At 37.5% G+C, this 72,089-nt stretch overlaps 3 protein-coding genes across 5 annotated transcripts; 1 reads left to right on the forward strand and 2 right to left on the reverse strand.

Moving 5' to 3' along the window:
- Positions 1 to 2,631: 2,631 nt before the first annotated feature.
- Positions 2,632 to 24,777, reverse strand: pacsin1b (protein kinase C and casein kinase substrate in neurons 1b). 2 transcript variants are annotated; one of them, XM_059330019.1, is made up of 10 exons: positions 24,739 to 24,777; positions 17,238 to 17,364; positions 11,769 to 11,925; positions 11,433 to 11,668; positions 10,461 to 10,616; positions 9,102 to 9,277; positions 8,892 to 9,012; positions 7,924 to 8,048; positions 6,691 to 6,887; positions 2,632 to 5,512 (listed from the first exon to the last, which is right to left on the reverse strand). In XM_059330019.1, exons 2-10 carry the CDS (start codon positions 17,295 to 17,297, stop codon positions 5,403 to 5,405), a joined length of 1,338 nt encoding a protein of 445 aa, XP_059186002.1. In that variant the 5' UTR covers positions 17,298 to 17,364; positions 24,739 to 24,777; the 3' UTR covers positions 2,632 to 5,402. The 2 variants fall into 2 exon arrangements, with proteins under 2 accessions (XP_059186002.1, XP_059186003.1); XM_059330020.1 differs by lacking the exon at positions 24,739 to 24,777 and having other exon boundaries at positions 17,238 to 17,546.
- A 23,494-nt stretch (positions 24,778 to 48,271) lies between these two features.
- rps10 (ribosomal protein S10) lies at positions 48,272 to 53,043 on the forward strand. Of its 2 annotated transcripts, none has more exons than XM_059330316.1 (6): positions 48,272 to 48,398; positions 48,869 to 49,018; positions 50,333 to 50,507; positions 51,815 to 51,892; positions 52,579 to 52,634; positions 52,959 to 53,043. In XM_059330316.1, exons 2-6 carry the CDS (start codon positions 48,869 to 48,871, stop codon positions 52,998 to 53,000), a joined length of 501 nt encoding a protein of 166 aa, XP_059186299.1. In that variant the 5' UTR covers positions 48,272 to 48,398; the 3' UTR covers positions 53,001 to 53,043. The 2 variants fall into 2 exon arrangements, with proteins under 2 accessions (XP_059186299.1, XP_059186300.1); XM_059330317.1 differs by lacking the exon at positions 48,272 to 48,398 and adding an exon at positions 48,746 to 48,770.
- Positions 53,044 to 54,834: 1,791 nt separating this feature from the next.
- Positions 54,835 to 67,782, reverse strand: nudt3b (nudix (nucleoside diphosphate linked moiety X)-type motif 3b). Its single transcript, XM_059329068.1, has 5 exons — positions 67,502 to 67,782; positions 64,793 to 64,903; positions 59,951 to 59,995; positions 59,758 to 59,842; positions 54,835 to 59,448 (listed from the first exon to the last, which is right to left on the reverse strand). Exons 1-5 carry the CDS (start codon positions 67,598 to 67,600, stop codon positions 59,252 to 59,254), a joined length of 537 nt encoding a protein of 178 aa, XP_059185051.1. The 5' UTR covers positions 67,601 to 67,782; the 3' UTR covers positions 54,835 to 59,251.
- Positions 67,783 to 72,089: the final 4,307 nt, after the last annotated feature.

Raw genomic sequence — 72,089 nt, forward strand, 5'->3', positions numbered from 1 at the left:
TAATAAAAAAAGATGAATAATAGTAATTCCTAAGACATTTAGGAAAATAAAGATAAAGTCTGTTTTTGCAAATCAACTCTTCATTTATTATATACGCTGTACATTTTTCCTGACTTACTTTTAACTTTTATCTAAGGACATTTTTTTCACAAGTACTTTTTTAATGGACTAAAATTTCTCTTTCATCCCTGGTATTAGATAACAGGTGTTGCATTAACATATTTCTGTTTCTTCAACGATAAATCTCTTTCCAAATTTTATACTTCAGACATTACCATTTGATGCTTTATAAGGTAATAAAATAAAATAAATAAAAATAAATGTTATAGTAATTGCGGCAAAGATGTTAGTGTGTTTGTGTTTTGGTCTGTTGCCAGTAGGAAAAAGAACACCACACACACCAACCAACCACAAAATGTACCCAGAAAAGCAAATAGTAACAGATTAAATGTTTTTTTTCAGGGTTGACTCTCTGTGCAGGTCATGTGAGGTTAGTACTAGAAATAAAATCCCTCAGAATCAAAATATCGAATGTAGTCAACAACAAAGTCCATTCAGTTATTACACCACAAACATATAATTAGGAATATAAAAAATCAGCCTGTCTTTGTTTGGGAAAGTTCTGTTGCACTGCAGGGAATTTTATTGGCCTGTGTGTCCATTAACAAGCAGCAGGTGTGATGATTAAACTGATAATACTGAAGGATTGCTGTTGCTGTAATACTGAAGGATTGCTGATTGCTGACAACTTGATGATTAATGTGACAAATAGCTGAATGTGGTTTCTGCTGACCTCTAGTGGCTGAATCAGATATAAGGTTTAAAGTAAAAACCACAGCAGACACACACACAGTCTTAACCTTAATTTAAGTCTTTATCAGACTGGATTAAAAGGTGAAGAAGCTCAGACTGTCAACATTAAATACATCTAATTAATTTAAAAGGGGGCGCCACCTGAGGGGGATGGAGAGGTCTGAATACTTTCTGAACACACTGTAAATCACTTAACATGGCAATTTGGCAGTATTTAAGTTCATTTTCCTGTTAAAGGAAATACTTTTTACATTTTAAATGATGGACTGTTACAGCAATACTTTTTCCAATACCACATGTTTAAAACAATACAATCTCCGATAATCATACATTTGATAGTATTGAAAGTACTGAAGATATAAAACCCCCCACATAATAATAATAAAAATAAATAAATAAATAAATAATAATAATAATAATAATAATAATAATAATAAATTCGTAAATACATAAGTGAGAAATTATGAAAAAAAAAAAAATTAATAACAGGATGAATAGTTATACTTTCTGAATACCCTGTAAATCACTCAATTGTGGCAATTTGCTACTACTTTTTACTTTCGATACTTTAAGTATTTTTTCTGATAGGAAAGGAAACATTTACGAATAATAATTGTTAATATTAACAGTTAAAAAAAGTTGGCATGTGTTCAGTGATGTGCACCGCGACTGTGTGCAGGGTGTTATTAAACATTTTATTTTATTTTTCCGCTGTATTTTGAATACAGAAGTAAGTAACTAGGATGTCAAAACTTCCAGCTTTATATGCAGCACGTCTGTTTACTGCTCTCCTTCAGTTAACCCTTTGATGCAACATATAAACACCTTCTAATGCACAACATGGGTCAAATATGACCCGTATTCATTTCCCATGTTATTTCATGCTGGCTGTGTGTTTGAATATCTTTTTTATTATTATAACAACAGATCATTATATCCATTTTTCCTTTCATACTTTATGAAGAAAAATAGTTTCTGTATTATTACATCAAGTTTACACACACATGGGTCAAAAATTTGAAGCGTAGAGATACAAAAAGTGATAGGCCCTACACAAAATTAACAATTTGAGTATATGTTTAATTATATTTGTCTTATTTTTAAGGTTTTACTTCAAAAGAGTTGTTAGACCCACCAGATTACATTGGAAAATCACATATTTTAACATTTGAGACTTATTAGAGCCACCAAAAATTAATTTCCATTGGAAAAACACCAATTTAACAAAATAGGATAGTTAATATTTGTGTCTTCTTTGTCAGGTTTTCAATTGGTGACAACATATAAATACCTTCTAATGCACAACATGGGTCAAAAATGACCTTGTGCATTAGCAGCATAGTGATAAAAAAAATAGTTTTTATTCCAAAAGGAAGAAATGAAAACAAAAAAATAGGATGTCCTACTTGTTCCTACTTGTAAACTCAAATTAGTCTACCTTTACTTTATTAAGGAGCTATTTGACATTGCATTATGGTGGCAACAACATTATAAATAGTAAACCTTCAACTAAAAGGCAATGTAAAGTAGCCTTGCTTGTGTTTAATTATAATAATACACACTATTATATAGTAAAACCTGTAAGCCTCTAAGTACAAAAGTGCTGTAAAACAATGTACAATGGCTTTTGTAAGCTTAGTTTTTCCTTCACTTTTTCATTCATATAAAGTATATATGAGTGGAGGCTGCACTGCTGAGAGTTCAATTGTGTATACACACTGGATCCATTACTTCAAGGAATGGATCCGAATACTTATTCCACCCGTTCTGAACAATTTCATGTCCTGAAATATGATCACATTTTTATCTCACAGAGTCTCATTTGTGCCTCAGAGTTTTCTGATGACATCTTTTATTTTTGCGTATGCAGATGAACAGGCACTACAGTTTGGAATTTACAGCACTATGCTACAGAAAAGAAATAGAGAAAGCCCTCTAAAAAGTTTCCCTTAATATTGCAGATCAATGTTTCCAGACAGAAAAGAAAGAAGCATTTGAGTATTTTTTTAAAATATGATTTACCATCCTTCAGTGTATCACAGTAGTTTCACAGTGGATGTTGTAGCTTTTACACACTTTTTTAACAGTCCAGTTCGGTTTCAAATACAAGTCTTTAAATTCATATCATCTTCAGTCAGACAAAGAACCGTGTCGTGTCGGTGTAAACCGAGCTGCAGAGGCAGGAGTCAGATTCTGTGAGCGAGCTCTTGTTCGCTTTTGTTAAACATGATGGTTGAGAGTCTTTGGAGTGGCAGGGTGGTAGATTTTGGTAAGGCAATATTTATTTCACCCCGCTGAATCCAGTGCTTATACAAGGAGCAATACATGTTTAAAAAGCACACAGAAGCACAAACACGGTACAAGAGACATTTCCCTCCTGGGTCTTTTGAAAATGAACTTCTCTCTTGCAGCAGAAAAGGCAAATGTCTCATCAATATTTCAGAGACGGATCCTCTTTCTGCTTTTTTTGTGCGCCGCTCATTACAGCCTTCTCTGTCTGCGTCAGTAAGACTACACCCACGTTCCTCATCGACAAAAGGTGTAGTTTTCATCAACACCTGCGGTTACAAACCAATCAACACAATAATGTACTGCCACATGCAGTCCTAATCTTTGTTTACAAAAAGTTAAATTTTCTGATTTAAAAACAAAATATTGAAGCCTTAAAGTAGAGCCGCAACAACTAGTTTCTAAAGATCTGCAACTATTTTGATATTCCAGTAATTGTTAGTTATTTTCCATGCAAAAAGTGTCAGAAAATATGCAGGTTTTCTGCTTTTCTCTGTTTCATATCACATTAAATGGAATATCTTTGGGTTTTGGATTGACAAAACAAGACAAAAAACTGGAATGGAGATTTTTTTTTTTTTTTTTTTACTATTTTCTGACATTTTATAGACTTAATAATTTATCAAATTGATCATTAATCAAAGATGAAAATATCTGTGAGTTGCAGCCCTACTATAAAGACGTGTATATTTAACACACCTGTAGTTTTGTACACAGTGAAACCAATCAGCACTTTGTTGAAAACCATAATCATCCTGATAGGAATTTTAATTTGATTAAGAAATTGTCAATAATTTGGTTTAAACAAATTGAGGCCATGCACTGGATCAGTTCAGATCAGAGCGGTAAACAGTGTGTAGGAGCGTCAGCATGCACATAATCACAGAGATAAGAGCTGGAAGCTGATAATACAGAGTCGCTGACATCCACTCATAGTAAACAAGTCTCATTAACAGCAGAAATAAATAAACAATTTCATCATTTGTTGTGAAATTAAGCTCATTTCCAGGCGGGTTTTGCGTTATTAACACAGTAAGACAACACAGGAGGAGGAGCTGAATGAAATGTAATAGTTTTAACAGGCACCTTGTCAGTGACGGGTGGGACAGTCGAGGTTAATGTAAACAATTGTTGCACGGTTTGGTAGAGTACATATTTCCATTTCAAAGAGAAGCTCTGCTGAGCGACTGTGTGTGTTTATTTTACTGATGATGAGCTGTCTTTTATTTCGGTAAAAATTCCTAATTCAGTGACATGCTATGGAGTTCAGCAGGAAAACAACTAAATGCATTCAAGGAATAGTCGGACATAAGGCGTGCTTATTGTTTTTGTCTGTGGAAAATTAGATGACAGGCTCACCATAAATGTTCAATTTAAAAACGACTTGCCTGCTACCAGTTTATTTGATGCACGTGTTAATAATTTCATACAGAATATAGTATTCATGTTTTCTTATGATTAGTATATTTGGTTTCACACCTAGTGTAATCCAAATTTGAGTAGATTTTTGCAGTTCAAAATAATTTAATCCATTAAATGTCATATATATATATATATATGAACACTATTTCATTGTACATATTTTCCAATATAACATTATGAGGGTCAGTCAGTCTAGTTTGTGCAGCAGCACATAGAGCAAAAATCTAAGTGTATAAAATAAATTATCATCTCTCTTCGAAGTTACAATTAGGCGTGAACTTTCCTGTATTTTTAATCTTGTTGTTAAGGCAAAGATTAGGTTAATGACCAGACTTTGCCTGAGGAACAAGACACTGTGTGAGAGAATGGTATAAATGTAATTCTCAAACAGAAAGCGAATAAGCAAATTGCCCCAAATGACAAACTATTCCTTTCATGCTAAACATGTAAATATTTCACAGAGAAAAAGAGAAAACACTGTCATGTCAATGAGAAAAAAACTGTACAAGCATCCAGACTGTAAAAAAAGATTAAAATATATACATGAAATGCACAATGCATAGCTCATTCTCGCTATCCAGGCACAACTGACGATACCATATCAATATTATGATGAGAGAACGTACTGTATGGCATGTTAGCATCAAACACAGCTACACACAAAAGAGACTAAAATATTTTGCTTCAGTATTTGGACGATGATGGGATCCTGTTTGGGTAAAGTCTCCTCTGTGACGAGTGCTGAGATGAAGTCTGCTCACTGTGCCCGACGGGAAGAGGAAGCTTTGCTTTCAAGTCTCTGGCAATGTGCAGTTAGGACTGGACGGTTTAGTCTGGGGTTCACCCTCTGACGAGACAAGCGTCCTCAGCTAGAACAGCTACATCGGCTCCACATAATTGGCCGGGTAAAGACCCAGCTGGCCACTGTCTAGACGACCTTTACACCAGCCCTGCTCGTCCTCCTCCTCCAGCTTCGTCAGCTCGTCCCCTTTATCAATGAGAAGAGACAACAACAAACAAGTCATTCATGTTATACAGAATTGATGTTAACACGATCCAATAGCAGTCAACAACAACATTTAAGATAAACTCATGTTGGTCTAGTCATGTGGAAGACAGCAGCTGTTTACGGTGGTGAAAACAAATGGCCGGTTTGTTTTAACCCCCAAAACAATCAATTTTCAATCAATCAGTGAGATTCAAGTGGTATGGGGGATTGTCCCGGGACTGGGATAGCACAAGAAAAAAAGTCAACAGGAGCAGGCAGGATGAGAATTATAATGACAAAAGGGCAGTTTTTAAATATAGAAAAATAGACTACAGTCCTCCAAAAGTGTTAGAATCAGGGAACTAGCAGCTGGCACTCATTAGAGAAAGTTTAGGGACTAGGGATGCACGATATTGGATTTCTGCCGATATCCGATATGTCGATTTTTTACAACTCATTTAGCCGATTACCGATACCGATATTTTTTTTCCGCACAACTAATACCCACAATCAGGGCAAATTTGGCCAATTTCCGAATTGACATAATAAGTAAACATAACCTGTGTTCACTGGGAACATGTGATAAGTGCAACTGTACAGCATATCGGTGTGTTGGCCGATGTCCGATAGTTAATATCGTCCGATACCGATACCGATAACGTGCCGATAATATCGTGCATCCCTAGTAGGGACCCCTCAACAATGTGTTTCTTGGGAAATATATTTAATCTTTTTATCTTCAAGAGTTGGACTAACTTGATTTTTAAATATTTGTTCTTCTCATGAGGTATATATTTTGATTTTGGCCAGCTCTAATGTTTACTCAGAACAGTCGGAACTTGTGTTTTTGCCAAAATTTGGCTAAATACACAGCTTTTGTTGATATAGTGGAGCAACTGATGAAGACAGAACAAGTTAGTAGATATTTCTTTTTTTACTTGTTGTTATCCATTGTAATTTACTTTGGTGAACTAATGTCACAAACCTTTTTCACCAAGCTGATTACAGATACTACAATGATTTTTCGGTGTATTCCTTTGACATTTTGTATCATACAGACAGTACAGTTGCAGGATATCTACTTAACAAACTTCTTTTCATTAGTAAAATGGTTTCTATCTTGATTCGTAACTATGCTGGCAGGGATTCATTGTTTCATCACCCGTTGTCACGCTCACCTGCTCTGAAGCTGAGCTCGTCCTGCTCCTGGCCTTCGTAGTCGTACAGCGCTCTCACTCTCACGCCTTTGCCCACTTCCTCGTCGAAGGGGTTCGTCCCTCCGTTGGTGTCGTTGCCTGAGTTCGGGGCTGTCTGGTCCTCGTCCGACCACTCCGTGGAGGCCGTGAACGCCTGATTCTTCTCGTAGCTGCTGACACTGAACGTTACACATTTCGGCAGAATGTTAAAGTTCAGTCCGACCAGAAAAATGTTCTCATGCTGTATATCTCTGCTGGGACTGTTACTGCCACTGTATGTTTGGGATTTTTCTTTATCTATAAAAGCGTCTGTGTGTGTGTGTGTGTGTCTAGGGCATATGTCGCTGACCGTTAGTCAGACTGACCTCAGGTTTCGTATGTGGTTTGCGCATGGCACGAAGGTGTGCATCCTTGATTTTGAAGATTTTTGAATTCATTTTTCAAAATATAATTATTTACGTAGGACATGTTGCGGCATTGCACTGTTTCCGATTGGACGCCTTTTAGGGGAGCTCCGCCCCATTGTGTGATAGGCCTACACCTGGTCAGTAACACAATTCACTCTGGATTTCCACACCTGACTCATCTCATCTGTAAGTCTATTTAGCCTACCTATCTTTCAGAGTTTTAAAGTGCGCTACAAGGTTCAATTTTCCAATAATATTCAAATAGTTTCCAGCGAATATCAATGTTCAATGTGTATGTGCTGGATGGTGTGGTACCTTATGAAAAGTAAGTGTTTTATGGAGTTACAGACGTTGTAGTGGCATGTAATGTGTAAATTCCTTCTCTTTGCGATTAGCATGCTAAGCGAAGATTTAGCTTTATTCACTTCTTATGTTGCATTACAATGTAATTCAGGGATGACATTCATGTTGCTTAGCGTAATGCCCATAATCATTTGATATGATACTTACATGAAATATAGTATATCAGCTAATTGGGTTCATGTTAATGTACTTTTAGTGCAGCATACTGCGTAATGTGCTATCTCACGATTAGCATGCTAACGAATACATACTTCCTAATGGCACTGCACTGGTTTCATTAACTCAAGCATTTCTACTATCAATGATCATACTTCTGCTGGTACTTTGGTAATTACAAATTGATCATCACTACCGTGCATAGCAAGTGTAATTTAGAAGATAATGTGGATAAGAGCATTTGTTAAATAAAATTAAGAATACAAAATATATCAGTGTTTTATCGTACCTTCCCCGGTCTCCAGCCTGAGCGTGGTCTACTGCCGTCGTAACGTTAGTCAGCATCACTCCGTCACTGCTTTTCTTCGACTTTTCTTTCTTGGAAATGTTATGGGTGAGGTCTGGGTTGTACTCCTGCAAAATCACGAGAAATACGGCGTTTGGCTTTTGATTTGTTTGCACCAAACCGGAACTACATTTCAATTCCAGGTATCACTCAGTATGTCACATTTTAATTTTCAAGTAATATTTATTTTTAAATGGATACTAATCAATACAACATATCCAACATATATTACAACATATATTTATAAAATGATCAGCTCTCCCTGTTTTATGTGTTTGAAATAAATTTCCAAACAAACAAAACAAATATATTTATATGTTATCATTGTCGTTATTGCTACTGATGAAATAGAATTGATAGAAAATGTAACATCAAAGAAATTACTCAACATTTTGGGAAATATTTTTGGCTTATTTGCTCTCCTGCCAATACCTACTGGAACTTACTGAAGACTTAAGCCCAGGGTTTAAGCAAATAAAAAGTAACCACTTACTGTGATTTCCTTTTTTTTTTCAGTGCAAGAAAAGCAGACCAACATTAATTGCAATAAGTAATTTTGTGCATTTTTACACTGCACTTTTAAGATTTCATGCTCAAATGCATGTAGATGTACTGAGGGCCACTTCAAGTGAGGTTGCGGGCCGTATGCGGCCCCCGGGCCTCCAGTTGTCCATCCCTGATCTAGCTCATCTCAAATGAAAATAGTCTACTGGCAATAATAGTTGGTCCGTTTCGTTGTTAACATCCGTTATGGCTACTTCCCATTTTGCATTTGTGTTGTTATTTTTATTTTGTGTTCTACTTCTTGACCACTACAGTATTTCCAAAAGTATCCTGTTAATGACTGGACTGAATGCTGCAGGCCTCTCGTGTTAATTTAATGCCTTGAAATTGTACTTTACTTGCTGTACCTCAAACTGTGGCCAGTTCATATGCATGCCGGGGCCGTGCATGTTGCTGAACCACTTCAGATCTTCCTGTGCGCTGGACGATGTGATGGTGCGTTCAAGATCTCTATACACTGTAGCATAGCTGTGAAAAGACAGCAAAGACTTAACATACTGAGGTAATGAGTATCTGGTAACTGTGCCTCGTTTATATTTCTTATAAACATCTCAAACCTTTGGTCTTCTGTGAGGTTGAGGTGGCGTTTGACGTCCAACAGCACCTCCCTGAGGAAGCTCAGCCTCTTCTCTTCAAACTGCTGGCTCTGATCGAACACCTGCTCCATGTTCTCCATGTACTGTGGAGTGCACTTACTCAGCTCGTCCAGAGCTTTCTCATACTTCTCCTTCGCCTACGTGGCAACACACAGACAAAAGAAACACTCAACAGCCTGAAATAAACTAGATTTTACCGTATCTTACAGATGCAGGGATGACTCATAATGTTCCTTTTTTCAGTTATTTGGTCAAATGTGATTCCCTTTAACCTTCGAAAAGACAATAAATGTGTATTCAAGCATGAGAAAGAATCATAGTACATGAGTGTGAAGGTCAAGGCAGTCAAAGAGAGCAGAGTCTACTAATGTTGGAGCAGTGAGGGAGACACACGTGTAGAGGGGGAGGTGAGGTTTTCAGTCACATATTAATAATGCTACACTGACTACAGCTATGGTGCCTTTATAACACTTGGCCCAGAGAGACCAGCTCTACATCTTAACCCGTGTGCCTCACAAGGGACATTTTTGGCCTATTTACCTCCTCTTTTGTTTGTTTTATTTCAACCTCAGCTCCTATGACAAGTCTATAATTAAGCCAATGGCCAAAATACAGACACTCACACACTCAAATACAAAAATGTCCCTTCTAAACTCTTTAAAAAACACAAAATAATAAAAAAAATTATGTGAAAAATCCTAGAATTGAATTATTATTATTATTATTAGATTATTAATAATTAAATTGTTGTGTTTTTTATTCCAGAAAAGAGAAAACCGTTATGACATTATCTAAACAAAATTTTAATTTAAAGGCTTAACAAATAAATTAATATTTGGTAGTTATGATTGGGACTGATGTTGGCTGGAAAAAATAATAATATTAATGTATAGTATTTTTATAGCAGTTATAGGAAGGGGACAGATTTGTCCTCTAAGTGGGAGTTTTTTTTTATCTGAAAAATTAAAAGAATCTAAATTAATGTTGTTGCTTGTCATTGAAATATCCCAGAATTTGATTTGAAAAAACAAAAAGGAATAAAAAGATTTAGTAAACAGAAAATAATGATATTGTCATGTATTTTTCTCAAAACTGGGAAAAAGAATAAATATTCTGTAGTATTTGTTATCGTTCACTCATTACCTCACCATATTTTTGTTATTTTTGAAAATGGATATTAATATATAATTTTCTGGCAGTTTTTTGACAGGGATATTTAAGGACTTCAGAGCAGCTTTTTTTTAAAAGGGAGGCTCAGCAGTTAAAATAGATTGTGGGTTGATTTGACTGTGTAAATCACGTTTGCATAATGAGTCTCACCTTCTGTGAGTCCTGTTTGCATTTGTCCAGTTTCTCGTGGAGTTTCTTCTGCTGGTCTGCGGTCACAGAGGCCTCTCCTTTACTGTTGGCCTCTCTGGTTGATGCCAGCTTCTCCTCTTTGCACGCCATGTGGTAGGACTTCTTGGCTGCCTCGAGCTAAAAGAACAAGATCATAAAATATTAAAAATGTTCTTATTCTTTTGTGTTTGGTAGCTCTGTGGATTTAAGAAGAAATGTACACAAGAGTGTGGTTGTTAATCATAAACACACTATAAATAAAGAAGGACTGCCACTATGAATTATTTTCATAACTCACTTATATTGTGATTATTTTCTTGCTTATAAAGTGAAAAATGCTCACAACAATTCTCTAAAAACTCAAGGTGATGATACTAAATTGCCACTAAACATAAAGATATTTAGTTGACTTTAACTTGACAAATAAAACAGCACATCTTTACAGATTTGAAGCTAAAACAAAGAAATGTTTGGTGATTTTGCAAAAAATTATTTTAATTATTGACCAATAATGTTAATAGTTGTTTATTACTTTTCTGTTGCTCGACAAATTGTTTCACCAGTAAAATAAAATTAAAAGATATCATCACCTAAAGCAATTGTTGGTTAATTCTTTATAAAAAATATTCCACAATAAGTGACTGAAACCGAAAGTAAAAATTCAAATACATACACACATATATCTTCACTCTTTTGGTGCCTAGTCATGCAGATGAAAAACTTTATTTGAGAAGCTCAACAGCAGCACGTCCTCTGGAACACTTTGGACTTTTTCAAATGTCATTTTTCAAACCTGTCAGCTCCACAAACTAAATCCCATTAGTCATCTCTGGCAGTGTCAAAGAAAACTGTGCAACTAAAAGAAAGAAACTTAAAACCACAGATATAAGTTTTATAACTTTACTTCGAACTGTTTGCAGTTTTAAATGGATGAGTAAACATGAACTCCCTCACCTCTTTTAGCTTTTTGGCCCAGGGTTTCTGAGCCTTCTTGAAGCCCTCGTCCGCCTCTTTGGTTTCCTTGAATCCTCCCATCATCTGTTTGTGGTACAAGTCTTTCTGCCAGTTCTTCACCTTCTCAAAGTCCTCGTTGATCAGGTTGTTTTTCACTTCCTGGTGAAGCTCGCTCACCTTCTCCGCCTCCGTCATCACCCCCATCCAGGCTCGCTCCACTGTGCCGTACTGAGGCCCTGGTGGAGGACAAGTAAAGAGACGCATTAGATTAAAAAAGAACATAAATATTATATAGAAAAGAGTGAATCTGCATTATGAGTGGGAAACACCGGCTACCTTTGTCTACCAGCTGTCTCCATCTCTTGGACCACTCCGTCAGCTGCTGTGCGTAGGCTTTCTCGATTTTGGCACGCTCCTGGATGCAGTTCATCAGGTCATTACAGAGCCGGTGACCATCGTCAATCCGCTTCACTGTACGTTTGTAGTTCCCAACCTTAAAAAGAAAACTCAGTTTTAGTTGCAGTAAATTTATACGACAGCTCAAATTAAAGGTATGATGGGGCATAGCCTTAAAGGAACACTCCACCGTTTTTTCATATTAAAACATGTTATTCGGGTAAGTAAGACGAGTTGATACAGACCTCTTGCGTCTCAATGCGTGCACTCAATCGCCCTGGCGCGCGGAGCTACTTGGCTAGCACTTAGCTTAGCCCAGTTCATTCATTAGGACCCAAACAGATGGACAGTTAGAAGCGACCAAACTCCTCCACGTTTTCCCTATTTAAATACAGCTACACGAGTAGTTAAACGACCAAGTATGGCGACACAAAATAAAACGTGGCGCTTTTCGAAGCGGATAAAAAGGATAACTATAATGTATGGCGGAATAGCACTTGGGAGCACTTCGACTCGGCGCAGTAATATCATCACTCCTGACGGAAGTGAGAGGGAGCGGAAGTGATGATATTACTGCGCCGAGTCGAAGTGCTCCCAAGTGCTATTCCGCCATACATTATAGTTATCCTTTTTATCTGCTTCGAAAAGCGCCACGTTTTATTTTGTGTCGCCATACTTGGTCGTTTAACTACTCGTGTAGCTGTATTTAAATAGGGAAAATGTGGAGGAGTTTGGTCGCTTCTAACTGTCCATCTGTTTGGGTCCTAATGAATGAACTGGGCTAAGCTAAGTGCTAGCCAAGTAGCTCCGCGCGCCAGGGCGATTGAGTGCACGCATTGAGACGCAAGAGGTCTGTATCAACTCGTCTTACTTACCCGAATAACATGTTTTAATATGAAAAAACGGTGGAGTGTTCCTTTAAGGTGTGTTTCCAATGAGTAATTTTTGAGTACTTATTGGAAAGTGGTGAGAGTGTTTTGGCTCCGCCCACTAGTTGGTTCCCCTCTGCCTCAGTTCCCGTATAGGTACTTTTGTAGCGACTTTTGTAACAGAGTTCGAATGTGACGTAAATAGTTCTGCATTGCATTATTGAGCACCAAATGTGTGTAGCAAATGGTATAAAAGAATGGCTGCAACAACTTATGGGACATAGTTGAACATGGACTGGACTTTAGAAAGTGCACCGTAATGTTATGACCCTTTATTCACCACAATAGATTTCAATAAATTCATAATTAATTAAATAATTAAAGTCATTTTAATTACATATTTTTGACCACAACCATTTGACACAGTGCTGAGCTTCATCTCAAATTAATCCTCAGGTTCACAGCTTTCAGTTGATGTTCACTACTTCTATGTGGCATTTATTGTTGACCTACTATCTCCCCCTAAACACTCACTGCCCACAACCACCAAAAAGGTCTTTGAATAATAAGAGGTTGAAGTAAAGTTCATTATCTTAATTTCCTTTAATTAAGCAAAAATAATCTGTTAAATTTTGATTATTTTAACACATTAGGCTGCTTTTTTAAATAGATAATGTGACTCTATGGCTGAAAACGGGCATATGCATTGTTTAAGTTATACACGTATTGGAAACAAATTTATAAAATATAGTATAAAGCTAAAAAAATAACAAGTATTTTCATTATCTTTATTTATTTTTTTATTTTTTTATTAATTGTTAATAAAATGTCTATAAATTGTGAAAAATGCCCATTTTTTAAAAGCACTGGATATCCTCTTTATATTGCTTGTTTAATATGACCAACATTAAAAAACACAAAGGTAATCAATAAACAATTAAGTAATATGTAGTATAAAATAGTAGTAGTATAAAATTCTGTATTTTAGCTTGAAAGAAAATACCATATTTTCTAATTTTCCTTTAAGAATTTGATAAGTGGAGATGGAAAGAAATTTGCCATCAGGACTTTGACATTTATGCTCTTTTTTTTTTTAATGACCAATAGTTTTTTAGTGTCCTTATGTTTTGCCCTTTTTGTGCTGCTTCAAAAATGAAAAAGGTGACAGATTTTCTGATATCCTCTCGTTGCTTGTTGGCATAAAATATCTGCCAATTACAATTAAAAAAGTGGCAATATGTCATTATTGACCACCATGGCTGAAGATGATGACAATGATTTGCTGTATTGCAGTAAAAGAGATCGCTGTATGACCTGCTGCCTTTAAAAGGAGCTCGTCCTGCAGGTGATTCATTGAATAAGCAGGTGTGAACAGCAGGGAAAGATGCTGCTGTGAGTAAAAACAGGATGTGTGTTAATGTCATTTAATTTACAACTCTCTGTGGACGCAGCAGGAGCAGCAACCTCCCTGTTCGCTAGAGACAGAGGCTAAAAATCCCACATGAATGCATTCATTTCACACCTTTTGTGGAGGACAAAAACAGAACTGCCTCTTCGCTGAATGCGTAATAGGTGTTTATCAACACTTCATTCCTAAAAAAGACACTCAACAAATCTCAAACGTGGACTAAATGAAAGCAGGCGGGGGGACAAATGATTGAATTCCACACCAGCCCTCTGCTTCAGCCGAGTCAGCGATCGGCACTGCAGCAGCTCGGCTGTGGGGCAGCGAGCGGCTGTGATGTAGTGACTGCTAGCTGGAAACAGACACATTTGCTGCTCCAGCTGATTGCCGGCCGCAGAGACATGATGAGGATGAAACACAGCCGAGTCTGAGAGGAGGTGCATTATAAACGCTGAACGTATGAAGCGACGATACGTCTTTTTTCCGTCCTAAATACTCGCTGAGTCCATCTGTCAGACCTGCTGTATCTAAACATGCAGCAACCTGACTGTCAATATCATCTGTAGCTTGAACTGTGTAAAAGCTTTTGAGCCAGCTCTCATATATAATGAATGAGCTTCTGGGAACTTGTTGCTCAAATTACTTAATGGGGCCGTGTGTGCTCGGGAGAGGCTGTTGTTGTTGCAGTCGCAATGGAGAAACCCAGTGAAACATACTGTAATCTAAAGCTCAAACAAATAATACAATCAGCAAAGTAATAATCTAACACTGTTATGATAAATGAGCAGCTAAATAATTTCACAAGCTAATGCCATAAACATTGGGCTTTTCTTTGTCTTATGTCACAGAAACTTTTATATTTTTTGGCTTATTATTACTATGTATTGGGGAAACAGTTTAACCACACAATTATTCGATTAATTTAGAAAAATTATCCTGGAACGAATAACAAAAAGAAAAAATAGTTGCATCTCTAATATCATCCGTATTTTATGTTGGTTGGTTTACGTGTCAAAAAATATTTGGTCCCAACAAAGTTTCACATTTTGCTACGGCGCTATGAAAAATGCACCTGTGTGTTAATGGCAATGGAAACCCTGGATTTATTGACCCATTGAGGCCTAAAATGCCTGGAAAAAATGCCTGGAAAACCTATGGCCGATTTTAAAATAACCCCCTAAAACCTGAAGTTTTTCTGGAAATTCAACAGTGTCAACACTTCCTACTAAATAATCGATTTTTCAGCCTCTGTAGCAGATAGAAATGAAATTCAAAAAGTATTTGAGAGGTTATAGCTGTTATATCAGAGCTCCCTCCGCTATAGTCGTTTTCCACCATGATTTCAGTTCTGGAAAAGTCCCATGTTGCATTGCAACACTCCCACATGTATTCTGATGCATTTCATTGGACAAGAGACTGAAAATAGGTGGAAAAAACAAATACTACAAAACGACGTATCCGCTTTCCCGGCTTTAATGGTAGAATAACGCAACATCGCTTCCGGTTTTAATGGTAGAAATGCGGTAATGCTTTCCCGGCTTAAATGTGTTTTAAAAAAAGTCAATTATTCATTATCCTTAGACTCTCTGAACTTGGGTCCCAGCTGTTATCGAATCATGTTCAGCAAAATGCAACAACTGTGCTTGAGTCTGTAGAATCTCTACAGCGAGAATCAGCACGACGTGCAGTTCTTCCACCATCATTGTGTTGAATACACTCTCTGCTGCCGTTACTTATTGTATACAGGACTACTGTCTCCTCCCACTTCGTTCCGAAATGCTGTCTTGCAATGACCGGACGACAATATCGCCAAATCAGTCTGAATGTCCTAAGTCGAAATTGCAGCAGGACTTGTTGCAGATATTTTGTGGAATCACAATGTGAAAAGGGCTATAGAAACAGACAACCATTCATGCTCGCAATTTAGAGTAACCAATCAAACCTAAGCTGCATGTCTTTGGACTGTAGGAGGAAGCCGGAGGAGACAACCAACGCGGATTCAAACCTGAAATCTTTTGCTGTGAGGCGAAAGTGCAACAAAAGCACAAAATTTAGATGCATATTCTCCAAATACGGTTGCAAAATGTGAATAAGTGGACGCTCTCTGGAGTCTCTGGAGTGCTTGAGTTTGTGACTCCCCTTTTTGGCTTCCAATCGGTTCTGCACATGCATCGGTTGCAAGAAACCAATATGACGACCGCCTAATTGCGAGGCTTCAGAACCAGAGTCCACAAACCAACAGGTGATGTCACTACGTTCATTATCTTTATACAGTCTTTGATGGTGATAATTGCTGCTAACAGTGTCGTCTCTAATAAACTTTTGTCAGCGGTGAAAACAACTGCACACATCAGTGTCACCTCCGTATCATGCATATTTTTTATTTTTTTATTTATTTTTTTACTTTCCATTGTTATTATTGACTTTTACTTTTTTAAAAACTTTTTTTATTTTTAAATTTATTTATTTTATTTTATTTCATCTTATCTTACCTTACTTTATTTTTTATCTAATTTATTTCTAACCTGCCTCCAGTGTTTCCTCACTGCTCCATGTTGAGATGGCGCTTCCTCAGTTTGTGCTTTGTTTTTAATAGGATGGGTGAGATGAAGGTTATCTTTTTATTATTATTATTTTCTCCTTTTCTATGTAAAGCGCTTTGTGTTGCATCTCTCTTGTATGAAAAGTGCTATACAAATAAAGTCTGATTGATTGATTGATAAATAAGAACACAGTTGGTATGCTGGTATTGGTCCCTGATTGTTAACATGAAGGCTGAAAGTAGTAAATAATTAGTTTGTAATTGTTGTGCTTTTTTAACAGTTGCATAACAGGAGATGTATGTGTCTGGGTTACTTTGAGATAATGGCACTAAATGTTTGTTGTCATTCCGCTGAGTGATTAAAAGTAGATGTCACCAACACATCTGTGCCGACTCAGAGATCTGTTGCTCGGTGATCGATCACTATTGATACATTACTGGTGGAACTATGTGTGAATCTATGTGATAAACGAGGCCTTGGATCTTTCCTCCCACCTCCCAGACTGAACAGGTTCAGTGAGAGTTCATCACCAAGCAGCGTGTCAGTCTCCAGCTCGGTTTAATCAGTCAAACGCTGCTCTCTGCTGTCTCACCTCCCAGAAACTGTCTGTGGTCTCCTCCTGGCTTGCGGACTCGTCGTAGGCTCCAGACATGGTCTCCAGATTTGGCAGGATGGCTTCAGGCTGTGGCGGTCTGCAGCAGAGAAACGCTCCTCATGCACTGGAAGAGAAGACGAGCACATGGAGGGTGAGAGAAGTCACATAAACACTGAAATTATAAATATAGTTATTAGCTTCTTGGCTATATTCACTTAAATAATCCTCTCATGCGTTCCAGGCGAACAGCATGCAGTTATGATGCTCTTTTTTTCCTTGATTCAGCCCTTCACTTACGTTACTTACTTAAATACTTATCCCTGCAGCTCGTGATTACAACATCATAGTCTTAATCTAGATACTTTATTCATGCTCTTATAATACCCGCAAATGTTGTGTCACAGTTTTCAAAGTGGATGCTTATGTAACGAGGAGAAGGCAGCTCACATGAATGTAAGAGATTATAAAACATGCAGAATTACAGCAAATTAAGATGCTTTTTTATAAAAAAGACCAATATATTATGACTCTATGGCTGGCAGACCACAGCCTATTCATTGCCCAGATTCATGAAATATACTCCAAGACTGAAACTTGACTGACATTTTCACCAATCTGATGATTTTTTAAAATATATTTATCTATTAGGCGCCTGTCACAGTTACCTAAGCCCAAGGCATCATCAAATCTTCTTGTTTTTCTCTTGCCAACATGCCAAAACCCAAACATATTGAGTTTCCAATTATATAAAACAGAGGAAAGTTAAAAGATTCTCACAGTGACAAGCTGGAACAAATGGATGTCTGGCCTTAAACACTTTACCATCAAAGCAGCAGATTGATTTTCTTTTGAACGACAAATCTACTAATTCAGCAGTTTAAACTCTAGCAGTTCTAATTGTTAGTTAATCCCTTTTTTATTAGTCAATCTATAAAATGTCAGAAAACATTTGAGAGCTCAAGCTAACGTCTAAAAATGCTTGTTTTATATGACCAACAGTATGAAACGCAATGATATTCAATAGGATAAAAGATAAAGAAATGAAGAAATTAGTATTGAACGAAGTATTTGTGCATGATTATAGTTGCTTCAGTGATAATAACTTTCACAGCTTGGCAAACACTGTAGATAACACAGCTGAATTAGTCATACACATTTCTACAAAGTCCAAACTAAAACTATCGACATCAATGATTATTATCAGAGGAATTCAAAAGTTACACAGTACACTGGGATGAGGTAGCCTCATGTCAACCTGTTTCTCTGTGTTCTGCCCTGAGATGACTCATGACTGGCTGCTAATTATCAGAACACTATTGCCTAATTGCAAAGTAATCTTCCCTCCTTCTAATCAGCTAACAGTATCCGAAGGCCACGCTGGAACACCTTATGCTGCTGCAGAATAATAGCTGTGACTTGACTGCTAATGATGGCACGATCGGAAATTAGGGCACAACATGAGAGAAGGCAGAGAGAAAATCTAAAAGATCCATCTGTCAATCCATCCATGAGGCAGAGGTACAGCAGCCCAAGGGCTTCAAAATGACACAAATATGGCATAAAGAGAAGCAAAGTGACCACTAAGAGAGCCAAGAGGTCAACAAAAAAAATGAAACATGACTGCATAGAATGCAAAATGAGATGCAAAAACAACCAAAACAGCTACCAAAGGGAGCAAATAACTGCAACGATTGCAAGGAGACAACCACAGAGATGCAGAATGAGAAGCAAAACAACTACAACAAGATACAAATGAACCATATAGAGAATCAAATTAATGGCAAATAGACACAAAACATATACAAAAAGATGCAAAATGACTACAGAGAGAGGAAAAACAATCAGCACCAACATACAAAGTGACCGGCTGTGGGACAGGAGCTCCATGGGAAGGTGAAGACCCTTAAATTTGACACATTAGTGATGCAAAACGACTACAAAGGGGAACACATGACTACAAAGATGACAAAGAGACAACCAAAGAGATGCAAAATGAGAAGCAAAACAACCACAACGAGGTACAAATTGTCCATAAAGAGAATCAAAGTGACCACAAATAGACCCAAAACAAATACAAAAAGATACAACACGACTATAGTGGATACAAAATGAGACGCAAAACAACCAAACCAACCATAATAGGACAAAAACAGAGAAGCAAAACAATCATAAAAAAATTAACTACAAAGAGCCACCTCCCCACCGACATCAGGACCTCAGACAGCCTGTACATCTTCCACCGCAGGCTGAAGACCTATCTCTTCCAACAATACCTCGGTTAAGTCATGGTCACCTAACATATATATTTAAAAAAAAAAAAAAAAACTTTTATTCTTTTCTCTTCTTCTTTAACATATAGCACTCCTTTAGCAATGACAGCTAGCTCTTGAAGTTATGTACTTACTTGATTCCTGTGGTCTAAGTCTAGTACCATCAGGTTGAATGCACTTATTGTAAGTCGCTTTGGACAAAAGCGTCTGCTAAATGACATGTAATGTAATGTAATGTAAATCCACAAACAACTACAGAGATGCAAAATGAGAAGCAAAACAACCAAAAAAAACTACAAAGAGATGCAAAATGTCTACAGAGATGCAACATGAGAAGATAAAAACAACCACAACGAGACACAAAACAACCAGGAAAAGACGCAAAATGTCATCAAAGAGATGCAACATGTCTTTGGGAGGAGTCAAAATGAGGCGCAAAACAACCAAATTAAAGATACAGAGAGATGCAAAATGACTACAGAGATACAAAAACGACTTTTTGAAGCAAAACTATTACAGAGAAGCATCAACCTCAACGACAGAGAGACATATCAGCTACAGAGAAATGCAAAGCGACCACTTGAACACATGAGCCGTCTGTGTCCAGAGGCCTCTCGTCTCAAAATCTGTCTACGTTTCTGTCTATCTGCACAGGCACTGATTATTACAAGAAAAGCACCAAATAACACAGGATAAGTAGGCAGTGATCTCTGTCTAATGATGTCTGACTGCAGACTCAGAATAATAAGTGAGTGAAGACACAGACAGTGAAAACATTATCCTGCTGCTGCTGCTGCTGCAGCCTCATCAGTTCAGCTCCTCGTGTTCAGGTTCAGTTCACAGCCCACACTGCAATTTAAAGAGGAGCTACACTCTTGAACTGCCACACGTTCACACTGCGCACTGAAATTATCATGCTCTTTAAGTAAGAGGGAATGAGCCGCTGACGATGACTTAGTTACACCTTCATTATCTCAGAGAACCTCTGTTCTTGTGATGATGTGGTTTGCTCTTTCCGCTTCCTGCCTTTGACCTTTTAGGTCCATTCAACAAAATAGTCAACAACAAAAAAGATCAGATTCAAGGTTTAAAAAAGGATAATTTGTGTTGCTTTACAATAAGCATTAGTCTGATTTTCAGTTTGTTTTTTTCCACATGACACATTTCACACTATTTGACAAAGTAATTGTTTAATTTTGCCAATTAATTGATAATTACGTCTGCTTAATATTGTTAAAGGTTTATTTCCCTTTGTATATGACAATTTCTCTAGAGCAGAAAATCCCTATATTTCTGTTTTATTCCTGTTTTTTTCTCCTTTAACTCCCATAAATTGTTGTTAATTCCCATGGGAAATTTCCTCTTTCCACTTCCTCCACTAAAGAGATTTGAGGAAATGCGGAGCCTGGTAACACATAATTTAAAGCAAGCAGCCTGGGCATCCTAAATCTTCCTAAAATAAACTATAATTTCACAGATATCCTTTTAAACACTGACCTAAAGAAAACAACATTAAGTTGCGCCCTGGATTAGTTTTTGTAGCTATTTGCACAGGAATCTACCCTGAGAAACCACACAACCCAAAATACATGTAGTTTTGTTTGACTTTGTGTTTCCTGGATCTCTACAATGGAAGTGGTAAAGGATACCACGACCCATAATCAGAGTGGACACAATAATGCAAACACAACCCAGCTTGAAAAAATCAGAGCTTTTAAATCAATCCACGCTTTCAACTGCACTACACAACTAGGATAAGATAACAGAAGACAAACATTGTGTTTACTTCAGATATTTGCACAAGAATAAATCACAGAAGTGATGCAACACAGAGATTAAGAAAAATATGCATTACTTAAAATAAGAAGTATGGATGTGTGCAGGTGATACAGGAGCCACGAAATAAACACACAAAGAAAAAAAAAAGGCACAGAAACACAGATCAAGATAAGGTGCAAATGAGCTGGATGACATCAAAACAATACTGTTATCAGCTCAGTGAAATGCCAGCTGCAGCTACAGACTCTGCAGGAAAACAAAATATCAATAAACAGACAATACTGTGAAAGTGTCTGATAACGGTTTGTTCTGTGATGTTTTAGTGATGCATCAGCTGCAACATGTGAGATGATTTTCAGCCAAAGAACACTGAGAATAAGTCATCTAACCTCAGAAGAATGACAGAACTTTCATGTTAAAGAAATAGTTGGACATTTAAGTGCACTTATTACACTTCTTGTAAAGAGTTAGACGGGAAGATCGACACCACTCGCATGACTGTACAGTAAATACAGGGGCGCAGATGGGATTTTTGAAATTGGGGGGACGAAGCTTTCAGCAAATGATTTCAACTCAAAAAGTTATTTCTCCATACCATGCCTTAACCCAAATTTGTTTTATTTAAACATTCTTAACGAACTGTAGTGTAAACGACAACCAACATACTAACATAAATAAAAAGAAGTTTGTGCATGAAATTCCCAGTGCAGCCAAACAAATTTACTGACTTGAAACTGACTCAATGAAGGACCCAAAAACATCTCTCCTCCTTTCATCACCCTGAACATACTGCTGGGCAGTTTCTTGTCTGTCCAGCCTGTGAAGCCTTAAGGGCCAGTGTTTTCCACAGGATTTTCTGAGACTATGATGGGGGACCCAAACAAAGTAGGGCGGTCCGGGGGCCCCCCGGAGAATTTTTTGCCCTAAAAGCCTAAATTTGGTGCCTCTTGCACATTCTAATGCCACTATTCCATCCTAATCATTGCATATTTTTTAAAGATTATTGGAAAGGAGAATTAGGGTTCCGTTTTATTTAAGGCATTATATTTTGACAGTCTTCTTGAAAATTCTGTGGTGGATTCTGCTAACACATCCATGTGCTCTTATTTTGAAAGCTACATGTGTTTGCTTTCAATTTTAAAGGCTGGTTTGGACGATGTGTAGACCTTGAATGCACCATTAGCTATATCACACAAATACCGGACTCTATGTGCGCTGCAATGTAAATTAGTCTAACTAACGAAATGTTAATCCATTGTTTTACCGGCGATGTTTATCGCGTTATGTAGGGAAAGTGGGGGGGACTATACCCCCCCCAGTGCCATCTGCGCGCATGAGTATATATGAACCTAGAGCCAGTTAGCTTAGCTTAGCTTAGCACAAAGACTAGAAACAAGGGGAACAGTTAGCCTGACTCTGATCCACAGTAACAAAATCTGCCTCCCTGCACCTCAGTCTAATCTCTTAAGATGTAGTTCGTTAACATAAAGTGTAAAAACTCTTTGTCTTTGGTTTCTGTACGGTTTAAACTAATTGGACGTGTTAACCATGTTCTGGCTCGCTCTGACGGTGCTGGTAGCTACATTTTTTTTAACCTTTGGACTGAGACAGACTTCCCCTTTTTCTAGTCTTTATGCTAAGCTAACCAGCTGCCAGCTGTAGACAGGACATGTGAGTGCGACAGTGAGAATTTCTGCTCCTGTCTCATGGAGCTGTTCGTTTTTGTCTGCACCCTTGCTCGATGCCGCTCGACTAAAGATTTCATCCTACTCCACTCAAATCGCTCACCACCCACTCAAAAAAAACCCAAAAAACCTTTTGTAAACTGCTTAATCCAGCACAATACAAGAGATACGTTCTGGTTCTGGAAATAGTGTTTTTGAAGCTTAACCCTGTTCTTTTACCCTAACCATAGGATAGTGGGAATAAAGATTTATTATTGTTGAAGTGGTCAAAGTAGATATTTAAATAAGATTAAATAAGAAGAAGATGGAAAAAAACACAGCAGTGACTTGATCGTCGTTACCAGAATTACTACAGAGCGCCGTCACTATAACAGAGTATAGTATAATAAAGGTAGTCGAATAAAAGGTGATTAAAAGGGGAATTGCAAATGTTTTTAATGCATTGTGAAAATTGTGTAATAGGAGAAGTATGAAAGCAATTAGATTTTGGGCTCCACCTTAATAAAGTGGTTTTGGTGCAGTTTTACAGCTTTAACAACTATTAAAACAGCAACAAAGATGTGACATAGGGTGTAGCAGTACTTGTCACATGTCACATTTTATAGGATATTCATAGTTTTAGTATTCGTAGTATCATATCTATCATATAGACATTAGAATGTCTGAACTATTTCTTTAAGACCGATTACGTGCCTGTAATGAAATAATAATAAATACATTTAAAAAAGACAAACTTTGGTTGCAAACACAGATGATTTCTGCTCAAACAAACATAAAATCATGACTTGATTTGTGACAAAAGTTTATACAACATCACAAAACAGTTTCAGGTTTCCAGCATCTTTTCTGCAGTCTATATTTTATGTCTGTTTGCATGGCAGTCTGACTGAAGCCACCAGCTGATAACAAAATCGACGGTTAGATGATTGTCTCATAATTAACAAAGAAAATCTCACAAAGCTGCTGATAAAAAAATGATTTGATGCAGAAGAGACACACGTGGAACAATAGAAAGAGAGAAGGCAGTGGTGTGTTGTGATGGGAGGTCAGGGGGAGGGGTGGGAGCTGCATGGGTATTTGGGTCAACCAGGGAACGATGGATGGAGCAACACTTCTGACAATGAAGGGCAGAGATGAAATGAAAGTGCAGGAAAAAATGTAGTTAATTGAGAGGAGTTTCCACAGTGGTCGAACCCAAAACGACTTTGGGGCAAAACAAACGCCTGGGCCGGATGCAGCGTGAAAGCATGGCATGAGTGGGTGTTTATCATGCTTGGTTAATCCATTAGCTCCATGCCGAGAGGGGGCTTTTGTTCAGGGGAGCCCTTTGCAGAAAGCCAGATCACAGCGTAGGGAAACAGAAACGGACAAGCGTCTTAAAGCCAACAAGTAGAGATGAACCTAACGCAGAAATAATGACGTGAATATGACTGTATTCTGACTTTAAATGACACTATCCGATGAGTTAGACAGACAAACAATACCGACCCACACACACACACAAACCCACACATTGGCATCACCCTCTCAGGTTTAGTTACTGATTCTGCTCATCATCACTTCATCCTGCAAAGATGAACATGCAATGAGACTGAAAGAGCCTCACAGGGAATCCCCATCCCTCTAAAGCAAGCACACAGTCACCAAAAAGCAGCACAACTCACAACGAGCCGGCTGCAAGAGAGTCAAACCCCGAGACAAAGACCGCCAACACACCCGGTGAGAGGCAGACCACAGCCCCCCGCCACAGCAACAAAAGCTTACCCCCAGTCCTCCATTAACAGCGGCTAAGGCTACAGCTAGGAGAAAGGAGACACGTGGGCTCCTCCAGCAGTCAGCCCCTCTCCTCCTCGCCTCCTCTTCTCCCCCTCCTGTTGGTTTATTTTGCCGTCCTCTCTGACTGACTGACTGACTGACTGACTGACTGGAGCATCAGTGTGCAGAGCAGGAGAAGAGGAGCACTAATCTGTGATCTGAGATCTTCCAGCCCGGGAGCGCTGTGCACTGTGTGTGTGTGTATGTGTGTGTGATTCTCAATGAGTGAGGGATAATCCTGTGGTGCTTTGCTTGAATGGCTCAGACAGAGCAGCAGGCTAGAGGGAGAGAGAGAGAGACAGAGAGACGGAGAGGAAAGGGGGGTGGAGTGGGTGGGCTGCTGCTGCTGTTTGTGGATGCTGTAGAGTGGATGTCTGAGGCCTTTAATGGTCACACTTTGGTGGAACTGGTGATGGTTGAGAAGAAGAAAATGAATCTATTCTCTTGCAAAAAGCTAACTCAACACTCAACACTTCAACTCTCAAATATACAGCAATATACATATTTTGGCAAACAACTTTAATTTCAACAGATACTCTTGTTCACAAGTGCACCTGGAGGAAAACAAACAAACATTTATATAATTTTGCATCAAATGCCCCCTTGTCCATGAGTTACTATCAAGAATAAAGACTACCATCGAGATTTGAATGCCTCTGTAAGAGCAGCACACACTCTATATTAATGATCTTGTTATTAGTCACCAATATTCTTAAACTCCAAGGACAGAAAATAAATCAGTGCCAGTTCTCCCTCAGATATCATAGTCTACAGATATGGAAAGCCAATGAACACATTATTATGAGCTCACTATCTTATTATCATAACTTATCATCTCTAGAAGTGTAAATATATTTTATTTATTATCCTTTATATCCCCATATTGTTTTCTCTGCTGCCAAAGAGGTTATGTTTCACTTTTGTGAACATTGCATATGAGGGCTTAGTGCTACATTCATGTTGTGTAAGAATAATCTGAAAAGTGAACATCCTGTCACATGTCATGGCGCGTGTGATCTGTTTTCTTTGTTGTCATGCAAATACTGGAATCTGATGTCAACATGTTTTTTAAAAAACATTTTCTTTCTAGTGTCCATGTTGTTTCCACATTACGGCTTAAAGCTCATCAACACACCAAAGTTAGTAGAACTTCTTCCTAACTCGGGAAAGGGGGGTGTCTGAGGCGTATGTGAATGCAACATTGGCCTTGGCGGAGGTCTGCGCTGTCCGAGTGGCATGTTGTCATGTATTTCTTTTTTTTTTTTTAAATTGGATTGTTATCTACTGATTCGATACTTTGTCTAGTCATTTTGCGTGCTTTTTGTTATTATTTATTTTTGTTTATTATTTTAGCTAGGTTTTCTTTTTTTCTTCTTCTTAGTTTTTGCTTTGTTGTTGTTGCGTTTTCTTTTAGTTTCTTCAAGTTTAACCATGGGGCTTCTTGACTTTTCTTGACATAGTTATTTTTTTATGTTTTTTTATATTTAGATTATATCAATTTATGACTTGTGTGCAAATAAAAAAAACATAAAAATAATAAAATCTTTCTTATTTTTTCTTTCTTTTATTTTAACATAGGAAAACAACATGCACTCATACCATTTTTTCAGGCCATAAAGATACCTGTCTACAGTAAAATTTCCAAACAAAAGGAACTTTTGTATTTATTTATTTATTTTTTAATCAGGTGCCTTGTTAATCTGCTGTAGTTTAGCTGGTTAAACTGAGTCCTTCCTTCTCTCTGTGATAATCAATACTGCCTTTACAGCAAAAGATATGTTTGTTTAGTTCCTGTAACTGTTGTCTAGTAACCATAATATTCTGATTTAATCGCAGGTCATAACACTACTCCTGAGCTGCTGCAGTGAGACGTCAAACATGAATCATCTAAAGGTGAGAGGAGACATAACGTTTTTATCTTAACTTTACAGCCACACATTCCACAGCCTTACCTCATTGTTTCACAAAAAGCTCAGTTTTACATGAAGGGCAGCTGCTCTTCACTTTATACACGTCTCTGGGAAAGCTCAATTTCCAGGTGTCAAAAATACAGACTTAAGTGAAAGAAAGTTTCCAGATTTTGGTCCAGTGATCCAGATAATGAAAAAAAGCTCAATTTCAACACGCCCCGCATTCCTTCAGGCTGTGTGCGGGATCACGAACAGGAGATTATGACAACGTCAGGCAGAGTATATGAAGGGTGGAGGTGATCCTGAGGCAGATATACATAAGCTGTTCTCAATGTGAGTGAAGGCCAGAGGGCAGGTCTGTGCTGTTGACATGGCAGCAATAAAATGATTAATAATTAGACAACTTGTCATAAAGCTCTGAGCAGAAGTTTAGCTACACAACGTCGTGCATAGCGGAGTCAACTGCAGAGCCAAATTCAATAAATCCATAAAGATGTTGATAGTGGTGGAATGTGACTAAGTGCATTTACTCAAATAAGGTACTTGTACTTTACTTGAGTATTTACATTTTATGTAACTTTATACGTCTACTTCACTGCATTTGAGGCAAACATTGTACTTTTTGCTCCACTACATTTAGTTACTTTTCAGGTCGAGATTTAACATGAAAAATATGATCAATTTCAAGTGCATTGACATGTATTTTTATTTAAACCTCATAACAGTATATCAAGTAGTTAAAATGAATCCTGTCTTTACAAAATGAAAATGCTGTTTACATAAATGCATCAATACAAATATCTTATAATATATTTAGAGTATACAAATCAATCTGAGTGGGGCCATTCTGCATAACAAGCACATTTACTTTTTAAACTTCAAGTACATTTTGATGCTGATACTTTTGTATTTTTTCTTAAGTAAGTTTTGAATGCAGGACTTTGACTTGTAGCGGAGTGATCCTGTAGTGTGGTATTAGTATTTTTACTTAAGCAAAGGATCTGAATACTTTTTTCACCACTGGATGTTGATCCAAAATGTTACAATTTAGCATAAATAAAGTAATTATTAAGCAAAGTTGTGAATCTACCAACACCTCATATCTGCAACATTTCACTAGCCCTCCTCTGCATCATTATTTAAAGCAAAGTCATCCTGTGTGTTCAAAAACCAGAACAAGAGAGTGAGACCGCTGTCAAGAGTCTTTGGCTGCTGCTTGATCACCATGCCAACCAGACTGACATGATGTCACTGTCTGATGACCCGACTGTCAAGAATGAGACGAGACCCAGCAGGCCACACAGAGCAGAGTGGACGAGTGTGTGTCTCTGCTGAGTGTTCATCTCCGTGTGCAGTGTTGGGTTAGACAGGTGAGGTGAGGCGGTTGATGATGACACTGCTGTAGAGCCCGACAGATATGGGTTTTTTGAGACCTACACCGATACTGATTTTAGAGGGGAAAAAACTCATTGATGACCGATATGGTGGCTGAAACAGTAATTTTTTTGAGCTAGAATGAAAATAGACCTTTTTTATGTGGATTGTGCACCAATTTTTCACCACTCTGCAAATGTACCCAGAGAGATCCTTTCTCAAACATAAAATTGTATTTATTAAATAATATTTAACATTATTATACATTACACAAACAATGTATTATATTGTCAGCCAATTCTATAAATGATAACTATGAAAATAAACAATAAATAGGAATGAAAATAAATAGCTAAATAAACATCATTATTGTTCAGTTTCAGTCAATTGCTGACTGTTAAATCATGCCCAAAACATTTTTTTCTGCATTATATATTGTGTAAAAAGTTTTCATGGCGTCACATATTGGACAGCATATACAATGATACCAATATGCCTTTGTTTATCGGCCAATAATATCGGTCAAACATTATATCTGTCGGGCTCTACAGTGCTGCAGTCTGTATAAGTGCACTGGAGATTTCACTAGTAAATCAGAGATAAGATCAGAGAGCAGAACATGATTTGATTGATTGTTATAAACAAGACTAAAACAACCAAAAGTCTACAGACATGCTCGCAGCACTGTGAGGTTGTTCTTAGATAAAAATGAATCTTTGAGCTAAACGCTAACATGCTCCATTCAAGCTAAACTCAGCATCTTTGACAGGAGGCTGACAGGATTTCATTTTGATGGTATGTGGTCTAAATATAGACTTTATACAGCCAAAGTGTCTTAAACCTGCATTCTCTCTAACGGCCAGCAAGGGGCGACTCCACTGGTTGAAAAAAGAAGCCAGATTGTACTAGCTAAGAGAGTCCAAGAGAAAACGAACCTATTTCTCACTTATCAACTGAGTCAATATTTTCCTAACAAGTTTAGGGTCTCTATCGCTAGTTTCAAGTCTTCTTCAATACAGCATGATGTTAATTTTGTACATTTCTATTCCATTTAAAAGCAACAGACTGGCACAGCCATCCCGTGAGCCAGACTGCTTGTATAACTAAAATACTGGAGGATAAATTTGGAAGCAAATAGAGTGTTTTGGCAGATAGAGTGTATAAACCATGGTGCTTTTTAGGTATTCAATGCCCACTTTCTTCCTATTGAATCACATGCCAAGTTCCAGTGGCTGGAATGTATTTATTTCAAAGAATCCATATTTCCTCAACAGCTCAAGATTATTTACCACGTCAACATTACACCGAATTATAAACTGAACTTCAAAGCCATTTTAGTTACGCTCTAACAGAATCAGTCCTCCTCTGGCAGTCCCTCGCGATGTGGCTCACAATTCCAACATCCTCTTAAAACTAGAAATGTGCCACATTTTTACAGCAGAAGTCAACACAATATATGCAGTTTTTCCAGCGTGTTACAGAAAAACAAGCTCTTGGTCATAATCTTTACTTTTCACACTTCTTGTACTATTTTGTCTCCTCAATGTCTCAGTGGAAATACAGGAGAAACTGGTTCAAAGTCAGTTCCTTATATCGAATTTCTCAGCGACTGCAAGAAAAAGAACAGGCATGTTTAGAGAAATTCAACTAGGTCATGACATTTAAAGGAAGTATCAGATCTCAGCAGATTGAGCAAAACAAACCGATTAAACCTGTATTTTCAGTTAAAACTCTGGAGCGAACACATGCAGAAAAAGTGTCTGCTCAGACAGAAACAAATTCTCTTGATGTATGACACTTCACCAACAACTACACAATAAAGCAGGTGGTCATTGATCACAGCTGACAAGTTTTGCAGCTTCAACCGGCAGTTTTTTAACTTGTTTGTTGGTTGGTCGCTCCACAAAACTTCCCACAAAACTTCCACCCTTCGGCTGCCACAGTTTTTCCCCTAGGAGACTGAAATTCGGCATGGAGGTCAAGTGGTTGAGAGGTTGTGTGTGTGTGTGTGTGTGTGTGTGTGTGTGTGTGTGTGTGTGTGTGTGTGTGTGCGTGCGCGTGTGTGAAAGCATAAACATGTGGCTGCATGCACATGTGTAGTCAAGGCTAATGCAATGCTTGTTAACCCTCTGGAGAACTTCCCTTTAATGTACTGGCTTGAAGCTCCATGCCAGTTTTTCTTTGATGATGATAGACCAAGTAAAACCGAAGATAAGGTCAAATATATTTAGTATGAAAATGTAGATAGATGCTATCCCTTATTTTACCCCTTATATGTTATATTTGCAATATGCAATATTTGCATATTTTTTATCAGGTCATATAGTTGAGGTTGTGCTCAAAAAAATATGCACACATGGAGTGGTTAACATTTTTTTAATTGGTATATACAGGCAGAATGAAGAGAATTCAAAATTGCCCCAAATAGCCCAAAACTCCAAAGGGCTACTAAATATCCATCCACAAAACATGAAGTTTTTCGAATCAAGGATGGATGTGAGACAGACATACACTGAGACTACGTTTGCATTATAAACAGCCTCAAAATAACAGAAAGTGAAACCGCAATGCACTACGCCTCAGTCCATCCATCATAATGAAGCTGAGATAAAAGACAACGGAAATAAAAACAAACACAACAGAGACTGCTGACATTTTCCAAAACAGTTGATTAGAACAAGGTGAAACTTCAAAGAAAAGCAAAGAAACGCATATATTTCTATCTCTTAGGCATTTTGACAGTCTCACGGTAGCTTTTTGAAAAGTTACCGTTAATTGGACAGAAATCAATTAATGATTTACACTATCTGACGCAGCTTCAAATACTCTCACAGAGACATAGAAACTAAAGATGCAATGAGGTATCAGGCAAACATCTGTATCTGCTGATATTCGCCTTGTTGACTGCAATGCAAAAAGGGTAATAAATAACAACGTAAACAGCGATAACATTGGTACTTTTCCTTCTGCCTGTATATACCACTTAGAAAATGTTTACCATGCCATGTTGGTATAATTTTTTTCAGCTCAATCTCACCAATGCAACCTGATAATTATTATTTTTTTACTTTGACTTACTGAATAAACATTTTGAACCAAAAGACCTTCAAAATAAACAGAAAATCAAGTTTTTTCCACTTTCAAAAACACAACCATGCTCAATGAAGAATTTAATATGTTGCAAATTTAACATAAAACATAAAGGAGGTAAAATGTGGATCTAGTTCCATATTTTTATACAAAACATATTTGACCATCTATATGACCTGATAATCCGTTTTTCAGTTTGACTTACTGCATCAACATTTTTAAGCCAAAACCATACAACCAAAAAACATCAGATTTAGGAAAATTGTGTTTTTTTACTTTTAAAACACACCCTCAATGAAGACTTCTAAAAGTTGCAAATGTGAACAAATATAACAAATATAATGTATGATTTCAAATGAAGATAACATCTAGTTCCATAGTTTTATACTAAACATATATCTCCCGTTTTACTTGGTCTATCATTATCAAACAAAAACTGCCTTGGAGTTTCAAGCCAGTACTTCAGAGGGAAGTCGTTTTACGTTGTGATGTCATTAAGAAGTCATGTTATTTGATCACATTGATGTCATCAGAGGGTTAAATACCTGTTTCAGCCCAGAATTTCACTTTCGGTGCATCCCTGATATAAACAGACACACACATCCACTGTATCTCCCCCTGGAGCTGCTCTGCTCTGCCCTCTGAGCTCAGACACCTCCTGTACTCTGAGATGTTACACATTATTCAAATGTAGCACTTTTTCTTCCCCCCGGGACAAACTGCGTTGCTGCTGCTGCCCTCATCACATTCAAGCCCTATATATAGAAGCCCATTCATCAATAATTCACACTCCTGTAAACAGATAGAGGGGATGACCAGCCTCCAGAGTCACGTGGAGAAACTCTTTAAGGTTTGATGTAATCTGAAGTCACTGTCAAGACAATTAGATTATGAAACGTAAGAGATCGATAAAAGACAGCAGCGCTACAACAGGCCTGGACAAGAACTTTGTTTTTAATGTGTTTTACACCCTGAGGATAGTTCAGGGAGTCGAAAAAACTAAATGTCACAGCAATCCCAACAGCACAAAATATATACCTAGTGTGCTCTGCAAACTTAAAAGATCAATGTGTGAGTTCACTTGAAATGTAATCTTATTGTGCAAAAAAACAATACACTCCTCAGCAGTTTAATATCACCGCTGACAGCCCCTAAACGGCTCAGAGCCTGCAGAGCATTATCAGCTGACGTCTCCGCTGCAGACATGAGTCTTGCAGGTAAATAAAACGTGAATGTAGAAAGAGAATCTGCACGGCTCTCGCCTCCCTAAACAGCTCGATAAAAGCCTCGATAAAAGGCATTTAACCCTCAGCTGCTCTTGCGGTGTTGCTTTACAGACGACTGTAGCTCTGAATATGTGCAGCTGCGTGAATAAAGAAGTAAACTCAGAAGGTGTCGATGCTGCAACCAAACAGATAAAAAGTGCAACAAGAGAATGTGCTTACAATTCTTGTAGAAACATTTCAGGCAGCCAACAACGATTTGTCATAACTTCTGCAGCCAGGCGGCAAAATAACTGAGACTCATTCCTCTTTCTCTACAATATTCATGCGTCATAAATAATCCAGACTTTCTGGACACAAGCAGACTTAAATACCTGTGCAATGGTGCTATTTTTAGCTACCAAGCTACACCTCTGTTTCATTGTGGTTAACACAGATGCCAGGTTTTGACGAGGAAGAAGAGAAATGGAATGGAATTAAGAAGAAGATATTTCTGATTCTGCTACATTGATTTCAATATTTTCTGTGAGTCAGACAATAGTTGTAGGAGTTCAATGCTTTATCAGTGTGGTACCTTCATATCTTCAATTAGATATGACAAAGATCAAGGTCCGAGTGTTACTTGCTTGTCTTTTTTACCTGTTTACCAATAACATATTTAATATCTTAGTGCACACACACATAGTCAATTCAATTCAAGTCGAGATTTATCATCTTTTATATAAGGGCATAAACTATTGGGAAAAAAACTCACAAGTACAAATTCAGCTACACAACTCTAATGTTCTGAAACAAAAGTTTACACTTGACTGTTCCTAAAGTTATGAGAAAACAGTACAGAATTGAGCATAATATAATCTATAAGGTTAAACATTCCCTCAAAACACATTGCGTACACTATAGCAGTTCTAGTTGTGATTATTATTTACTGGTATATGGAATGGTTATTCATTGTCATTGAAAAATTGATTAAAATGATCATGGTGTTATGTTTTTGTCTGTAGAATACAAATTCTAGGCGGCAACATCTCTGATGCACCACAATTATATTTAATTTAGCAAGATATTCTGACACATATTTTACACCATAATACTTTAATAATTTTGAATGTCACTTTGACACATATTTTGTCTTTAACAATTACTGTGGCTTCTGCAATTTCTTTCTATTGCGCTTGTTGCTTGTATCCATGAGCAATGTGGCCAACTCCTCAGTAAGGAAAGTAGCTATTGGCTGTCCAAAAAATCGCTAAATGACATCATTGCCTAATTTGCATAATTTACCATGTGCATGTACTTGTAATGGACGCTGTAGTAGAGAGGAATAACATTATGAGACAAAAAGTGAGTAAAAAACACCCTAAATAAGTTTAGAACTGCAAGTGTTTTATCTTCTGTCAGAATTTCAACCCTCCTCCTTAATCCGGCCTCGGGACCGGCTAAAGTGACCCAAAAGAGACACTGACTGTAAACCAGCCAGCGGCGACTTCGCTATTGCACAATTTGAAGACTGGACGCTAAGGGGTTAACATCCCCTCTGGCTCTGTAACTGTAGCTGGGAGAGACTGCTGCGGGAGGACTGTGCCGATTCGACGGCTAAGAGGAGTAAGAACGAGTCTCAGAAAGTCTCCAGTAACACCAGAAAAAGTCACTAGATTTGTCGCTAGTCACTTTTTTGAAAAATAGTCGCTAAGGGGGTCTGAAAAGTCACTAAATCTATCGACAAAGTCATTAAGTGCGAGTAGAAATCATTAGTGGCGCATTGATATCAATGATCATGTGAAATTTCAGCGGCGGCAGTGGTACTGAATGAATGTAGGGGAAACACTGAAAACATGATAAAAACTTGCTAAATAAAAGTAAAAAAATTAAATAAGAGAATAATAGAAAATAATATTCAAAAATAAATCTTTAGGAAACACAGCTGATTATAACATTAGTAGCTGAGGGAAGCTAATTTAAATTTAAAAAAGCAAAATTTTAAAAGAAAAACTTTCGATATCAGTGCAAATTATGTAAATAAGGAATTTAAATATTTACATTAATAAAACAACCATTACAATAATACATATAAAACATTTGTATGTATGTGTCCTTTACTAACCAGGATAAAGTCTAATCGAGATTAAAATGTCTTTTTCCAGAGTGACCTGGCCAAGAGGGCGGCATAAACAGACAATAAACACAAACAGACAAATAAAGCTGTCACCCAACTATAAATGGGTGAACACACTATCTGGTTAAAGAGGGAAGCGACATTAAATCGACTTGTCCACTAACCGCACACAGCCCTAACTATACGGTCTAAAAGTAGACAGTGAGACGTGTCACTACAGATCAGAACAGTTTACTGAACCTGGTCTCTGCGGCCGCTCACTCCTCGACAGCGTCACTCCAACTAACTTCTGGAGTCTTCAGGAGAACTGACACCTGAAACTTCAGCTTGCTCAACTGCAACCATGACACATCCTGCAGTCCAGCACGCCTTTTACACACACACACACACACACGCACACACACACGCGCGCGCACACACACACACACACACACACACACACACACACACACACACACACACACACACACACACACACACACACATTCTTGTACTTCTATCTTTGTGAGGTCCCTCATTGGAACAGTGAATTCCCTTGCAAGGTTATAATAGTTTTGGATTTTTCATTAGTTTTAGTTTTAATTTCGTTCTGAATTTTTGTTTCAAATTCAATTTTTATAGTAGTTATTAGAGTGAGTTTGCTGGTTTTAGTTTAGTTTTTAGTTTTTGAAATGCTTTAGTTTTAGTTTAGTTTTTATTAGTTTTAGTTTTAGTTTTTTGTAATGGGGAATTTGTTGGGTGGGACATTAAAAGAGATCACAGTAAATTTTGCCTTTATTTCCTTTGTCTTATCCATCTTCATTATGTATGAAAAAGTTGACAAAGACGAAAACGAAGGACATTTAATTTTAGATAGTTTTAGTTAGTTTTGTAACCTCACAATACAGTTTCAGTTAATTATCTTTTTTTTTTTAATCAAATTTTAATTTTTATTTCAGTTAACGAAAATGTTTATTCAATTCTAGTTTTCGGTATTCAGTTTTGTTTTCACCATCAAGTCCAACCCTATCCCGAACATAAACCTAATATTAACCTTAACCCTAAAACTAAGTCTGAAACCTCACTCTGTTGGTTAAAAACGTGCTCCGGTCCTCACTATGTAGGAAGTACAAGAACACACACACACACACACACACACACACACACATACACACACACACACACACACACACACACACTGAACTTTGACATATCCCTGAGAAGACACATTAGGCCATCAATAATTAGCTAACTGAGAAGCAGGGAGGAGACTTGAAGGCTCTCCCTTGTCGCTGCCGGTCATTAGACCGTTGCCAGGTAGGCAGAGACGGGCTGATAGAGAGAGGAGGACGGGAGAGACAAAAAAGTTACTCATCATTGAGATAAAGAGAGCAGACAGGAAGAACAGAGAGAGGAGACGGCCACACAGGCTAGTAGATAAAACCCGTTCTGTGGAGAACAGGGATGAGTCAACATGGAGGTATCAGACCAGCATCACTGCAGCCGCTCAATCAATACACAGTTACTGATGTACGACGGCCACGTGTACAGGATGAATAGTGTCTTTCATTTGAGAGGGGGAAAATCATTGAGGGTGTCAATATTTTTAAAAAAATGGATCTATGAATGACTGAATATTCTCAAATTTAAACAGAAATTATCTTGAGAGCTTGAGTGCAGAATGAATGTTTCAACACATTTCAAATAAAGCTTGTTTTGTTATTTATCCATCCATCCAGCTGTGAATAAAAGGAATCCGGTGTTATAATAGAAAACAACAGACACACACACACACACACACACACACACACACACACAGCAGAGCCAGAGGGAAACTACTAGCAGGATTGAAAGACATGCAGAACTCAAATAAAGCCAGTTGTCCGTCTACGCAGACAGATGCTCGTCTCACGATTATGTGCCATCTGTGTATCATCTAATCATGTGTCTCCCTGCGGGGCTCGCTCCAATTGACCCCGCTGTTATATCCCATTATTGCAGGAAGTAATATATGACCCATGCACAGGCAAAATAAGAACTAAAAGGGCTGCTGGTTTGTCTTGTCTAGAAAACACAATCCTATAATTAAAGCTGTTCTCCTGCCAGTATCTTAACACCCCCAAACTCCCCCACAGCTCTCTTTAAAAAAAAAACAAGAAATCTGTAGAGCTATTTATATTTTAGTTATTTGTTTAATGAATATTTGCAGGTTTTTTTCTGGTACAGAGTTTGGTTAAACAGCTAACGTGTGAAAGCAGCCTTACTGATATTGTTTTTGTTTCACTTTTAATTTAGAATTGCATGTAGAGGCAACAAGTAGTAACATGTTTTACACTTAGCCCCAGCAGTAGGTTTCATGTAGACAAATTAAATTTCGTAGGCAGATGTAACAGGTGGAGACACACCAAAAAGGCTCTTGGACCCATACCCTAAAACCAACAGGAAGTAGGCCATTTTGCATTGGATGAGCAATTATAGGGAGTTTTTGGCCATTTCTATACTTTAAGAGCTAGTCCTAGAGATTTAACCCGATTAACCAAATCAAATTTGGTCAGTACCATCTTAAGACCTTTGTGATTAAAAGTTATCAAAAGTTTCAGTCTTTGATAAAGCATGTGACCGTGGCAGGGCGTTTTCACCATGAAACGAGATGTTGTTACAAGTTCAGCATACATTATCTGCCCCAAATCTGCCCCAGATCCAGAAAAGCCTCTAGATGTTGACAACACGTTTTTGTGAAGTGTGTCTTCATTGAACGGTGTTGATGTGGCGACGTGGCAGATTTTGACTACTCGCCATGAAATCCAGTCGCAAACTGTGGCGAAAGAACACGTCTGTAAGCTTTGTGTGTGTTTGTAGTGTTGTGGAGTAGCATTTAATATTCTGCGTGGAGCCAATTTTTCATACTCCAGGGTTATAAGAATTCAATCAATACTCCAGGCAGGGCAAATGTGGAGGACCTCTGCATTCTGCATCCCAGTTTCTTTGTAATCAATAACCTTTTTTTTTCTTCTTCTTCTTTTCACTGCCCTTTGCAGAGAGTCGGTGTGCACGGCGTTTATTGAAGCTTTTGGATCAGCTGCCGGAGTCAAAGTGAAGCTGATACTGGGCAGGAAAATGGAAATGGCTCATTCAAAGACAGTGCAGCTGCTGAAAGCTTTGAGAACGACACACACACACACACACACACACACACACACAAAGCCTCTGCTGTTGTGATCATGAATGAGAACTCCTCTGGCTGTTAGAAGTGAGATCCATTGAGAGGAAACACCATCAGTGATGCAGTCAGTGTGGAGGCGGTTGTTCAGTCAGCAAAGTGAAAAAAAGCTTCTCCAGGTATAAATACTGCTGTTTCTTTGTTGAATAAGCAGCAAATAGTAGCAAATGCAAACACAAATACATGCCATCCATCCATCCATTATCTTTAACCACTGATCCAGTGTGAGAGAGGCGGGGTCACCAGACTATCACAGGTCTGACACACACACAGAGACAACCATTCACGCTCTCATTCACTCCTATGGGCAGTTTAGAGTCACCAGTTAAACCTAAAATGTATGTTGTTGGACTGTGGGAGGAAGCCGGAGTACCCGGAGAGAACCCACACTAGCTGATGATTAGTTGTGATTTGATTATTATTTCACTCCTTGTTCACACAAAAATGTCAAATATTCTCGTGTTCAAGCTTTTTAATTGTGATTATTAGCTGACTGTCAGAGAAAACAACAATAGGAATACTTCTACCAAGTTCATTTTGTCTACTTTGAATATTATTCTTAGCAATAACAATTTGAAGATGTTCATTTGGGCTTTTAGAAATAAAAATAAGGTTTAATGATTTGTAGAAAAAATATGTTATTGCGATTATTTTGACTACTATGTAATATGTTTCAAAAGATAGGAGATCATTTTTCTATCATCATTTATTTTCGTTGAAAAATATTTTTAAATAATGAAATTCTAGTTAATATCTACTAAAGAAAGAATCCCAAATCTGTAGAATATAATTTGTAGCTCCAGACATCTCTGCAGTTCCACAATTCTTAATTCAGAAGGTATTTTGAAATTAAATCAATTAAAATATATTTTTTATATAGACAATTTTCACAATTTTCTGAAATTTTATAGCGAAAACATTGAAGCAATTAATTGAGATGTTTGGTCTTGGAAATTACAGCTCATAGAATCATCTAATTTCATTCTTTTTTATTTATTATTATTTTTTAGCTGTTCTGGAGCTTTCATTCATATCACAGAAATAAATAACTGACTCAAAACTTTTAGGCCAACGTGGAAGAGAGGAAACGATGGACACTGGCACATCTTCAATTTATCTGAAAAATTGTTTGTCAAGTAGTTTTTCCAGGCAAAAATGCTAAACATTAGCTGCTTCTCAAATGTGAGTCTTTTCTCAAAATCACCTGTCCTTTTTATGTATTTAAACAATTGACAGGTTAATCAATAGTGAAAATATTTGTTGTGTTTCATCAAATTTGTAACCAGTGTCTCTAAAACAGCTCATACAGAACACAAAATTGTACCACAATGCAATAGATTTGTCTTTTATGATTGTTTTTGCAGCTTTAAAACTGGGAACTTTTTGGACTTTGAAAACTTCCAACCTAAACAGCTACCTCTCCAGAACAAATGCCAAATGCCTTGCTATTAATATACAGGAGATTTGTTCAGTTTATGGATTATGATTATGATTAAATTAAAGTAATTAAAGATTTCATGACAACAACAAAAACCATGCTTCCTAAAACCAGGCAACTTGTGCTTTATGTAATTCTAACTTTTACTTTAAAATATGATCTCACATTTTAGGGACCAAATGACTAATCTACAAATCAGGAAAAGATTATCCGTACATTAATCGATAATAAAAACAATCATTAGCTCCCGCTGCTGCAACACCAAACCCTCTTCCTTCCTCCTGCGTTGGCTCTGATGCACTTCACCGACACTATAAATCTGACACGCCGGAGCCTCAGAGGAGCAAAGCCAACAACCTCTAATAGCCTCTTCTTGTTCTCTTAAGCTGTGAGATGGGCTTTGTAATGTACCATCTACAGCAGAGGCGCCCGGAGATACTGAGTGATTTACTACGTACAGTACTCGGGGAAAGTGAAAGCATGCACGAGTCACATGGTGCAGCTTCAACTTCTCCCACCGCAGCACTTCTACAATGAAACTCCCAGCAGCAGTCATACAAGGCTCGCTGACATTAAACTAACAGCCATGCAGCACTCGTTACCAGCCTTTCTGTCTTGTGATACATTTAAATGAAGCAATGTTGGCCTCAACAAAGCATGGCAGTTTTCTCTCAAAAAAGTGATTAATTCTTTTAAATTTGTGTTTTGAATGATTTTAAAAGATACAAATAGGCTCCCAAATAAAAGAAAAGGTCAGAAAAAGTAAAGACATAAATATTTTTGTTGTCTGTCTTTAATCATCTTGTGACCCTTCAGGTTTATCTTGGGACCACTTGAGGCTCCTGCCCTCCAGGCTGAGTACTACAGATCTTAACACCAGTGACAGTGAATTTTTCTTTTTTCTGCAACTGCTGTTTATTTTCTTAGTTAATCATTTAATCTGCCTCCTATTTTCTCAACATATCCAATAATCCTTTGTGTGTAAAACTTAAGTTTCTTATGTTTTTTGGTGTTTTTCTAAACTTTAGAAACATCACAATATCCTAAAGCCCAAGGTGACGTTTGTCTGTGACCAACGGTGCAATAACAAAAAGTATTCAATTTTTAAATAAAATAAAAACGGCAAACTCCAGGGCTGGAAAAAAGGCATACCAAAATGTTGTGCTAAAAACTGCAGTTCTTCGAATGGCCTTGAGGCTGGCTCCAAAAGTAAGTCAATGCACAAAGACTTCCAGGTTAAAATGTCCAACTTTACAGCATAAATAAAAAAACAGCATTCATAACAGCTTATATTAAGACTTAAAGTCAAGGCTGAATATAAGACCAAGTCCACGTAAAAGTCCAAGACCTGGTCCAGTTGAGTCAGAGTAAAGAGAAAATCCCGAAGGCAGTCAAGTCTGAGTCTAGAACAAATTGGGTCTTTTACATCTTAACAACCATCTATTAATCTTAACTGTTTATCCGAACTTGGTTCTTGGGGGGGCTAGAGCCGATCCAAGCTGACTTTAAAATGCCACAAAATAATGACTAATGCCCATCGCAATTTCCTAAAAACAAAAGTTTTTGATCTGACCAAAGTTGTTGTTGCAAAGTAAGCAATCAAAAAAGACAATTTGGAGCCTGAAACTTGATAATAATGACTTCAAATCATCAACAGATTATTTCTTGTATATCTCTTTCAGGTACAAAGAGACCTTCACCTACACCGTCCATGTGTCCATGAATTTATCATCAGGCAGGGACCTGGATGCTCCTTTTGGATAAATGGTTTGTGTTGGCACGAAGCCGTTTGCTGCTGATCTGCACTGTGCAGCATGCTGGTTAGATTCTGCTGATTCAGCATCTATAGGCACCGTGCAGCAGACTCAGACAGTATAGACACAACAGGGAATTTATAATCAGTGTCTGGGAGGATGCTTCCAAAACACCTCATACATAAAACAATTCATCTTGCAGTTAAAAATAGTGGATTTGCCTTCCATAAATGATTTGCTAAATCAGCTTTAGGTGAAAACAGAAACTTTTGTGAGAAACTTCTCACCCACCCAGACAAATGCTCAGACCTCTCAGGATCAAAGTCAAAGTATCTGTATTGAAGTAGTTTTCCTTGTTATTTAAGTCTGTACACTTGGCTTGACTCCTCCCTGAAATCTCAAGTTCCCCAACCAAGCAGCAACACAGAAAATTAAAACTGATTCAATTTAACTTAAAAAAAAACCCCAGTGGTTATATCAGAGGAGACATGATTCTCGTCTGCTCTGACATGATGACTCTCCATAGTTATAATATTGGCTCAGCAAAAGTTATGAAGGTCTTGTCCATTTACTTTATGATATTTACATTTGTTTACATATGAATGTAGCCAAAGTGATGCCATAAAAATAGCTGATCTGTTTTTCCAATCATTATAAGACTTGGGCACCTAAGTGTTTTTTCACACCTCCTAAATGAGATGAACAGAAAAAAAAAAAAAAGCGAAGACAAAGTTTGCTGTCCTTTCTGCTTCTGTCTGCTCTCTGTATCGGAGTTTCACAAAAGTTCAAAAAAATGTAAAGCTAATTGCTCTTTAAAAAGGAAGCACTTTTATTATTATGCTATTATATTTGTGGCATTAAATTGTCTTAAAATTACCATCATTTTTTTGCAGTTATTTCTAGAACAATTCATTATGACAGAATTCTGACCCTAAAATTAAATGATAAAGGTAATGGTCAAAGTGGAGCACTAAAGTAGAAAGAGAGAGAGTTTTTGGACTCAGTTTTCCAGGATATGTTTTGGTTTTGGACGTTTGCTCTGACAAAACAGGCATTGTGAGGACATCACCTTAGGTTCTGGGAAAGTGTGATTTAACTGTTGATAATTTTATGACATTAGACAGAATTATTGATGGATTAATCAAGAAAATAATCATCAGGATCATCAGTGATACAAATTGTTAAAGACGGAGCCCTAGACATTAAAAATAAAATCGTTTAAAAGACCTAAAAGACACAGGAAAGCCTGTCTAAAATCCAGCAGTTAGTTGAATTCATATATAGCTAACATCATATATACAGGAAAATGTGTGTAAACAAATAGAACCACATTAATCCTGGCTTTTCTTTTTCCATCACAGAGCTGCCTTCATCAAACACAAAACAATAGCTGACACGTATTCTGTGTCACGGCAGGAAAATTCTTCTTGTGCAAAAGTCGATCTGCGATTTCATAGTTGCACAACAGAGTCTGCTGGTGCTGGTATGTAATGACAGCTCTGCCCTTGCAAACCCCCGGGCCTTTAAGGAAACGCAGCCTGCCTTTCTCCCATGATCCCCTGTGAGGATCCTATCTCAGGCTCCAATTACCTTACAGTTCAGGCCCAAGCCAAAGCCCAGCTCTCTTACAATGACTCTCTGAACAGGCATGGAGGAAGCTTCATGAGGAACCTTTTTAATCAGTGGTGCAGATTATTGACTCTGGTGTTCGTCCGTAGACGTTAGATACGTGAGCTTTGAAATTCTCCTAGGAACTGAGATAAAATTAAAGTTTAATTTTATTGATCCAAAACCCAGACATAAATGGAAAAGCTTACCATGCCTGACGCCATATTCTTGTTTACAAAGCAAAAGAGACTAATAGAAAGGAATATGTTTTATTGCTTCCAATCAGCTAACGTGTGCCGGGGCTTGTGAGCACCAGATGCGACATGCCGAGCTTGTAAGTGCAAATTAAAATTGGAAGCAAACAGTGGCGTCTACACCCACTGGGAATAACACCGTAAAATCTATAGTTATTTATACAAAAAAAGGAACGACAGACTTTGGGTTTAGTCTAATTAATTACATTAGCAGCGATGTCTCATCTGTCATTGCTCTGACAGAAACAGAGAGGAGTTGAAGCGGGCGCCGCAAATCAAATAAGTGCCCCTCATTTGTCACATGAAGTAATCCAATTGGGCACTCACTCAAATAAAAGAACTTTAACATGCGTGACACACAAATCCACTCACGCCTCTCTCTGTGTCTCTAAATAACCCTCAGCTATGATATTTTCATGTAATACAACTCTCTATTTGCAGGTAAAATAAAATTGTAAAATAATTATGCTTTGAATGATCCTCAAAAAACGATCTAGTATTGTGTTAAACTTTTTATTTCAAGATAAAAACCCTTCACTCACAATATATCCCCTTAGTTTTCACTGTCTGCATCAAAATCAGTCCTCTTGAAGCAGATCTGTGTTTGTTTTTGCAGGTTGATGATCAGAATTGAGATGAGATCATAACAAACCACAGGAGGAGGCTGAGGATTATACTCGCCTTGTTGACAACAAAAACAATGAGTAAGAGTGAACATTATTCAGTCATCATTTAAATTACAAATGAGTCATAAATTGTCAAAATGCATGCTTTTTTTCTCAACTTACGGTGTAGAATCCAAATGTGTGCAATTATACAATGATTATCAAACAGAGAAAGCATCAATGTTTTATGTTTGAGGAGCTGAATCAGCAATTTTCTTGCCACTTTTGCTTGATAAATGACTAGGCATTGACATAATGATTTTAGAGGGGACAAACTCACTGATTGCCCATACGGCAGCCAGTAAAATACATTTTTTGAGCTGGAATGAAAACAGACCTGCATGTGGATCACTTGACTGATAACGCAATTTTGCTCAAACAATCTGTTGTATATATGCAAACACACAACACATGCACACACTGCACATATACAATGCACTTGGTAAGGCTGACAATCAACAGCATATTGGAAGTGGAAAATGAAAGTATTAGTCCATAGAAAATACCACAGACAAAGAAGTGTTCCAGCAATTTAGCACTTTAACCAAGTTGTGCAGTAGAGGGTGAGAAATTATGATTTTCAGTCCCGAGTTTAAAGGTTTTTTTTTTTTAATTCATTTTATATCTGGGGAAAATGTTGATATTCTCTTCTTGTTAGCCTCTTTGGTAGCCATGTTGCTGTTGCACAGCAGCAGTGCTAAACACCAAGCATATGGTGTACATGACTTCCAATGTTGTGACCACAAGCTCTATTTGAAGGCTGCAAATGTCCACTTGTTTAAAACTCTAGACCACAATTTGAATAATTTTTTCACATTCAAGACGTGTTGCCTCTGAGTCAATGCGAGACAAGCCTGAACATTTCTGAGGGCGTTTTCACACCCTTTTTATTCTTTTAACACGGAGGAAAAATCCAAGTGAACTGAGATGCATTACTACAAATTACTACAGCAACTCATATTTAGCTCAAACTTGGCTACATTCAGAGTGCAGGCAAAAGGGTTTTCTGTGACTCAGATCTGACAGCGTGAACAGCACAAATCACATGGAATCAGATGTTTTCAATTCAGACTTGGGCCTCTTTCATATGTGGTCCTAAATCCAATACAGGTCTAATGTTTTCCAATGCAAGTGTGAACAGTCATCCTACCATTCATACAATTTTTAAGTCCCTCTAGAGCGACAACTGTCACAATTCTTTGCTTGCGGGGACGCTGTGATTACACAATAGATTATTACGATCCCACCACTCCTGGATCCGAGTCCTCATCCACACACAGCTCCATACAGATGTAGCATCCATTGCTTCTCAAAAAGCCATTGTTTCTTTGCTCTCTTTCTCCTCATCCTTCTTCTCGTTATCATCTGCTCATAACTTCCCCAGCTTCCACTGCACAACAACTTGAGAAAAAACATGTAAACACTGACTCCAGCAGCCTCCATGTTTACTTCCGTACACAGCGTGTCACGTCTTTGTGCGTGGGTCAGATCCGGACCGTTAGCAGTTCACACTGGAGTCTGATATGGGCCACATTTAAAAAATGTGAATGCAGTCATATAGAGGTGAGGAGTACAGCTGGGGGTTAGGTCAGATCGAGGTCAGATTGAGGTCGGATCACATTCACACCACAAACAAACCAATCCAGAGTTTGTTTGGAACCAGACTGAGACCACTTCCTTAGGTTGTTTTGGTCCAAATGAGAATGTGATAACCTAACCTGAAAATGAACCACAGTTCAATTCAAGCAAACTAAACAAGGCAGCTGTGAAAAGACCAGAAAAGCTTCGTCTGAACCACAGAACACAAATACTAAGCAGTAACCGAACTTCATGCACAAAAACAGCAGAGTGGTCCTTTAAGACACAAGAACATGATGTTTTTTTGAATAAATTAACTTCAGTTTCAGACTTACAACTATAAATCTTTAAACTTTTGTCATAGAGGGTATTTAGTTGAATATCTACAGATTACAGATGCACAGTGTCCAGCAGCCTTTTGTGCTGTACTGTATGTTTCAGTCCATCAGTAGTCAGAGTTCAGAACCGTGGACAGAGCTCACTCAGACACACTCAGAGATCAGAGTGAGTGCTCACAGCAGCCCTGATCAGATCCACCACCAGCTGCTCTCCACTGATAAATCAAAGAAATGTGCTGGTGTGGAGGAAGCACGGGCTCTGTCCCCAGAGACCTGCAGCTTTTTTACTTTCGACATCCCTCCCTGCCCTCTGCTGCTGCTGCTGCTGCATCCACCACACACACTGCTGCTGCTGCTGCTACTGCTGCATCTTCTGCATGGCAACTCCTGCTAAACTGTCTGTATATAAACTGTTCACACAGATCCTGATTCATTTAGATTTTAAATGAGTGTCATGAAGCAGGTTTGGCAGTGGTTCAAGTTACCCGCACTTCAGCACAAAACTGCAGGTTCTCATGATGCAAATAGAAGCTTTAACAACGACTTTTCTTATCAAAACAATTAACTTTGAATGCTGTATACTTTAATTTAGTCTCAGTATGACTATCACTGGTGAAACACGCCTGTTTGTCACCGATAGCAGATGTAACGGTTCAGCAATATGAAGTATAAATTAAGCTACTTTATCCACAACAAACCTATAAGATAGCTGTTGATAACAGTTATATGGCTGTAAAATATAAAGATGAACGTACCGAAACGATTTTTTAAATCCAGCTTCTTTGAGTGTTTCTCTTAAAACGTAATCATTGTCTTCATCAGCAGGCGCTGCCTCCGTTGTATCGCCGGTAGATGAGTCGCTGAAAGGAGCCGCCAGATGGGGGATGGTCCGGGAGATCACGTCAAGGTGGACGTAACGAGCAACGAAACTTCCGGGAAGCTCTTTCAAAATAAACGTTTTTAGGGAGGAACGCTGACCGGAAACGTTTTTCAGGAACACAATAAACATATCGTCACCCTGTTAAAGGAATCGCCTAACTCATTTTTTCAAGTTTTGCAGGAAACACAAAAAACTTCACCAAAAGTGTAACATATGACATTTATTGATCATTTCACTCAAAAAGGATGTAACAAAGGATGGCTGTTGGCATAGTAATAACACTGTGTGTAAATTATGTCACTTAAGAGAAATAAATGACTTAGGCAATTTTTTGAACATGCCTTTATGATTTAAGCAAGATATGGTAACACTTTATTTTGAAGGTGTCTACATTAGAGTTACACAAGCCTGTCAGATACATGACAAGTATCATGAGCTTTAATGTTACTTCAAAGCAATGTTACTTGTATTAATTAATAATTATAATAATAATTAATATAGATCAGGTGCATAGCCCATGTAGTGGGTTTATTGTTTGTACTGAAAATATAATTTTAAAAATAAATAAAAACAAAATAAAATAATTCAAAAAATTCAAAAGTAAGGAAAGGTAAGAAAATAAATAAATAGATTTATGTGCCATCAAAGAATCAAATATATTTGATATTTGAATACAATTAATTATAAAATATAATTTGATATCCTCATCATTTAAAGAAGCATAATAGGTTTCTCTGTTTGGAGAAAACAGGTAATTTGGAGAGGTTGTCCTGGGAAATTGAATTCTGAAGTCCCAAACAATTATTAGAATAATAAGAAAAATACATCATGTAAATCCACGACAAGAATAGTATTTAGTCGTAACCCATATTTGCACAAGCTGAGTGGAAATCATTTGCCTCCTACGCTGTTTGTTATGAGGAAATCATCTCATCTCATTTCTGATCATTAAGCCCATCAACCTGCAATAAAAAGGCTTCAACAAACACAGCTCTGCTCTAACAAGCGGATCATTTGGTTGGAGGGAATCCTTACTGAAGAATAAACAGTGAGCAAGTGAAATGTTTTTATAATGATTCACAAAAAAACTAAAATAATCTGTATTGTTTACGGTGTATTCTTTAAGAGTAAAACCGTATCTTTTCATAAGATGATTATATGTTTTGTATTTAAAATATTCATCTGTAAAGTAACTTCTAACAAGAGTTGTCAAATCAATGTTGTGGAGTAAAAGGTGCAATATGTGCTCTTAATTGTACTGCAGAAGAAGTACGAAGCAACTTCGAATGGAAATATTTAGTTATAGTACAATCATTTAAAATGCAATACTTGCATGCCATAGTTACTTAAAACTACTCAGCACATCACTGGAATGGAGCTGTCATTTTTACAACCTGTAATACTACTACTACTAATAATAATAATAATCAGGTGAGGTTGAGCTGAAAAAGATGATACCAGCATAGCATAAATGTCAACCCTGAAGTGTAATTGGAGGATATGACAAGACTTTTTGCAAAAATATATATATTGCAAATCGAGGTCAATTGAGTCATTATTATTATTATTATTATATTTATTATAGTCTCTTTCCCAAAGCAACCCTAAATAGACAATAACACATCATTTGCATCCATCACCACTTTATCTTTTACCTTTCAACTATTTATCTTTTTAGACTACTTATCACATATGCGTAATGTCTGAATGTCTTTTTTAAAGCACCTTATATATGAGAAGCACACGTAAATTTAGTTGTATACTTTTTTAATACAATGACAATAAAGGAAAGCTTGAATCTTGTATGATTTTCTGAATGGTCACATGCCACAGTGTCACTATCTGTGATGTAGAAATCCATGTGGTTCTATGAGCTCACGGAGAGCGAGGAGACCTGTTAAAGATGTCCGCTCAAGTTACCAAATATGGTTATTTGCCTGATAAAGGGTTAAGTTGTATATACAGGCAGAATGAAAAACCAACAAAATAGGCCCAAATTCCAAAGGGTCTAAAGGTAAAAGGACGACTGACGAGTCCAGAGTCCTGGTACTATGACCGGGTGCTGTTCCCCTCCTCACCGGCAGGGGCCGACACGGCCCCGGCAGCTCCGGGTCGAGAGGATAAACCTCCCCGATCAACGACGGACGTTCCTTCCGGCTCCGGTCCCTTAACAAGTGGAAAGGTAAAGACTAACCCGGCGTAGTAATCTAAATATATCTTCAACATCTCATGTTCTATAAAACCGCACAGATTGTTTATCGGTTGTTGTTAATGTCACAATATATGCCGTAAATGTATTTCAGCCTTAAACCTTTTATAATCGCTGATATTTGACTTAGAAGTGGGGAAGTGACCCCGGCACCGATGTCCACCAGCGGCTGCCATTTCTCTCGGTTAACGCGGGCCTCCGTCAATCGACGTTAAAGTGTATTAAAGCGTGTTGCTAGTAATGTGGAAGCAGTGTAAAAATAAACCTAGCATAATTGTTAAATAAAGCGTTTGTCTTAATACTTACTGTTGCTTGTAGTTCGATCAGGAGGCTACATGTCGCTAGGTGGCTAACCAGCTAGCCTGTAACATGGCATCAGTGTGAGCTGCTGTAAAGGCAGTTTGAGACGAAATTAATGCAAAGAATATAACTTTTTTCCACAGATGCTGATGCCCAAGAAGAATCGTATTGCTATCTATGAGCTCCTCTTCAAGGAGGGAGTCATGGTGGCCAAGAAAGATGTCCACCTGGCCAAGCATCCGGAGCTTGCTGACAAGAATGTGCCCAACCTTCATGTGATGAAAGCGATGCAGGTGAGAAACTGGGTGCTGAGGGGTGATGTCTGACATTAGAGCTTATATTTTCATGTTGATACAGCTTTATCAGAGCTGTATAGATGAACAGCAGTCTCCTTTCTGTATAATCAATGTGATACAAGTTCAGGAAAGATGAAAGAGTCAACAACCTAAAAAATTAAATGTGACAGTATTGAATGATATCCCCTGAAGGAAAACTATTATTTGTAATTTGTCAGTGTTAACTAAATGCACACATTCACTTGGCACTGAACTTAAAGAAGCCAGTTACATCCTGTTTTTTTAAAGAAAGACCAAGTAGATGTCAAGAGAAGATAAAAAGTGAAAAGAAATAGTGCAACATCCACTCAAATTGTAGATCAAGCTGTGATTTCACTGTTCTGCCTTTCGAAAGTAATTACAGTTCAACATGGAGGTCAATTGAGCTTTTATCCTTTCCCAGTCTGGGGGACATGATAACCCCAGTTTGTGCCTCATGTCTTCACATCTGTTTGTGTTAACATTAAACCACATCCTTAGACTACTATCTCTGTACATGCGTATCCTTTTTATTAATATTGTGAACCTTTGTACACCTCCGTGGATCTTGTAGACGATACTTTCACATGTCTGCCTATCTTTAGTTTAAACAGGTACTTTTGGTCTGTGCACTAAAAGCCCTACACACTTGGCAGTAAACCTGATTCTTGTGTCGGTGTATAATTTGGATCACAAAGGGTAATTAGTTTCTGGGAAAGAGATTATTAGTTGACAGGATGTAGTTTCATCCAGATGGTTAGAAGAGTTGGTGAGGATTACACAACCTTTTGGGGTTTGTAATGCATTGCTGGTTAACTATTTTTGACCTGAATGTATGTTAACACGTGAGGCACTAACTGGGGATGGAAGCCACAAACTTTTTCTGTAGCATGCTCATGGCTAGGTGTGGCAAAATGTGGCGTTGAGCTAAAGCCAGTCTAATTCATTAGGAACAAACCAATTCAAAATGTGGCAAGATTTATGGGGGCAACTAAACATGTAGAGTATCCATCTAATGTTTCTTTTGACGGACGTGTTTATCTAGCACCAGGATCAGGGTAGTATTGTCTTGATTCTAAAAACTAGAATTTTTATTTGCACAGCAGAACAGGATGCTCGTAAAGAAACTGTTGTTCTTGATAAGTGCTTCAATAAAAATCATGCATAGTGGAAAAGCCGAAGAACCATTGCCTGAAAGTATATACGTGTAATTCTAGTATGTGCTTACAGTAGATGAGTTGATGGTGCTCGACCCAGTGTTAAAACTACATTACGTTTGTGCTTTTCCTGCAGTCCTTGAAGTCCTGTGGGTATGTCAAGGAGCAATTTGCCTGGCGTCATTTTTACTGGTACCTCACCAACGAAGGTATCCAGTACCTGAGAGACTTCCTCCACCTTCCCCCTGAGATCGTGCCCGCCACCCTGCGCCGCCAGACCCGTCCTGAGACCGCAAGGCCCAGGCCCAAGGGTAAGAAAACTAATGCACAAGTAATGTGGGTTTGGTTGAATGTTGCTTTTTTGTTTGATGATGACGTTTTCCCTCAAAAGCCATTGCCAGAACACTGCAGTGGTGATAACTAATACTGTTTTTTTATTGGCCAATATGAAAACACATCGAGTTAATTGTATACTCCCTCTAAATTTTGCAATCTGACTAGTAAAAACCTCAAGTCATTAGCTGTTGATGTAAACCTGCTGAGTTGATGCATTCCAGAGGGATTAACATCATGGAGTCAAAAGGCTGCAGCCATGGCTCAATGTTCAGCAACATTGATTGTGATGGTTTCCAGCTGTATCTTAACCTGAGATTATCTGTAACTGGATTATTTTATATAATTTAAATCACAAGCTTGATAGTCGTCTGTTTATCAGTACATATTTTTAGTCTGTTGTTAATCACTCTGCTGAATATTAGATTCAGCTCTGAAATGTGGTCCTGCAGGATCTGACACCTTATTCAGAACAGATGATGCTAACAACAATTTATTCAAATTTTTAACATGAATCTGTGTGGATCTCTCAAAAGATTAGCTTTCGAGAATAAGCTTGTTTGGATGCTGAATTGGTGACAGTGATTTTGGGTTTCCACTTTGAAACAGGAGATTATGTAGAAGCATCAATGTTTTGTCAAACAGAAATCAACACTTGATACCTTTTTATTATATTAAATTCATTTCAAGTCTTTATTACATATATTAGGAGTGTAGACCGACAGACTCTTACTTGACTGGTTGGTGGAGGCGTACAACAACGAGGCGGTAATTCTAGTATGAATAGTTTGATAAATTGCGGCCTCCCTTACTGCGGACTTTGTTACACCTATGTGTAACAGTGATGACCTCGTTGATTGGAGTGGACTCTACTGTCTGCCCTGAGTGTGTGTGTGGAGCATAATTCAAACTCAAATGCAATTATTTGAACAATTTTATTTTGTTATCGACTAATGATGTCTGCCATCACACATTGTTTGCCCCTCGCTTTAGACCTTGAGTGCAGGATAAAATTGTCTTCAACATCAGTACAATCAGGGATTGTTTCCCCTTTAAGCATGCTTAAAGTTGGTCATGAATAATGTTCTCATGACTAAGTCCCTGAGGCCTGACTTTTATAAATACTGTTCTACATGTGTATTCAGTGACACCTCGTGTCATTAAAACTGAGCACTTCTCACTGATTTTCCTCAGATTTCCTCTTTGTGTGCACAAAAATAATCTGTAACCAAAGTGGATCTGACCAGAGTTCTGCTTTTTTTTTTTTTTTGTTGTATTTCTACAGGAATGGAAGGAGAGAGGCCCGCCCGCCTTAACCGTGGCGAGGCTGACAGAGATGCATACAGGCGTTCTGCTGCACCCCGTAAGTATACAACTAATGGTTATTTACGAACTGAGTTTCTTATGTGATACTGTGTTAATTCAAATTAACTTTATAAAGTTGCTCGAAAAGCAGGTAGAAATGGTGACTTTGGCTTGGAACAGTATATACATTTTTAGAGTGTTTTGCATTGAGTTCTCTGTAATTACCAACCATTTAATCTTGAAAGTTAAAAAGAAAAATTCAGAGATGTACCCTGTTTGGGTCAAATTGATCACTACAACCTTATTAATTTAACAAATCTTATTTTTTCTTTATTTCTAATGCAGATTATCATATTGGTGATGGTATAGTCATGCCATGAATATAAATTAATGAAATGGACAGCTTCGCTATTTACTGGCTCGCAGATTCTTCTACCAAGCAATTTGTATAAAAGTGACGCTTTCTGAGCATTTTGATCCTTATAAGTGATTACACTGAGTGATTTCCACTGTATACATATTTTAAAGAAAATTCAATTATGTAAATACATTTTTAACTAAGTCTTTCAAAGCAAAGTTTCACAATGAGACTAAAAAGAGTAAATTACACTTGGTATCTTTTTAATGTTCTCAAAAGTAAACTAAATGTGTGTAAGAGCCTTTTGTATTTAGCTAGAAACTGGTTGTGTAGTTTAAGATATGAATGTTGTTGGCTGACTTGTTCATTCATATTTTCTCCACCAGCTGGTGCTGACAAGAAAGCAGAGGCCGGTGCTGGAGCTGCCACAGAATTCCAGTTCGTAAGTACTGCGATCATGTATATATTGTAAAACCTTAAATTGCTATTAAATATTCCCTTTAAGGTAATCTTTATTATTCAAGACACAAGCATATTTTTGGTCTTGAATCTCTGTTTTGGCAAAGGAGGATTGTTTTCTTCAGTAATTATACAGCAAGAATGTTGAGCATTCCTCCCTGAAACATTGTTGGCTTGTTGGTGCGGTTTTTATAATGGCTTCAATAAGGAATGCCAACAAGCTGAGTTTAATTTTATAAAGTTGGGTAATTAAACTTTATTCTTGTATTGAACTCGGGCTGACAAAAACTTTTCACTGTTGTTACAGAGGGGAGGCTTCGGACGCGGCAGAGGACAGCAGCCTCAGTAATTTCACAAACTCTTTCTGTACAATAAAGAAACTAAAAATACAACTCGGATGTCTCAGCAGTGTTTGTATTAACCAGGATCATGGTTGGTGATAAAAATAACAGTCAGATCATTTTTATGCTCAGCAGAGGGAAATTACAAGACTACAGAACATGGAGCAGGAGAAGTTGTGAAGAATAAAACATTGTTATTCTCTGATCATTAAAGAAGTGTTAAAGGGAGGGTAATTGCAGTACATACAAGCTGTGCTCATGATGTAGTTATGAAGTTAGAGGTAATCCAAACACCTTTGGTTCGCCCATGCAGGTATTTTACCGCATTTACACTTCTTAAAAAATAACTTCATTAGTAGATGGAGACCTATGTAACTTCAAGCAGTTTCTTATTGAGCAGGATAAGTTTATTTGCAGGGCTTTTAAAAATGTGCAAACTGATATTTTAATGATGAGCCTCATTCACCGTCTTAGAAGTTTTTCTAAAATTTCTTCAAATGGTTTGTGAAAGACCCATTATTTTGTGATGGATGAAAACTAGCATCCAAATTTCATAGTGATTTTTACTATTAGATTAACTTTTACTTCATCGCCCATCAGGTTCCAAATGTGTTAATTTAAATTTACCGTTATTCACTAAATATTTCACAACTCTCAGAATTCTTTATTTTTCATACAATTTAACAAACCTAAACCTTGATGGGTCAGGTTTGTAATATAAGTGGCAGAAGATTGATGTCTGGTTATTTTAACCATTTTTTAATTAGCTATTTTTGATCATTAGCCAACTGTTACATTGTGTATTCAAATTACAGGTGACTCAATCTATGAATATATATTTTTCCACTTAGTTGAGCTATACCACAATGTTTCCATGCACCTAGAATAGAATAAAGTGATGTCTACTTCTTGAGTACAAAGACCAGCTTTTGCTTGTCTTTTACCCACAACCTGTGTCCCATTTCCACACCAACTCTTAAAAGTTTGATTAAGTGCATGTGACATATTTTCAATTGCAAACTGCACAAAACAAAAACGTAACCCCTTAAAACATGCTGAAGGTTTGGTTGTGTTTTAGCCACACCCTAAACAAGCAACTGTAGAAACTATAAGACCCACCTTACCTTTCATATGCACTATAATATACTATATACTTATCCTCATTGTTTTTGTAGTCGGTACAACATACTGAACTGTTGTATACGAACATGAAATGTGTGTCATCAAACCACAAGTTAAGATTTAAACTGCCAATTAGACTTAACTGTTTTTCCAAAAAATGTAATTCTTTTGTTTTCTGCTGTGATCTTTTTTGCAGCTGTTTTTACCGACATCCACAATTAATTTTAATCTTTTCCAGCTGCAGCTCCTTATTTTCCTCTGTGCATTGCATCAACACAGAACATACTGACTAAAATATACTTTTTTTTTTTTAACTTGTCTTCTTTCCCATAGTGAATACTAAGCGTATGTAGTACGGTGGTGAGACAGCTCCATAAATATCTTGGAAACTTTTTCAAAAGTATTTTTAGGGAAGCTTGTTTTTTTTCTTTGTGGGGTTCTGACGGCACATATTGCATCATTTCCTGTTAGTATAAAACTGTTGAATTAATTTGTTAAATATAAACATAGTAAAGAGTAGTAAATGGTTTATATACAGCAATATCAGTTTGCACTGATTTGTGACTGAAAACTTGGTACATAAAAAAGGAAATTCCAGGCCATTAAGTACACTAAATACAACCAAACCTATCTAGATTCAAGTGTGATATTACTGTAAGAAAAGAGTGGAGCAGGCACATAAAAAAATCTAATATGAACAGAAACATAATGACACGGGCCTGAATGTGAAATACTGGTGTTTATTTGTTGGCACATTTATATTACAATCTTCAGTCTTCTCGCACTGGTTTTATTCCACAGTCCCAAATGACAAGAGAGGAAAAGAAAAAATTCCAGTGACACATTTACCTTGGAGCACAATTACGAGTATGTAACTTCAAGGCTGAGGTCAGGTGCACACGTTAGGTTGTTATTCAATTACTAGTATTTGGGGTAATCGTTCAACAGCAATCAATTTATTTATAGTAATGATTAAAGTTCATTCAGTTTATGAAAATGGACATCATGCTAAAGGAAACTGAATGTTACAATCCTCAGCTGCAAAGTGGTGTGCTTTAATGTTTTTTATTTGGCCACTAGATGGGGCAATACATATTTAAACCATCACCTTTGGTTAACTTTTTGAAAAAGGAGACTATCTGAAGCTCTAATTTTTATTCAATGATTCATTTTTTTGTTTTCCCCCCAAAGTTTTACAAAAGAGCCAATTATGAGCAAAATCTCTAGGGAAAAAAGTTGACGCCAACACACCTATGGAGGCATGTACTTCATAAATTCCCAGCCTGTATCACTTGACAGGAAGTGCCTGAATTTGAGTTAGAAGGGAGTTTAAAAAAAACAAAAAAAATACGAATTATTATTGACCAAAGCCAAAGAGCGTCCTCTGGCTGTAAAGGGTGCTGTGTTAGCTATATACAAGACATTAGCTTGTCAATAACACAACAGATTAAAGAACAAACTGGAAAAAAATGGACAAAGAACAAGTGGTCATTAATAATTAAGTCACTGGCTGTTACTTGTGGAAATCCTCCTCACATTCATTTTGACAGTACCTGTCACCCGCATCCAACCACCGAGAGCGAATTTAATCATCGCCAATCATGCAGAGATAGTTTTTGAAGCCATTTACAGACAGTTTCATCCCCTCAACATCTGATTGCACATTTCAGTGAAGACAAAAAGGTCCAATCAACACAAACTCCTCTTATGAAGTGCCAGGTAGGGCATCATAAAGCAAGACTTTGGCCGCCACACCTCTCTGATACACAGCAATAAAATCAAAGTCTCAAACTGTTGTGAAGGAGACTTTAGACTCTTTACACACATGCTGTCATTCAGAAAACATTTCATTAAGGGATAATAAAGGAGTCTGTCTGAAGCTTGATTTGTCGGCAGAGTTGTGCCCCCTCAAATTTATTACTGGAAGAAAAAGGCCATGAATAAAAGAAAACCACCGCCACAATGTGACAACCGTTGTCGAGACTTTCTGCCTCTTTTCTAGGTTCGCTTTTGATTCACTAACTCTCAGTTCTCAATTGTATTTCCCATTAAATTTTTCTATTCATCGGTTTCTTGACAACTGAATAGTGATACTGGAGTTTTCTGTCAATATTCAAAGAGTTGAATTAATTAAAGAGCATTAAGAGAATTAAAAGAGCATCTGCTGCTGTACTGGCCAGTGAACTTTGAGCACCCCGTTGTTTAATCAAGATTAAATTATTTTATTTTGTTGGCAATCAAAAATTACAGCTCCCATGAGCCTTAGCAATAGGCACACAATCAAAACCTAATCTGAGGTGTAGTTTTTGAGTGCTGGCAAGGTAATCATTGACTTATCTGTATTAAGATGACTAAAGTTAAATTATAGTTTGTAGATGGTAAACTTTAAAAGATACAATCCATGTGTCTTTATTAATCGCATGACAACTCATGTATGAAAGGGTTTGCTTGTTGTGATGAACCCGCAGAGCATTATGTATTATTTAGCATCTTTCAGTTTGTAGTTTTGATGTTTAAGTCTAATTATTGTCCTCATATCATGAAAAAAAGCTATACAAACCAATTGTACACTACATACCCAGCCATAGGTGTCAAGCTGGGGAGCATAGTGGAGCATTTAGTAGCAAAGAAGCCATATTTTAACCTCAGGCACTGGTGGTGACCAAAAGTGAATATTGGACACAACCACACCAAATGAACGCCAATATTGCTCCACATGTCAGATATCTACATAGTTAACCGTTTGTCAGTTCCCCATACAAACTAAAAAAGGAACCTGATATAGCAGTAGCCAAGTTTCCATCCGAAATGTATCACAAAATTTAACTGATCCTCCATAAAATTTGCAAAAGATGCAAACTTGTTTTATTATTAGGGGTGGGATCATACTATTTCAGAAGCAGTTGGTGCAACAAGATGGTGTAATTAAAATAGCGCGGGTCAAATCTCGAGTGGTGAAAAATGGGGGTACACATGCTAACATATATTTAGTATACCAGGAAACAATTTAGTACAAAGTGCAGGAAATAGAAAATACCAGGGTGTCCTACTGCATCCAGCATGCTTTTTTCACCCTTTTGTGGCATTTTAAGGATTAGGGATAACCGTTTTCAGTTTCCACTTCCAGGTGTTTTTATGGGCAAATTGCAAGTTAACAAGACAGGTGTAGCAGCATCCATATGGTGCAAAAATCTTTACATGGGTTTAAATATGGACAGAAAACCACAGTATCATGTATTTGAGAAAGAACAGTAAAAGATGTCCTAAATGGGGAAAATACACAGATTGGTGGTAGTGAAACAGCTACTTGGTTTAAAATAACTTTTTACTTTTAAACCAAGTCGTGGTTTTGAAACTCCAACTATAGCTCTGCCAAAGAACTCTAATCCCGTTACAAATTAGTTTTTATTTTGAAAAGAAAAAAGGTATGCCTACGGATTTCAAAAATTTGGGATTATAAATAGGCTCTTCACTTTCACCAACAGCCACACGCCTTGTTCTTTAGCCTCAGATGTACTGTAAGCTATCTCACAAGAATAAATCCTAACAGCTCCAAAGCCGATACCACAAGTTCAATCAGTTCTTCCAGCCTCGGTTGAAATGACACGTCGGACTCACAGATGTGTAAGAGGTGTTTTGTCATTTGTACTCTCACCTTTGATCTATACAGAAATAAACAATTTACAATAAAAACCTCTAACATGCTATCTACAGCGCCTCCAGTTTCACAGTATTGAGCCAGCTGCCTCATCGCCACATCGAGGCCAAAGTGACGCAGCTCGGCCGAAGAGACTTTTGCCAGACGTTAGAGAGAAAAACATAAAAACAAAAACTAGTATTCAAAAAGCATTTTACATGTTAAAAACAAGGTCTCAAACTGTACAAGGCTTGTTTGTTCTGCATCAGCATTATAGATTCCATAACTTTCGATGTCAAGCAGGTGTTTTGAGTGTTTTTTGGGGATGCAGATTAAATACTAAAGGGTTGAAAAAAGAAAGAAAAAAAAATACCATGACCGTAATGAGTGCCCACTAAAGTCACCTGTGCGAACACAGTGTAAACAATTGCTTTGAACCAAACTGAATGTGAGGAGTAAAATATGGAAATGGGTTTTTAATAACTTAAGTGATATGTGCTGCATTTTGAAATTACAAGTCCATGATTTTTTTCTTTAAATCTACTACTTCTACCCTCTCAGTATGTGGAGGAAGACTTTGTAGTCAGTCACAAGAAAGCAGTTTAAAAAAGAAAACAAAAAAGGGGATTAAAAGGAGGTAAAGACACTGAGGAGAAAGGTGGTTCATTTGACAATGCTATGTTGACATTCTTTCTCTCTCTTTACAGTTTATGTATGCTCTGTTTGAGAGTGAAACCTGTAGTGCTTGGCTAGCTTCCCAAAAAAGAGAGAAACACACTTGACACTTGAAATTGAAAAACTAGCGAGGGGCCATATCCTTCCAAGTACAGAGACATCAATAACCACGATAAGGAGCAAAATGAAGACCTTACCACAAGTCTGTTGCACAGTCAGCATCAGGTCACCCGAGCGAGTGAGACACAACATAACAGTGCTCATGCAAGACAAGTCACTTCCCACAATTCTGTTCATTCAGATACAGACAAACATTTCCTATCCTTATTAACAGGGGAGGGGGGGGGGGAGTACACTAATGGGCACATTCATTCACAGAGAAAATAACCGAAAAAAAATTGGAGGAGACTTTTAAAAAGACCACCAAAAGCCTTCAGCTTAAGCACTAAGTATACACTTTTACATTACAACAGTAAAAAGTAGTTCTTGCATTCAATAAACACCACGCTAAGGGCGCATTAAGGAAAGAGAATGAGGGGACATTTCATGCAGTTGTCAGTAAAAAGAAAAAAAACGAAGAAAAAAAAATGGGGGGGGCGGGGGTTCAAAAATTACATTAACATTTACAAAGTGTTTCAGACTATTCACCCAACACTTGTCATCAAGTCTGTGCCACAGCTCTGGCACAAAGGAGTTGGCAAGGCAAACCATGTTATTGAGACAGAAGAGAAGAGAAAAAGAACAGAGAAGAGAAGAGAAATGACACAAGTAAGAGCGCAAGTGGTGGCGAAAAGCTCCCGAAAGGTGTCAGAGTTATGGTTTTAGTTATCTGATACCCGAGACGGAGCTCTGATTGATGCTGTAGGTAGGGGAGAGGTCCCCACCTATCGTGGCCACCAAAGGTGTTCCGTTACTGGTCAGGCAACTTTCCTGAAGAGCCTCGAAGTAGGTGGCCTGCACGGGCTTGTGACACCGCAACACTTGTATGGCATCGTCTATTTTAAACCATTCCCTTTTTCTCCCTGTTGACAGAACAAGACACCATTGTGGAACAAGTTAAGACATGTGAGATGAGAAAAAAACATTGTGAAAAATAGGTTTGAATAATTATCGGTACTGTGTATGGCGTTAAAGTAAAAATCACAAGGGCAGCAACAAATCTGGTGCTGTAATCCCCCCCCCTTAACAAACATACAGTAAAATCCCTGAACTGTAATATCTCTAAGGCCTGGGAAAGAAAAACAAAAGCTACAGACAGCATGTGACTGCCGGAGAACTTTGTCCTGGGTATGATCCCTATTTTCAACAAGTAAACAAATGGGGTGCTTTACCAATGTTGACCGAGTCCTCCCAGTCCTCCAGCAGCTCTGTTACAATAAGAACATAGACGTAGGTTCTGTGTTTTCTTTCTTGGTTCTGTAGGGAAGGGGAAAATATATATATATTTATTTAGTACCCAAACATGCTGCACAGGTTGTTGACATTGGAAGACCGAAAAAAAAAAAAACAGCAAACAATCCTCACCTCAAATACTCCCACTAAGCGGCCTAAAGTCCCCTTCACACCGGCCTGTGAAATAAACAGGAATTATTAAAATGATGTGCAAATACATGCAAAATACATTTCAGAGCATGAAGTTAAAGCTGTTTTCGAATAGAGGGAGGCAAAAACATAACACCTGCACAGTGTTTAACTCACATTAAAGTAGCTAGCACTAGCTCTAAAAGTCACTGAAAGAAGTCAGATGGCATCATACTCTCTTTTTCACATCACCACACATCTGACTGACTGCACACTGCACGAGGCGGCTCTGTGGTCAACTGTAACTGCACTAAGCAGGAGGCATTGGAATGAATTATAATTCTATGTTAGTGACTTTTTGAGACCATTGGGGGCAAAAAAAGCGACAAAGTTTGTTGCTGGTGGCTTTTTAGAAATTAAGTCAATAAGAGAGTCTGAGAGGTTGCTATATCTAGCTTTAAGTTGGCAACACTGCCTGTACAATTAAATGCAATCTATAGGGCCATGAAGTAATTTTATAACATCATCCTGAAATGGGCAAATAGTGTATAATACTATTATTTTAGTATAGCCTAAGATAGATCTGTAAGTGTGCAGAAATATCTGGTTCAAACAGAAAAACAACAACACCAATTCCAAATCCAAACCCAACTCTTTTTTTTTTTTTTTAAACCTAGTGGTGTTTTGTTGCATCTGAATTTTTTGAATGGCTTATGTTGCAGTGGATTACAATACATAGGATTTTAACATCACAAGCCTATGGAGAGGAGAACACAAAAATTCAAGCGCCAGGTTTAACTTAAATCTAAAGATATAATAGAATATAATGCAGGGAAGCTCTGTCTTGCTTTGAAATATGTATTCTCCTGTATTTACAAGGTGCACCTGAATGCACCACAAAGTCTGTTGGACAAAAATACAATTCAGCCGAAACAAAAGTCAAAGAATAAAAAAAAAAGATGTAAAGAAGTGCCAGTGAGTACCAGCCAACTTCGAAGCGTCAGACCAGCGAGCAAAAAAAAAAAAAATCTAATTTACAATTATACAAAACAGACAAAATCAGCTCATTGACACATCTGAAAAGCTGGACCCAGCCATGTTTGGCACGTTTCCTTAAGAAATAACTTTATCGCAGTAATTTTCACAGTTCTAAATATTACAGCTGCAAAATGCATGTAAACACGTCCGTAAAGCTATCACTTACTGCCACATACTGACGGCATCTCTGCAAGATGTTTTGCGTATCATTAAAGATCATATAAAAAGGTCACAAACAAACAACACAACAACCGCTTTGCTATCATTTGCAATAACTCGCCCTGTGCCTCCAGGCCAGGCAAATGTCACAACCTTTCCTAGAGAGAGGACAACCCACCTGTTACCTTTAAACGTATTAACAAAAATAATCTCTGAGGTAGCTCAACTCCCAGAGGTGGAGAGTGGGTCAGGTTTGGATACAGAGCCAGGCCACTTGCTGACATCTTTGCAGCTTCTTCTTCAGGTTCCAGTTTCACTCTATAAATAAATGTTGACTGCACTCTCAGAGTTGGTCTCCTCAGGCCTTCAGAAAGATCACATGTAGAAGAACAGGCCCACTACACAAACCCCAAAGATGTGCCAGGGATTAAGTAATAGGCCAAATGTCAACCTGTATGTTTTGAGATGGAAAATGTCCTCAAGTACTCGTAACTGGAGACTGCTGGGCATCATCTTGGGAAAGGATGCACTACCTTGAGGCTGCATTACAAGTTATGCAACACGGTACACATATTCGTCCAAAAACATCGGTACAGGACGTTCAGCTTCATAAGACTTCCGCTCAGTACGTCCTGTGACTCAAACACTGACAAAATAGAGTTTTTATGTCTTCTAGTCACACGCAGAGAAAAAACATCCTGCTGTGCTGGTTTTATACTTTATTCACATGATATCAGGCAAAGCGGATGTTATTTCAGTGGACAAGAGCAGGATTGTGAAATTACGTCAGGCAGGGAGAGAATACAATCATAACAGTGAACGGCATTGCAATCAAAAATTACAATAATTGAACTTATGTCGTCTTCCGTGTTGAAATTATAAATCATAATCATTTTATAATCTAATATTTTATAAACAATTGCATAAAAATAGACATTGTTCTATTGGTCTTGTCTGCCTGGCATCTACAGTCTAGATTTCATGGGAATGCAGCATTACCCAGAAAGTTTTGGCAGTGCACCAGTTGTTGTCTATCATCTGAAACATGCTAGTTGTCTTAGTCCAGTAAGTTGAGTCAGTAGAGCTCAATGGACAACAATTTGTATGTATGCTGATATTGTTTAACTGTTCAACTTCAGACATGAATTTCCAACATCATTTGTATGTGTCAGTTAAAGGGAAGAGACCAAACACAAAAACAGTCCTGCTCAAGTCCTGTTAAGGCAGCTCCCCACCACGACAATTCAAACCGTGCCAAAGTAATAACCAGCGACAGAGTCTTTTGGCTGCATAAATGCATCCTTTTGGACTTCATTGTAGAAAATACCCAGTGCTCGAGCTCTGCGATAAAGTGACTTCACAATTGCATTTTAGCCATAGATTCAGCCTGCTCTGTATAAACGGAGCTGGGTATCGTTCGGACTTTGATTTCGGTTTTGTTTCAAAAGCTGCTAATCGATGCTGGTTCTTTGAGGGGCAGGGTCGAAACAGGTCACTTTCACGGGCTGTGTAAATTAATTTCATACAGTTTAATTTGGTTGCTGTTATTAAATTACATGATTCAATAATGATCTGTTCATTCACTGTAGGCTACTGAAACCAGCTGAAATGACACAAAGGGGCCAAAAAAACACAAAACCACTCAAATGATTTCAATTTTTTTCACTGCATTTGCTGTATGTTACTCTCTTGTTTGTGTCCGTCGTACTGTCCTGAATGTGCATGGATCAGTGTGAAGATAAACACAGGACAGCTTGTTTACTTCATTAATGCCAACTCTATTCGGTGGAACGCTGGGGTCGTCAGAAAATGAAATAGGTGAGAAGATAACACACAAGATGGTGTGAATGTCCAGAGATATCAGCTTGTGCCTGAAATGTAGATATGCTGATAGCCTTAAAAAAATATGTAAATTCCAAGATGGGAAGAGAGGCCAACTTTAGTTTGTTTATTCAAAGAGATATTCTTTTTTTGTATTATTCATATATCTGTTTGATTTGGGATTTGTTTTAAAATTCAGTTTTGTATATTATTTTTAAGACAAAATATTTTAAGATATTTTTTAATAATTCACTTTAAAAAAAAAGGAATCACGCATTGAATTGCATGGATTATAACCTACTTCAGAAGAATGATTCTTTGATTTGAGAAAGATAAAGGTAAAAAAAAAGATAAAGATAGAAAATATATAAAAAGGAATCATTTTCTCTCTTCTTTTCACCTCAATCTCATTCTGTTAAAAAAAAAAGACTGAGAAAATCGTATTGTGAATTTTATCAATCATAAGTCGGGTGATCTTTATATCCCTAATACTGAACCATGACTTTTTTACCATTTCAACCCTACTATCCTGTGTTCTAGGTGCACGGCGTATATGACTACCTGACACAAGCCGAGGTCGTGAACAGCCTGACAAATGAACCCTCTGTGACCTTTGTCCTGCTCCTGAGTGCTGTGTCTTCGCTGTCATCCCTGGCGTGACTCCAAACCAATAAGCATAAGCAATCGCTCACTGCTCATATGGTCATCAGAATAAGCTTGTCAGGATTAGGATATGTCCTGTTACACCACCGTCCAATAAGAAGCTTAGGAAGCCACAGAACGTGGTGATGCATCGAGTACCACTCAAAGTCACCACAAAAGTTTCTGAAAGCGGCCTTTAAGCACTTTTAACAAAACCCCAGGCGCTTGTTTGACATTGCTTTTGACCCTGTAGAAGTGTGTTGGCAGGCCTCAGCGTTCTGCAATCGCCAAAGCTACTAAACAGTGTGAGCCAGGATAAGAGATGATATCAGCATCCATCAGCGTGATGGATCGCACACAGAGAATCGGCTTTATATGGTCAGTGACCCGCCAAGAGCTGACAGCCGGGTGAGATTCAGTGTCTTCAGTACCCTGTCGCCATTCTGATCAAAATGCCCAAGCGATTGCGACAGCTTGCTCACAATGGGGATACCTGATTTCAGGGACGGACGTAGGCGGTATAAGCAGCATCATTGATTTCCAATGAGCTGTGGGACCGTTTACTAATTGCTACCGATCCTCCCAAACAAACAAACCCAACAAAAATAGGCGCATATTGCCCTTCAAACTGCCTCTGTAACAAGGCTGCTGCTGTAAAAATAGAACTGTCTGAAACATACAACGAACAAAATCTGATTGTATGCTGGAGTTTTTGGATTGGATAGTGCTGCAGTGCAACCGCTGGGTAGCCAGTGTTCAATCTCAGCGTGACCTCCTTTGACACCTAAACACTGCTTTGTAACATGACGCTATGATACAGCTTACATGTTGCTAGGCTCTTGCTCTCTGTCCATGCAAACAGGATGACTGCACTGACGAAATGGGTTTTGAGAGCAAGGTATTAGGGCCCAGTGTTAAATACAGACATGATTTAATAGAAATGAAATACAATACATCTTAAGAGCATACACTCAAACTAATGCGGCACGATGCAAATGGAAATCCATTCTCAGAACAATATTACTGGCCATGAACTAAGTCTAGAAAGGTATGTTTCACATCCACGTTTAAGATACAAGGGTCAAGTGAAGCTTGCCGGCGCACATTCGAAAAACAACAGCCAGTCAGCTACAATACAGGCTTAAATTCTGTATAATAATTATGAAAAAGAGTTACAAAACCAACCTCTTCACACACTTCTCGGGCTGCAGCAACATTGGGCTCCTCCTCGGGCTCCATTCCCCCTCCAGGAACTATCCACTTGTCAGGATGTCGACTACTGCTCACCAGCAGCACCTGCAAAGTATACCGAACAAGACGGGTCACAGTCTGACTCAATGTTGTTTGATAAACGTGTATTTATCAGTATGGGTTCGCAAGTGTTTAAGCAATATATGCCACTTTGTAAACGGTGGTGCCATGCCATATAAACTAAATAATAATCCTAAAATGACTTAGTGATGTATGTTTGTAATAAGGCACAAAAAGAGCCAAACCTCAACATGTGACAATAGCTACCTGTCAACTCTGACACTAAAAGGAACCCGTGGCAGAGTTACCCAGCTGGATAATGTGTGAATGTGGTTTACTCACATTTTCCTCAATAGCTAGTGTATGAGTCACCTCAAGTATGGTGAGTTCATGGTGTCAACAACACATTGGGAGAAAAGCTCAAGCTTGGCTGGTTGGCTATAAAGTAGACTATAATCTCTGGTAAAAGTTTCTAGCTATGTGCAGGTCATACTGATGTATTTCCTGAAAATCAGCAGCTCGTGTTCACAATCTGGCCTCTACTTTAACCAGTGTGAGGAATTAGTTAAGTCTTTATTAGTCACCCCACCTCCTGGTATTTATGTTTGCACTACAAAGACATCTTTGTGCGTGTTGTTGACTGGACATCAGCTTCCAAAAAAAAAAAAAAAAAAAAAAAAAATCGCCTCTGATTTAAAATAACCCCTTTGAAGGCTACTTTGAGTGGGTTTCATGGTAAAAGCGGACGAAAAGTGTCACTTCATAGTCTTGGGCTATTATGTCCTTTAAAAAAATCTGTTACTAAATCTTGACCATGCCATTTCGGTGTCAGTTTTTTCAGCGTTACCTCACCTATATGTCTGGATAATTCATGTTTCACTTTGACTTACTTGATAAAAATATTGAACCCAAAAGAAAACATAAAGTCTGATCTTGAAAATTATATTTCAATACACAGAATTTTAAATGTTGCAAATATGAACACAGGTTGCAAATATAACGTATAGCAGGTAAAATGAGGATAATCTCTAGTTCTATATTTTTACACTAAATATTTTGACATTATCTCTGGTTTTAATTGGTCGAATATAATTTTTTAAAAATTGGCATGGAGTTTCAGGCCAGAATGGTGCTCAATGCTGCTTAATTTTTATGTCTTCACGTCATGAAGAAGTAATGTGCAGGTGCTTTCATGGACTCCAGAGGGTCAACCTTTATAACTGCGTGGGGAAATGGGTACACAACGAACTTAGATTAAACAGAGTGGATGAGCAAAATATTAATATCATGAATTTAACACAGTGATGCAAGATAACCAGGTATTGCTACCACTGTTGTCTTATGGCTAAATAGCTACAGCTAATAGCTACACTGAAGTCCAATGTTTGGCTAGCAATAACAGCTGCATTACCGGTATCATTAACAGTCATTTTGCTCGCCAAATCATCTGTAACATGAGGCTATACAAATCTTCGCTTGTCATTTTAGTAGGATAAACACTGATTTCCGTCCAGCTGCGGCTCACAATGACAGAACCAGCACTCATCACTGTGGGCTGTGGTCGCTGGCCGAGAGCCGGTGTTGTGTCCTTACTGGTTTCCGAACTAACTGGTGCCCGTACTGGTGTGTGCAGCTGTTTTCTGCCCCATTTAGCAGATTCGTCACATATTTAATATACATATACAGTCATGGAAAAAAGTATTAGACCATTGATTGCTTCCATTTCTTGTTCATTTTAATATCTGGTACAACTAAAGGTACATTTGTTTGGACAAATATAACGATAACAACAAAAATAGCTGATAAGAGTTTCATTTAAGAGCTGATATCTAGACATTTAACATGGTTGTATTGATAATGATTTTGGTTATAATCAATATAAACATGGAAAATGTCTAGACATCAGCTCTTCAATTTAACTTTTATGAGCCATTTCTGTTGTTATTATTATATTTGTCCAAATAAATGTTCCTTTGGTTGTACCAGGCACTAAAATGAACAAGAAATGGAAGAAAACAATGGTCTAATAATTTTTTCCATGACTGAAGAGGTGATAGTTCATGAACAATTAAATTTTGTTGGAGTGAATTCGAATCCAGCTCTAAACGATCTTGCAAACATTATATTATATATACATTATATGCTTTCTTTTATGTATAGGTGGCTGTGGTGTAGTGTTCACTTATACAACAATAATATCCACAGTAGATAGGAGATGCGACCTGGAAATCGCCAGTAAAATGTTTATTAAATATGTAACGAATCTGCCAACTGAGGCAAAACACAGCTGCACACACGAGTATGGGAACCAGTTAGTTTGGAAACCAGTAAGGACATAACACCGGCTGCCCACAGCAGCAGCACGGCTAGTTAGCATGCTAACGTTAGCATTAGCATGCAGCTAATAGGTTGTATAAAAAGGTTGTTCAGCTAAAAGAGGCTTACATAACACCTGGGTAAGTAAGTACAAGTCCCAAAAATGATGTTTAATGCACAACAGCAGAATGGAGAATAAGAGGTAAGGAAACAAGTGATCTATCGTTTCCAGATGTGTTGATAATAAACCGATTTACAGACACTGGAAGCAGCTACAGATGCTAATGCTAGCTTGGCCTGCCCAGACGGCGACATCCCCGGACTCACCTCTTCTTCGCTCTCGCTCCTGAAGCACAGACAGGCGGCCCGCTTCTTGTAGCCGTCCCCGTCGTACGTCCGGGTTTGGTTTGACTTGAGCTTCATCATTTCAAAAGAAGGGGCACAAAAGTTAAAAAGTCCGGCTGAGTAAACCACTTGTAAAGACGACGGCTGTAGACGCAAAGTCCTCCTCCGGGGGAAACTCAGCGTTTTTTACTTAAAAGAAATAACTTCTTCTTCGCTTCATTTTCACAAACCTAGGCACATCTACGGCACGGTCGCCATTACGAGGAGCCGCTACGCCCACGACGTAATTTACCCTTTAATAGCTCGTTTAGCGTAAGAAAACTGCGTATCAGGCGTTGGAGAATTGGAGCAACGGGGAGGGGGAAACGCCAGAGCACGCTGTGACTGGAGTGAGCCGGTGAGGGGAAACTGGCACTTTTGGCTCCAACTAGCTTGTCACGGCCACTTGTTTGAGGCTGATGTAATTAAGTAAGACTGTACCACCTTACACCTTATAATTAATACGTAACGTTGTCCACGTAAGCTGCCGTTCAAATTACGTAATGGTTGATTAATACTGGTTTGATTAATCAGTTTCAGCACCGCAGGTAATGGACAGCGCCAGCAAACTGACCCAATAACATGACGTAAAATGATGGTTTCATTTTATTGTATTTTATGATATTTTCGTTTGTTTTAAGTCCATATCTATGTTTGGAGTCTGTATTTTTAGCAATTTTTCTACTATTTTTTATATGTATTACTTTGGATTTCTTTCTATTCTTGGTTGATATACGTATATATGTGTGTGTAATATATATGTATATATATTGTATATATATATATATATATATATATATATATATATATATATATATGCATATATATGAATATATATATATATATATATATATATATATATATATATATATATATATATATATGAATATATGAGTTGGTTAGGTAATCAGCAAAAGCTTAATCAGCTATTATCTGATAATCAATTAAACTTCCCAAAATGTTTTTTATAATTAATGTAATGAAATCAAAATCAAAATTACTTTATTTATCCCCAATGGGAAATTCAGTAATGTAATTACATTTTTTATCATTAGTTATTTGCATGTATACATTTTATATTATATATATATTAATTTCACTTTTTTTTTTTACATCTGTTTTGTTTTTCAGTTGAATGATAAAGTTTGATAAAAATCTATTTACAAAGACACATTTTTAAAAAAGTTAAATTAAAGTCAATCAGTAACCCTGTTAAATAATAGGGATCTCAATATTGACCATAATAATACAATTATGATTTGTTGCCATAATCGTACCAATAAATTTGTTTTGAATTAAAGAATTACATCTACTCTTTCACTAAGTACAAATAACATAAACTGACTAATATCATGTAGCTTTTGAAGTAAAAGAAAAAGTTCAGAAAAATACTGCTGCTTCCCACAAATGTTCTCTTTCTGTGTGTCTCTTTGACACTCTCACAAACACAAATATTAAAAAGAATATAAAAATAGTTCTTCGATGCTTTGGAAATCTTGGCTATCAGACAAATAACCATCGGCAAAAAGCAACTGACTCAGGACCGAGAACAGAAGTGAAGTTTTTCAGTGAGCTCAAAAGACTAAAGAAAGCTTCATCTCAAGTCTGTCGATGCACGCCAAACTCCGTCTTGACCTGCTGCCTTCAGTAATGACAGCACATGAATAGACGTGAATCAGAGCTCTTCGCTGTCAATCAAAATGTTTTCAGTCTGCGAGTCTCATCAGAGATTCAGGGGGGAAATATGCCCACCAGCACTTCTACTTCACAAAAAAAAATACAAGTTTGGATAACGAGCAAAGCTGCAAATCGGAATTTAAATCAAACCCAAAATATTTGAGAAATATTACATTTTTCATCTCCTCAGTGTCCAGTGTCTCCGCAACCCAATTTACATGCACTTCACATTGTCAGCATAATTATTTCTGACACAAAGCCAAAATTGGTTATTGTATTCTCCTGGTTGCTTCATTGTTTATGTTATTTTGTGTCATTTATTGCTTCTTTCATCCTCCTGTTTTTCCTTTATTCCCATTGCTTTTACTGCTGCAACAATCCAATTTCCCACCGGGGATCAATACAATTTCTACTAATCTTATTTACCTATTTTCCCTCTGAAGTTTCTCCCAACAGATACTGACATTTGAAGCAAATCGTACTTTTCTCTCACAACATCTCAGATGGCTTTTCATTAAAACAAGTCCCTGCTTGCATCTAAAAACTGAGTAATTATCTTTTCAAAATAAAAAAACATCAACTCATGTTGTGTAAATTTGGACATATTTTGGTATTATACATATTTAAAGATGTATATTTTTGAGACTTAGACAGGGTTTTAAATTTAATCTATTACAGTATTAATATTTTTTAAGATGTATAGAGTTTTTTTGTTTTGTTTAATTTGATTTATTATTATTATTATTATTATTATTATTATTATTATTATTATTATTAATAATAATAATAATAATAATAATAATAATAACAATAATAACTAACAATAATAATAATAATTGTTGTTGTTGTTATTGTTATTTTTTATTTAATTACTTTACGGGGCTGTTCACTGCATAGAATGTCCTTTGTTTGCTGAATAAATTACAAAAATAAAATGTAAATCACAAAAAGATATATTTTTGCCAATTGTACCCTTTAGATGCATAAACATTGAGCCTGTTTACTGGCAATTAACACAACATTAAAAACACTGAATGTGTTTTGCTCTGCAGGTGTTCATGATATTGTGTCCACCACCCTGCTGTGTGAAGCTTAGCTGCAGCTAATATATTCTCGTATATGACAGTAAAAACATTATTAGATGCAGGAAAGAAAATTTAATTAGGTGGGTGTGTAGCCCCGGGCCAGTTGAGCAGTAAATATGCAGCATTAACATATAAACATAATCAAACTACAGTAAAATAAAAGAAAACTTTTTTTAAAAAAGTAGAACTGAGTTACGTCAACACATTCTCCGTTGAAAGAAGATAAATAGTTTGACTTTCGCAAAACTTTCTTTTGTAGGAAAGCATTTAAGAATATTTAGCATGTCTGGTTTTATTATTCCTCTTCGGCCATTTAATTTGATACATTTTGATACATTATTTTATCCTGTCTTATGTTTATGCCACCAGCTGTTTTTTTAATTTTCTATTTCATTATTCTCTGTTGGTTTTCATTTGTATCTGCAGACTGAAAATCACTTTGTAATCATGTTAGGAAAAGTTATAAATAAATGTATTTATTATTATTATTATTATTATTATTATTATTATTATTATTATTATGCAAAACAAACAGTCTCACTGTTGATCACTGAGAGAAGATTGTCACAGTGCAGCAGAAAACTTAAGACTGCAAATGTGTTTTGTTCACTTCACTCATTAAATCAGTCATTAATTTTATTTGTTGAGGCTAAATCGATAGGGATAGATTACTCTTTAATAAACATACAGATTTACTACTACGCAAGTATCAACCTAAAGAAAATACAGCTTATTAAATGTTTTTTTTTACGTTTCAGAACAAAGACGGACGTTGCACATGTACACTGTATTATTATCTGTTATTATCTAAGGGTAAAAAAAGAAAGAAAAAACCCTCCCTCGTGTTTCATCCTGTGCTTTCTTGCCTCTCTGTTCTATCGGGAGAATGAGAGCAAGCTTCACACAATTAAACATATCTGTATAGGGTCATACTCAAGAGGTTGCACTTTTACCATCTGCAGTTGCTACGGCAACCCATTCTCTTTCGCAAGTCTCTGGTTAACCATTCACACACACACACACACACACACACATGCAGATGCAGAGGCGCAGTCCCTGTCGTGGCCAAAAGAGGGCGCTCACTTCTTTCAGTAAATGTGAAGTATAGGCAGACAAAAGATGTGCAGAAAATAGAGGACAGACCTTTATGTGATATGTGAGATAGTGCCTGTTAAGGAAAGTGCATATGTGAGGAAAGCACTTGAGTTTGCCTATATGAACTGGAGCTACAATGTACCTACTCATTCATTCTGGTGCATGTGAGATCAATCCGGGCGCTCTGTCCATAACATTTAGCTCCGTAATTCCGTACAATTTATCTCTGTCTGTAACAGTAAAATGCTCAGAACAAAACAACAACAAAAACATCAGTAATCTGCAGAAAAATCTGCATTGGAAACATTTTTTATGATTACAAAATAATCATAAAATATCTGAACCACCACTATAACACCTTGAAAAACTCGCATTCCTCCTGAAGCTAAAGGGGAGGAGACACATTTCTTTATTCTATACAGCTTTGATTTCATGATACTGAGTCTCCCTCTGACAGGCTAGAGGCAGGGAGACTTGATGCATGGACTCCAAAAACAGTTGGGATACTGTGAAAACATTATTAAAACAGAATGCAATGATTTGCAAACCGATTTTGATCTGCATGCACTAGAAAACAGTTCAAAGACAAGAAATTGTCACGTTCAAACTGATACAGTTGTGTTTTTTGTGACTATATATAACTGTTTTCTATATACAAATGTTTTTTATATATA

Source organism: Centropristis striata, chromosome 3 (assembly GCF_030273125.1).
Source record: "Centropristis striata isolate RG_2023a ecotype Rhode Island chromosome 3, C.striata_1.0, whole genome shotgun sequence".
Classification (NCBI taxonomy): domain Eukaryota; kingdom Metazoa; phylum Chordata; class Actinopteri; order Perciformes; family Serranidae; genus Centropristis; species Centropristis striata.

Coding starts and splice junctions, on each gene's coding strand:
- pacsin1b (XM_059330019.1), bottom strand. CDS start 17,297: ATGTCTGGAGCCTACGACGAGTCCGCAAGCCAGGAGGAGACCACAGAC. Junction 10,617..11,432: donor GGGCCAAAAAGCTAAAAGAG/GTGAGGGAGTTC, acceptor TTGTTCTTTTAG/CTCGAGGCAGCCAAGAAGTC. Junction 9,278..10,460: donor GCAAACAGGACTCACAGAAG/GTGAGACTCATT, acceptor GTTGCCACGTAG/GCGAAGGAGAAGTATGAGAA.
- rps10 (XM_059330316.1), top strand. CDS start 48,869: ATGCTGATGCCCAAGAAGAATCGTATTGCTATCTATGAGCTCCTCTTC. Junction 49,019..50,332: donor ATGTGATGAAAGCGATGCAG/GTGAGAAACTGG, acceptor CTTTTCCTGCAG/TCCTTGAAGTCCTGTGGGTA. Junction 50,508..51,814: donor CGCAAGGCCCAGGCCCAAGG/GTAAGAAAACTA, acceptor GTATTTCTACAG/GAATGGAAGGAGAGAGGCCC.
- nudt3b (XM_059329068.1), bottom strand. CDS start 67,600: ATGATGAAGCTCAAGTCAAACCAAACCCGGACGTACGACGGGGACGGC. Junction 64,904..67,501: donor GGAGCGAGAGCGAAGAAGAG/GTGAGTCCGGGG, acceptor TATACTTTGCAG/GTGCTGCTGGTGAGCAGTAG. Junction 59,843..59,950: donor GCTTAGTGGGAGTATTTGAG/GTGAGGATTGTT, acceptor CCTTCCCTACAG/AACCAAGAAAGAAAACACAG.